At 44.1% G+C, this 72,089-nt stretch overlaps 1 protein-coding gene across 1 annotated transcript; it reads right to left on the bottom strand.

Moving 5' to 3' along the window:
* Positions 1-14,595: 14,595 nt before the first annotated feature.
* Positions 14,596-51,475, bottom strand: BARX2 (BARX homeobox 2). Its single transcript, XM_074927505.1, has 4 exons — positions 51,110-51,475; positions 19,725-20,022; positions 17,042-17,126; positions 14,596-15,835 (listed from the first exon to the last, which is right to left on the bottom strand). The coding sequence occupies exons 1-4, from the start codon at positions 51,294-51,296 to the stop codon at positions 15,584-15,586; spliced, it is 822 nt and encodes a 273-aa protein (XP_074783606.1). The 5' UTR covers positions 51,297-51,475; the 3' UTR covers positions 14,596-15,583.
* Between the last annotated feature and the right edge of the window lie 20,614 nt (positions 51,476-72,089).

The following is a 72,089-nucleotide window of genomic DNA, read 5'->3' on the forward strand; positions in this document are numbered from 1 at the left end:
TCCCACCCTCGCTGACTTCTCTGGAGCTGGTGTGCGTAACCCTGACCTTTCTTTCTAACTTTTTGGGGGTCAAAGCTATTCCTTGATCATGGGATGAGCCTCTGGCACGGAGGACAGAAGATGAAATACCTAATCCCCAGCCAGATGCTCAGAGAGTATAAATGGCTCCCTGCTGATTTATGTCAGCTGAAAATACGACTCGACTACAGCTCTAGGTTTCTGTATAGCATTGCACTGTGCTGCACTTGAACCCAGTAATTTTAGCTAAGCAAAAATTTCTGCAACAGGTGAAAAGAATGAAGCTGTTCTCTTCTCCTGCCTCAACAGAATACATATTACCATCTTCTTTAAAAGAAAACAAATAGAAAACAACAAAAAAAAACAGACAGAAATCTCCCACCGGCTATAAATTGAAGTCCTTGAATTTTTTTATACAGTATTATGCTTTTATTTTTCACACTCAGCCAGCAGAGAGGACGTGTTGTATGGACACCACTGCATACAGGGGAGAGCAGAGTGGCAGTGGCCAGGCTCATCACACAGAGCTGCCTCTGCAACGGAAGGAAGAGACTCGCACTTGGGTGCAACATTCATGTTTGCACAAAAAAACTTCAAAAAATGTATTCGGTATTGTAGCTGTGAACTCCAGGCCTTGGAAGCTGGGAATGCTGGAAAGTGGGTGCTGCAACAAGTGATAAATTGACTATTTTTTTGAGGGAAACACCTATAGAAGTAGACTTACACAATAACAGATGCCCTCTTCTCCCTATTTTCCATCGTTCCAGCCTACTCTACCTACAGACGTCTGTCCTTCCCCTTTTTCTTGCCATTCATCTGCTGCCCCAGAGATGGGGCATGGAGATGCCTGTTGACCGGGACGGGAGGCTCAAGCTGAGAGGAGAAAGGCCCATGCTGAGCTTCTGGCAAGGCAGAGCCTGCAGCTCCATGTCATCTATTCCTCATCCGCTGCAGGTTTGTGTACACTGACACCACGTCACGGGCCCCAGATGCTCCTCACTTGTAATTTTTGCATTCTTCTCCCTCTATTTATAAAGCAGGAGTGCCAGGCAAGGCACGCCGGGAAAACGCGCAATGCCAAGGCAGGATTAAGCCTAACTACGTGGCAGCAATTCCAGGCGCTGCCAAGCGTGCCCTCGTGCACGGGTGAGCGACCACGGTGCCCCCACAGTGTGCAGCTGGAGGCTTTTGGTACCGACCCCCAGACGCAGCGCAGAGCATCCACCAGCTCCCGGGGGTTTGTTCAGTCCTAAAGAGTCACCGTGATCCCAACAGCGCCGGGCTGGGAGGTCAAGCAACACGGGGAAGGGGGACCAGTGTGATCTCCCCTTTTCATCTCCCTTATAACTCAGGCGCAGAATTAGTTTTAACTAGAGGAAGTTTCTTAAGAAGAGAAATTTACTCTGGATATCAATATTTCCAGTAATGGAAAATCCACCGTAACCTGGGCACGCTGCTCCACGATCAATTCGCCTCGCTGTTAAAACGTCTCTCCCGCCGTCTCCATCATCCATTCTGTCCATTAGGGGGAAAATCCAGTAGATTTAAAACTGAGATGCATTTCATTTCAACTTCTATATCATTTTTTAATGCAGAAAAAGAGTATAACGATAATTAAGAAAAAAACCTTCCCCCAAAGATATTATTTTCCAGAAGCTGCAATTACAGCTCTTTTGCTTCTGACTCTAGCCCAAGAGCTAATGAACTCATTGACAATATAACTAGCATACAAGGAAAGGGACTTGGCACAGCAAGAAGCTGAGCCCTATGAATAGAAGGTTTCGTACAGCCTCAGCCACGTTAACGCTGTCTCCATTCAAAAACATTGTGCCTGAGCACGGGGGAATATTTCCACGTTTGCCAAATGGAATAACAGCGAGTTATTATTACTCCATTAAGCAACCACAGATAGTTCTCTGCTCTTTCCCCAAGTTAAAAAACAAAGACTGAACAGAACTATTCACAGCCTGTTTAGCAAGATCACCTATTTTTAATGCGACATCTGTTATTACGCCGAAGTACCCGCAGCTCCTGAAAAGAAAAAAAAAAAAAAGCTGGATAAAAATAGGACTTTATTAATTATAATCACCAGCAATTATGGAGACGATGGGCCTGGTTCTGCTCTTGCCTACAGACACCACAAGGGCACGATGCCAGGCGAGGGAGGGAGGGCAGGGCTGTGAGCCCAACGGCACGTGAGGGGCTGCCCGGGGCATGTCCACGCACCCACCCTTGAGGAGGATGGACACAGAAGCGGGGAGGAAGGGCGTTCTTGTGAGCTTAATGGGGCTGCAGGACTCACTGCCACACGGTGCTTCTGAAACCCAAGAGCCAAAGTGTAATTGATGTGGGTAATAATACCTGGGGTCATTATAGCCAGAAGTAAGCAGCATTTGGAAGGCATATACGATGTCATGTACCGGGGTTAAGCCAGCTGTTAGAGGTTAGGAACAGGGCCATTGTGGAAGAAAGATTACTCTGCATCTGTCTGCTACTGTTCCCTGTATTTCCCTCCGAGCCCTTGGCACCCAGCGCTGACACAGGCTGGACAAATTCGAGCCTATTGTTTGGACCCTGATTTTTCTAATTTCCTCCATATTCGCCACTTCCACTCTGTGTTGTGGGTTGTGTTCAGTTAAGTCCAAAGCAGTCAAACTCTAAGACACCTGTTCTTGCTGAAGGTACCAGGGGATCATTAATTTCCATGCTAATCAAGGTCTGATGGCTTCAGATGTTACCTAGATGGCAGGGATATAAACTAAGGAAACCAAGTTAACCTCTGTGTCAGAGGTATCTCCAGAGAGCAATTCACCTCTGTAGGAGGCAGGATAAACTATCTCTTTTCCTGCACTGGCCATAGATGGAAGAAGATGGACTAAACAGCAAACTGTTGGTCAAACAGTTGGCCATCAGTTGGTCAAACTGATGGTCAAAGTCAAGTGAGATGAAGCCCACCCAAAGGGAGAAGTGTTTCTAGCTGTTGTTGTGTAGCATTGCCTTTCTTAAAATAAGAATAAAAACTTCTACCTGAATTAAAAAAAAAAAAAAAAAAAAAAAGTAGTATGAAGTTTATTTCCTCACTTCTTAACTGTCAGTCCTGAAAGGGCTCATTTTTTGCATACCATAAAAGCTGCAAAAATGTGATAAAGTGATCCAACTACCAACTGAAACTGGAGGACAACATTGGAGAAGAAGCCAGCAAAAGAGTGTAAGTCACAGCAACTTCCACTGAGACATCACAACAGCATTGCTATTCAATCCAGGTGAAATTCACTGGTATTAGCTCATTCAGCTTCAGAAAATGAATGTGGCAGCCTGGATAGGGGAGTTACAGCACAGCAAACCAGTGATGGGACCTGAGATACCTGAAGCGGCCTGGACCCCAAACTAGCTGACGGTGGCTTCACTGGACATGGGTGTGAAGATCCAATTTCAGACAGTAAGAGCTCGTGGCTTCCTGAACCTCTCTAACGCTGATGAACAGCCCCACAGGAGCACTGATGTGATTTGCACACCAAGTTTGTTGACTGCCAGTTTTGGGTGCCTTCACAAACTCACCCCCAACAGCATGCTCCACCGCAACTGTGGGTTTTCATAACCCAGCTCCAGACCAAAGTCTTTCAAAGGAATGAAAATACATTCCTTATGAGCAGCTGACCTTGTGTCCATGCTCTTATGGCTATCGGACAGGATCCCTGGGTGTTGCACTATTACCTTTGTTACTTTGAGAATTGTGTTCCACCCTTTTGTGCCTTTAGTTTCCACACCTGTAAAATGGGCGCTTCAACCAGTTCAGAAGTTTTGCATCAACTGATGTTGCTAAAGCATTTCAAATCATGGCCATGAAGCTCTTGTTTTCTTGATTTCACCCTGTAAGGAGAGTAAAAATTAAAGTTGATTGCTACAGAAAAGAAGCCTTTGTGTCTCATCTTCCTCCATCAGATTAAGTTTCTAAGGTATGTTAAGAAACGAGACCCCATAGGGGTTAGTGGTGTCCATTTAAATCTCTCAAATACCTACACGCAAATATACCAAGTGCACAAGGATTAACTCTAAATCTGAGTGGATTAGTCAAGAAGCCTTGCACGGCAATGTGGAATGGCTAGAGAAAAATATATAAAATTGTCGTTTTTGTCAACTTTACAATACAACTTGATCCCCCATGTATAATGAGCTGTAAGCCTGGCAATATCCCAGGATCAGGTGAAGAGAAAACTTTCACTTGGGAAAAAAACAGTGGAATTCACAGGGTCAGAGCATCAGAGACATGAGAGATGGGAAACCTGAGGCCACCTAGCTCCCTCACTCAACACCCAGCAGTCCCGACCGGCTGCGTTCCTGGAGCTTGTCCAGTCCTACAAATCTATAGTCACACACAAATATATAAAAATATATATTTACACACTCCCAAGTAATTAAAGACAACTATGAAAGATTAGGATGTGAAGGACATGATTAAACATAGAAAATAATGTGAGCAAACAGGCAACCTTGATCCATCATCTGGGGGCTATATACATTATAACACTAAAAAGGGGGAGAATATTCCCTTTCAAGAAGAACATTGCAAATAAAGAAAGCACAGTTTCCTACAGGACTTCCCTTGCTTAGGAGATGTTTCAGCTGAAGGAGAGCAGAGATAACCACTTATGATAACCTTGCTGGTCTATGCACCCACCCAGAGAAGGTGCTACCACGCTACGTGGGTGGAAGAAGTGATCAAGGGAAAAGTCCAGCTCTGAGATCTGGCCCCAAAAAGTTTGTAACTCTGTGAATCCATTGGTAGAAGAAAGGACACGCCGCTCTGCCCTTCGGCCAGGTAAGGGGCAGAAATATTAAAAGATGGTCAGTTTTTTTCCAAGGTTATCAAGGGAAAAAGGTCAGAACTGCTCCCAGGCTCCTGTAACCATTTGATCCACAAAACTCTCACTTTTTTCCTAAAAATTTCCCTGCCTGGAACTGGTTGTCAGTGGCTGCATGACTGGTCACAGCTTATTCATAGCCTTAATTAGCAGGTGTGTGACTGCCTGTTTAGCCACATTTTTAGATCTCCAGGCTCTTGCAAGCTGTCAGAAAGAAAGGCATTATTTTAGGTAAAATACCACTGCAAAACAGAGTGACATTCAGCTTGACGTGCGAGGATAAATTAAGGATGAGGATACGTTAAAGAAAGCTCTGAGTGGCTTCGTCACATTCCTGTATTCAAGGAGAAATGCAGCTGAGTTTCAGTTGATCTTGGCTTCTTCACTGACCTGTAGCAGTAAATTTTCCCCCCTTTTAGTGTTTAAATAGTTTGTCAGTGAATGATCCCATTCATAAAGTGCTGGCGATGACAGTTCTGCAAAGCGAAATGGCACTTAACTGTGCACCTAATAAATCTGCAACGAAAATAAACAGAGAGGATGAGGAAAAAAAAAGATTAACAATGCCAAAGAGCTAAAAAAAAAAAGCCCATTTAAAAAAATCACTGGCAGGTATGAAAGGATACTGTCATTAAAACTGTTTGAAATAGTATTGTGCAGGATTGCTCCTATTTCCCGCCCCTGTTTGGCTGACCTTTGAATTCTCAGAAGAAAGCGGGCTTGGCTGATATCTGGGAACTCTATTTGGTCAGATAAATTTGCTGCGGACAGCACAGATCCATCTCTCCGTGTCTCTGTGCAGGTATCCACCTCCACTGGGACCTCCTGAATTAGGGAAAGTGCCTCTCCACTCGTGGAAAGTAAAATTTGCATTTAGGAAACGGTAACGCTGATTCCATATAGGAATAATGAATGGAAATACTCAAATTGCTGAAAGCAGGTGTCAGACTGGGGGTGGGAAATTAGGGCAGAAAATCTGAAACTACAACAATCCAGTAAGAAACAAATCTCAGAGAGTGCAAAGCTCTTGTGTCACAAACACGATGATCATCACAGAACCATAAACTCCAAGAGCAAAACTTTTAATAAAACAACCTAGCCAAAGGTGGCACCAAAGAAATGTCACATATATTTAAGAGCTGGAAGGAAAATTTGAAATAAGCAAACAGACTGAACACTGACTTTAATATTTTGGGGAAAAAAGCCACCCTGGATGTAGAGGAGGTACAGGGAAATGGGATAATGCAGGAAGAAGTTTGCTATGCCTAATCTCTCTCTCAGAAAAGAAAACTGATTTTCTAAACAAAAGGGAATGCAGCACACCAGCAATTTGTATGGACTGTATAATTCTGTGTAGGGAATTAATAACTCCACTGCCAATAGTGGGGTTTTGTATGAGAGGGTACAGAGGCGGCTCGAGATCAAAGAAGAACACGTTCAGAGGGAGACAAGTGGGCTCAAGGAAGTTTATTAACAGAGTTGTTCAGGATTCAGACTGAGACTAATTTTATATAAGTCTTTAATTAAAAACTTGGGCAGAAAAAGCAGAGTTGAGCCATCAAAGTTTGCTGATAACAAGAAGCTGAGTCAGATTGCCATTACCGAAAAGGATTGTACAACCTGCAGGAGATGGAAGACTTCAGCAGAGGAACGAGACGCGGGAGGAGCAAACCATGAGTGTGGTAATCAGTGAGTGATTAAACTAGATGTCTGGCTATCAAAATCAGGTGGGCCATATTAAAAAAAAATGCAGTTGTAACTCCAAAATGAGCCAGATACGGTATTGTGCTGGAGACGGCACTGCTGTGAGACCTCCTCTGTAGAAATGTGTATAGTTTTCATCACCTGTGTTCAAGAAAGATAAATCCAGCCTGGAACAGAAGCAACAAAAGGATACCAGAGTGATCAGGGGAAGGAGTTTATCTCATGAGACAAGCCTCCAAGAGCCTAGCAGGGTGAAGGCTACACGGAGATATGATCCCTCGCTATAAATACCCAGGGAGAGAAGCAGCAGAGAAGAACTGTTTGCTAGTGGACAATACTAGTAAAAAAAATAAATACAGTGAAGTGGGACATATGTAAGTGTAGACAGAAAATTTAATGAAGGTTTGTCACAGGAGTCAGCCTCAGAAACAGCTTTCCAAGAGAAGTAGAAATGTATAAAACTCCTTGATTTGTTTTTAAATGGAGATGGAAATATTTATGAAAGGGAGAATACGAACACACACGTGCAATTGCAACAACCTGGTCTTCATAACCCAAACAGACCCTGCTAATCCCCACTTTTATCTCCGGCCATCATATAGATCCCATCTTGAGAAAGCATCCCCCAGCACTAACAGCGGAGAATCGTGTTGCACAGGGAAAAGGGAACTATTTGTATTACATTCCACAAGCATCCATTTCCCAGTCTGTTGTTATTGTAACTACGCCGAGTTTAATCAAAGTAAGCTGTTAGGAAGAACAAGCAGGAAATGAAACTGATAAAAATAGGATCCTCCAAAGAGGACAGCACTGCTCTTAGAAGCACTTGGGGAATGTCACTGATTTGGCAACACTCCCCTGTTTACCTGCTCCAGGTTTATTGTCCAAAACTAGAGCTTAGTTTCTTTGCTGATAGCAGACCTTTAAAAAGAGCTATTGCAACAGGGTCGAAATGTAGAAAGCTTTCCTTTTCCAAAAGAAAAAAAGCAGCGCCGTGACTCTGCAATCCAGTTGCTGGATTTGCAGTAAGTCACTCCTGATTTAGGAGAACCACGGCTGCGGGAGACCGTGCGTGACACCCTCAGAAGAGCTCTGTCTTCAGAGGCAGGATTATCTGCTGCTTGAAAATCAGGATCCCTCTTGGGTGTCTCAAATTCAGACTTTGAAGACTTATCTTGGCCCTTGTTCCCGGGCCCTCGTCCCACACAAACTGCACACAGTGCTGAGTAAATCAGGCTAAAATCCCACTCTCTGCTACCTCGGGCTCTCCACAAATTATTGCTTGAACAGATGGGCTCCGTATTGCGTCCAAAAGGTCAACACATTTGGCCTAATCCAGACCGGGGCTGGGAGCCAGGGAGCAGAGCATTCCTTAGGAAGGGGTTCAGAGAGACGGCTCCGCAGCTCTGAAACAGCTTTGACAAAGGGGAGGATCAAATTCATGGACATTTGCTTATCCCCAGGTGGCAACATGGCACAAGGAGAGAGGCAGGTCCTCGGGCAGGGCAATACCGAACCCCAGATTTAGCAGGGAAATAAATGTCTGGCTGATGCTTCCCGAATGAGTTATCCCATCTTTCCTGGCAAGAGCTTAGAACAAACATCAAGGCACCCTCTGCTCTTCGACATCTTCATTTTACTGCTCATGATGGGTGACTTTTGACTGCACAAATGGATCCAATTATTACCTCAGGGGTAAATATTCACTCAGGCACACAGGGAATAAGGCAGGTTACTCCTAGTCTGGGCTTCTAACCCCATTATCAGACACCTCCTCAGCATCATTATCCTAAATAACACAAAATGAAACAGAGGGGAAAAAACCCCATTGTATTCCCAGTAATGAGAAGCATGGACAAGAGAGGAAATAATTTCTCTGAGTCATGCTCCCCACCCAAATAATAGAAGTATCTCCGTGTGGAGAAGCAGATGACGTTATGGATTAGCCGCATTTATTTTTCATCATGAAAACATTCCTATGTGCAAATCCCAGCACAGAAAGCCGTCTCTCCCTACTTAGGTGGCCTGGACTCCAGCTATTTGCTCTCCTGGAGGTTTGCAGAGAGCTGCTGCTGCTGCTGCTGCTGCACAACCCTCGTTTGCGAGGGATCGGCCCTCTCAGACTGCAGCCACGCTCCTCCGGTCATCCCACAGCAACCCCGGGATGGGCCCAGCCGCAGAATGAAGGGAGCGATTGTTCTGGATGCAGAAAGCAGTTCTGACGACACAATCACTCAGGTTGGAAAAGCCCCTCGGGATCATCGAGTCCAACCCTCAGCCCCACTCTACAAAGTTCTCCCCTACCCCACATCCCCCACAGCTCATCCCAACGGCCCTTAAACCCCCCCAGGGATGGGGACTCCCCCCCCCCAGGCAGCCTGTGGTTTGGGAGCAGAGCCGGGCGTCGGCACCATGGGTGGATGGCAGCTCCTCGCTCCGAGAATCCTCCAAGGTGCAATCCCCAGCTGCCGGAGCCACAGGGACACCCTGAGAGAGCAAAGCTGACTGGGAAGGGGCAGATGCAGGAAGGTTTGGAAAAGGAGCCGGAATTACGGGCAACCCGTGCTTCCAGTAAGAAAAGGGAAATTCCCATCTCTCTTGGCAGGTCCGTGGATGCCCAGAGCACCAAGGCTCGTACATGCATGTACATACTAAGGACAGAGATGGATGATGGAGGAAAAGTTACTCTCCTCACTGAGCCGGTGCCGTATCTCCCAGCACAACGCCTGTAAGAAGCCCCCAGCCTGTGGCCTTTTTGTGTATTTATCACTTTCAATCCACCATTTTCAGCTTGTTTGCTTCTTATTTAGCTCCTAGACAGCTAGGAGAGTTTGTATTCTCCAGAGGCACCAGGAAAGCTCCAGAGAGCAGCTGTGTGATCTGGCTATAAAAATAATCTTCCCTCCCTGAACGTTCACTTGCTGAAAAGTACTCGAGAGCCACAAAAACCTGCAGGTTTTGTATCCAGCAGTCTCAAGGAAGAAGCCCTGATGTTTTCCTGACAGCTTGCACCTCTTCCTTCCCCACTATTTTTGCAAAGAGTATTACTATAGCATCATAACAACAAGGTGACACTGCAGAGGTGACACATCGTAATTACGAGGTGACACTGGAGGTCTGTGAGAATCCGCACAGCATCAGAATTGAGTGCCAGCTCTGATATAACTAAGACAGATTTTGCTTTAGTTTAATTTTTAATTTTCCGTGTTTCGTTTCAATAAGAGCTGGGCTTTGGATGTGTTGTGGACGGTGAAATCTAAAATGTCCAGAAACTTGTAACATTTGCCACCTGGCAACAATGCTGGCTGCTGTTTGGGAAAGACATTAATGGACTTGGTATGGGAAGCGTAAAAGGCCTGAAATATTTTACTACTGTTTTATCTACAAGGGTTTGGTTCCTTTGGTTTTATGCAAATATGAGAAGCATTCGCCCAAGGGGTAACCATTGCTTCCTCTGCTTTTGTTAGCGTTCTGGCATGCTCAGCAGCCACCTTCCCCAGGAAATTTTGGCTTATGAAATTTCTTTTTGATAAATTTGTTTCTCACTAATATCAGAAGGGAAAAAACCCTTCTCCCAGTTGCACGCAGGAAGGTAGGCTGTCCAGGACCAGGGTGATTTCAGGAACCTCTCTTAGTGAGTAACTCTGTTACTCTCAATTGTTTGACAAAACAAGAGCTTCAGTGTTTCCAGCAGTTACCCGACATGTCAGAACAGCCTAGAGGGGTTAACTCTCTCCACTGGCAATGCCTGGCAGCACACCTCTCTCCCTTTTGGCACCCAGGGATGCCAGGAGCGGTAAGAGGCTTCCTTCCCAGCAGTTACTGCCATGCTAAGGTGTAATTATTCCATTGCGTTGGGACACTACGTTCAAGGAGATTAACAACATGGGAAGGGATTAGAACTGGGGGGGAAGCCTAGAAATCACAGGGTATGTGGTTATGAGGAAAAAATTAAAAATTAATTTCTGCTAGGGAAAAATATATTTAGATTTTAAGGTTCAAATCCCTGCACTGAAAATCACCCCCATGAACTTTAACTCCATCAAAGACTAAAAGCTAGTATCTAGTTATGGATTCCTAGAGCACAAGGTAAGCGACAAGTTGGGGGTTTTTTTTGGTTGTAATTTTAACCAGGTATCACTAATTTAAGACGTCTGAATTGCAACTACTATGTTTGCAATGTGCCACTCCTGTAAAAAAAAGGAAAGCTACCGTGCTCTAAAGATTTATGCCCCCAAAAACCACTTATTCTGCAGTTTACATCATGAAAACCTGATCAATCCTACCTGGCAGCACCAGGCCTCGGGAAGAAAGAGGAGAGAGGTTCTTACCCAACATTTAAGATTCCACAGGAGCTAGGCTTCACCAAACCTCTGCCTTTGTCAAGACACAGATTTGGGCCCAAATCCTCTATTGTAGCCTAAATCTAATCCAACTGGTTTTTACTCATCTGTTTTAACTTCTCTAACGTAAGAGGAAAAACCTCCCATTCACCATCCTTGCATGTATAACTAAACCCCAGAAAAATCTCTTTACAGAACCAGAGAGTTATCTGTCAAAATTTACCAAAAAAGTTGACTTTTCAACATGATTATTTTCCTCCCTAGTTTTTATTATTTTCAGGCAGTTGGATACATGTTTTCACCTTTGCTTTTTCTTTCACCTCCTCTTTCTCCCCTCTTTTTTCACTCATTCCTTTCTTACTGCCCTTTTCCATTTTGTTTCGAAGAAAGATGATGGAGAGAAGGGGGAACTGAAAACCCACCCAAACACCAAATTTCTTTATACTGGCCTGGAGTCAAGTGACTACTTTTTCTAAAAAAAAAAAAAAAACAAACAAAACCCAAACCTAAACCAGGATGAAAGCCCATTCATCCCTGCTGGGACCTGGGGGAACTTACCATCTTGCAGGATGAGCTCAGTGCTTTGCAAAATTATCTAAACAGTGGGTACAATAAAAGGTGGGTCCCAGCCAGGACTCCGGATATGAACACTTTCCATCCCTGTAGGGGAGTTTGGATTTCAACATCGGGGCTTGTTCCTTGCTGTCAGAACTGGAAGCCCAGCACCCCTGAACATCAGCAAGGTTCAAGCCCAAGGGCACACAACTCCTATCAAACTCCTCCAATAAGTGACATGCAGCCCTAGGACAGGAGATGTGGGTTTCTGGGAGGCAGAATGGTCAGTAGCCTTTTAAAGAAATAAAACTCTCTTCAGGACCGGTGCAAAGACCCTTGGGAATCTCTTTGCTGTTGTTGTGTTGACAAAGACGAAGCCTGTTTGTGCAGATTCCCTCGGTACTGACTGCAGCTACACCTTTGAACAAGAAGGCCTAAAATGAGACTAATTTTAATGTTTTTTTCTGAGTCTCAGGAGCACAAAGCAAATACAACTCACAGCCACATCACCACACCCCCCTTTAAAGGCTAAACACAAACAGCCAAGGCTTTCTCCAGCCCAGCCTTGAGGCCTGTCTCAGCTCAGCCCAAAGCAAAGGGGAAGAGTTGCTCAATTCTTTGCATTTCAGTGACAGGACCAAAAATAAGCCCAAGGGAGGAAAAAAAAAATCATCTTAAAACGAGAGGAAAAGAAGAACTTGCCTACCAACAACGGCTGGGATCAATATGCTGAATTCTGTTAGAATTTGTCGTTGTTTTTCTCTAACTGCAGATGTAACACAGAACAGACAAGTATGAAAATGTTTAGCAAAGAAATAATTCAATGGTTTTACCATTTCTACCCTGCCGTTTTCTTTCCATCCAATCACACACATTCTGAACGTGCTTTCCGTGAACATTCAAGAGATTACCAGGAAAGTCAGTGAAAGTAATTCAGCGTGAGCAAGTATCAGACAGCATTTCAAGAGCTAATTTTGCACTTAAATAATCACATTGAAGAAGAAGAGGCTAAGATTGCTACTCATCCAAAAGAGGAAGAAAAACATCTTCAGTGTCTTATGGACTCATTAAAAACTAGCCCAGACAGCTAGAGTATTGCATTTTTACCCAGATTGACTCATAAAGTGATTAGAATGGGATTAACAACAACAAAAAAAAATAAAAATCACTGGAACTGTTCCCACTGTAAAATGGGGTTGAGTCAGAAACAATTATTTTCATCTGGGAAGTGGGAACTGTCATTCTGTAAAACTTAACTTTACTCTGCTGGAAAATCACCAACTTTGCTTTGCTTGTAATTTAGAAAGGTATCTTGAAAATTTTTTTAAATTTTGTATTTTCATTTTTATCCATGTCATTGGATAGCAAAAAAACACCACACACCACTTCTTCTTTCAGGGCAAGAAAGTAATTTTGTTTCTTGTTTCTACTCTTCTCTTCCCCCTGCCATGTAAATCTATCAAAATTCCTCAAGTTAGACAAACCCACTGGGTGTCAAATGCAAAAACAAACCCCACAAAACCCACATGCATTATCCATTTTATGGACACATTTTGGTTGAAAGGCAGGCTATATACTGAGATTTCCAAATGCTATATTTAAAATACACCCCTGAAAGTTTTTTGAAAAGTTCACCAGAAGATATTTCCACTTTGAACTCAGAGAAGTTAAAATATCTCTGATGTCTTCCCTGACGGTCAGCTTTTTGTTTCTGGAATGATCTGCACACAAAACTTTGATTTAATGAACTATTCAGGCTTTCAAGTCAACCTAGTAGAGACTCTTGCAGACTTTTTTGCAATCTGATGGTGAAACTCATTAGACAAATTATTTCCAGTAAATTGCTCTCTTCACCCCGACCGAGTACTACCGCATTTAAGACTTGTGGAAACATTTTATTTTGAGATAACAGTGCTGATGCTACTATCCAAGAACAATAGAGGACGATTACAGATTTCATAGACCATCTAATCTAATTCCTGTATAAACAGGCCATAGGCCTTTTTAAAATTAAATGCCATTTCAAGTCTAATAGATACGGTTGAACTAAAGCACAGTTCTGGAAAGAAAAAGGAAAAAAAGATGAAGAATGTGCAACAACATACTGTATCATCCCTCCAGCCAAGCACTAACCTCCTGCCCCGCCACCCCTGCTTCTCGCTGTGCCTGTCAGGAGTATGTCAGGGCTCAGGGGAACGAACAATGGTTCTAACACAAATTTTGATGCATTTTAACGGCAGAGGAAAGACTTTGCAGCTCACAGCCTGTGTTTTCAACACAAGAGGCAAGAGGGAAATCTCTTATCCCATTTCCAATCTCTTTGTGCCATACAAAAAAGAGCTGAATGGCATCAAATGCCTGGGATTTTCAAAGTTTCTTGCAAACGAGCGTTGCCCAATTTTTGGTGTATTATTTTTTAGGTTTAGGTGCAGACCTGTAGGTGCCTCTTCAGAGTTGATTATTGTGATTTAAGTACTCAGCAACAGACAGCCAGTGGAGCGATGTCCCACCCTGGCTTTGCTGACATCAGCCAGAGTTCCGCCATCTATTACCTGATGCAGATGCACGTGCCGTTGCAGAGCTAATGTGGAGGTGGAATTAAAGTCTTCCCAACTTCTGAGCTAGAAATGGGGAAAAAAAAAAAATCCTTTCTCCTCACTCAAACTCCTTGGATAAGTCACTTGAGACCTACGTGTGTGAATCGTTACGACAATCCCAAATCGGGATACTAGGAAATCACCTTCATGGGATCCCAAAGACCCATTTATTAGCCGTCCAGACAGAACTGCTTGAGGGGTGGCGACAGAAAACAGCCAAAACACCAGTGCTTTCGTTCTGACACCTTCACTTGCACCCAGTGACAAGGTGGCATTAACAACACCCCCTCACCTACCTTCTCAAGGTGCTACAAGGAAGTTTGCACAGTGCTTGCTGCGCAGTAGCGTTACGGAAAGTCTGATGACTCCCATTTTCTCCAGGGTTTGTTAGAACAGAAAACCTAGCCCAGAAAAGTCTGTCTAGCATTCTGAAAGAGAAACAACAACAACTGTTTTATTTATATATTTAATTTTTAATTAAAAAATAAAGGTTATCTTAATACATCTCTTGCAGCCTTTGGGCAAAATGTACCCTTAACAAGACTTTATGAAACATGATGCACATCTATTCTTGGCACACATCTTAAACAAACGCGAACTTTCTGCAGCAACTTCTTAAATCCATCATTCTCCCAAAACCCTGAAAACATTTAAATGTTCTTTAAAAAACCCTACAAAAATCAGAAGTGGGCCCAAAGCAAAAATCCCAGATCCAAGCATCCCAAAGCTTTTGGAGCAGACTCAAATCCAAACCCTTATCTCATTCAAATTTATCCTGGATCACTGCAAATTCACAGACACGGCACCCAAACAACCAAGAGAGTTGAAATCTGAACGCTGACCCGGGTATGAATCTTGCTTCGGAAGCTTTGATCTTTACATGGGGCCAAAGCAAACCTATGGGTCTGAACTCCTTCTTAAAATTGTTTAAATTGGGCCCATCCCTAACAGAAATAAGTGCTGGTTACATGATGAAATGGTGCTATCAGAGCTCCCCATTTCTTAGCTGTCCCTGGTCTGAGACCAGGCCAAGTACTCCGTCCATGTGCACTACTTTAAAAGGCAAGGATCAAGTCAAGCGAACACACTGAACCCTCCAACACAGTCATATCACTACACATTTGCCCCCCGCGGCGTGAAAGGAGCCCTGGCCTTCTCCTCCACTTGCCAGGAGCTCTCAGGTTTCCAGACGCAGTTTTTCTCTGGAAACTCTCGGTCGCTCTCTCTGGGAAGGCCCACGCACACCGCCGAGGGACGGGTCGTCACCACTCACACGGGACGTCTTTGTTCCACCATGGCCCACAATGGCTGATTCCCAAAGGCACAAAGTGACCAATCTTTAGACTTATACACAAGGTCTACATATATATATATATTTATATATATATGTACACACACACAATTACATACATATTTAAATATATATATATACATATATATATTTGGTTTTGGTTTTTCTCTTTTCTCTTTTTTTGCTTTCCTTTTCCCCCCCTTTCTCTCCTTTTTAACTTAATGGTGTAGTCTCCTCTGAGGAGGGCTCTGGTATATGTTCTGGAGACTTCTCTGTCTCCAAAGAGACTTCCAGCTTCTCCTCTGTCAGTTTAATCTCCTCAGGGGCTTGAGATCCCCCCAGCTCCTGACTCTGTGCCTGGCTGTTCATTTTCTCTTCCGCTTCGATCTCCTCCGAGGTGGGAATGGAGTTTTTCTTTGGACGGCCTTTGGGCTTCGTTGGAGCTTCCTGTCCACCCTTCAGCACCTGGAGCAAAGAGATGAACTGTCAGGATCAGTCTGAACTCTGCTGCTGTGAGACATCCTCAGCTTTGACCTCAACATTAATCCATTACTTGGTCACCATTTCAGTCTCACAGAAATGTCCTGCATCCATGGAGTGAGTTCAGCCATCTTCTCACGTCAGTAAAACGGAACGCAAACTTTGCCAGCAAGGACACCCAGAACTCTGGAGGTCTCTAAGTCAGTTCCTACAGAAGGCCCAAACGCTACCTAGGCACACAGTCCTCAACACTACAGACAGGAGGTTTTACGCAGAATTCAGGTCTTTTCCTGAGTATTTGTTTTATTCACAGCCCAAGTAAGAACAGTCATAAACCCTAGCCAGGATTTCCTCTGACTGCCTTTCCTCCATCCTCTTTGCTTTCTGAAATAGCCTTTTTGTTTGTTTGTAACATCTGTATTAAAATGCATGAGATCTCTCTCCTCTGAGCAAAAGGTGGGAGTCAGCAAGACAGGTCTGTTCTTATGTTTAATTTCCTCTCCCTTCACACCATCACTGCAGCAACGAGACACTTCCAACCAAAGATCTGTACCCAAGCTAATCTCAGACTTGTTTTAAGTGGCAGTAACTTTTGCAGCTGTCACATACATTCAAAGATACAGTCTAGAACGGCATCTCCTCTCCCACATCAGAATACATAAACATCTCCACTGGAGAATGTCACAGCATCATGCTTCCCACCAAGATTTATTGGACAGTTGTTCTTTCTAAGAGCATTTTAACTGGAAAAGGGCCAGGAAGCCGAGAATAAGTGAAAGAGGTGAAAGGATGATATGAAAAGCAAGAATTAATGATATTAGCTATCAAAACTGCATTGGTTTCCATGGAGCAATACAATCTTTTTGGTCTATGCACATATCCAGTCCCCCAAGTATTAAGATCAGAGGAATGCCAAAAATGCAGAGGGAGATATTTCGGTTCTTCCCCCTGTTCTGTTCTCATTTCTCGCATCCCTTTGCTTTGTGTTCTTCCTACTGCCTATGGTCCCCTCGAGCCCACCACATCTGCTGCAGTATGAACATTTTTTAAAAAGAGCGTGTCTCTAAGAAAAGTGATCAAAAATAATACAAAATTTGGTATAAATAGACACAGGTCATTGACACTATGCTCAGCTTCCAAATCTGTTCTTTAGAAATCCGTTTTTAAGGACCATGGTAACGAACCACTTACCATTTTCTTCCACTTCATCCTACGGTTCTGGTACCACGTCTTCACCTGGAGCTGAGTCAGCCCCAACGATTGGGCTAAGTCAAGCCTGGGAGACAAAACAGACACTGAAATGAGTTGACAGGGGACAAGAAGAGCTCAGATGCCAGGTGCAGCCAATCCGGCACTGTAAGAGCATACAACAGTGGGACCGCCAGAAAGATGGCTTTTTGTCTCTCTAATCTGCGGGTTTGAGACAAGGTCAGACCAAAGTGGTAAATATCGTGAATTTAGGATGTGAAGATAGATGCTTTCATGGAAGAAGCAAGAATCTGTAGGTGTTTGCAGGCTATCTGTTCTCTTTTCTCCTCTGTGACTGCTGGATGAGCCAGCAAACCTAGAAGTTGCGGAAGTCTGCCTGTCCTCTCTGAAACACAAGCCCGCTGTGCTCCAACTGCTGACGCTCCACGGTTGTATATGAAGTGGAGAGCTACGGGTACACCGCATCCCTGAAAAACGGGTCTGTGGTGTCCAAAGCAAACACGTAAGAACCAAGACACCCAGCACCAGTCTGGCTTTGAAAGGGCTGCTCTTTGTACCATATTTCTTCTTCGCGACCTATATAATGGGGTTAATAATACTTTCTCATTTCTCACGGAGTGGTAGTACATCTAAATCTACTAATTTCTTCTGCATTCTGCTATTATAGGCAATTTAGGCTTATAAATGAATTTATTATTTGCGTGTTTAGCTTAAGGGTATATGTGGCAGACAGCCCGTAATCCCGATTCATCCTCCACAAATCTCCAACCTATGCAAGTTCATCTGAAACCATTCATTATTTCTATCTTAAAACCCAGGATGTGAAGCAAATGCAGCTCAGAGTAACTCTTTATCCTTCCCCACAGGTGATAGCACCGTGCATCTGGCAGTTTTGTAATGGAGTTGCACAACGGATGGAGTTGGAAATCCTCAAAAACGCTGGGCAAGTGCCCCACAGAGTCACGCAAGTCCTGCAGGCAGGACAGCTCAAACTCAGAGTCACATTCCAAGGTGTTCTGGATTGTGTGAACTTTTTTGGCAAATATTTCCCCGCCTTTGGATGGGGGAAACACATTTGTCAAGGTCGAGTTTTTCATAATAAAACTTTTGTTTCAGCTGGGCTCCTAGGGCAATCAGACTCACTCTTAGATTTACAAACACCTACATACTCCGCACCAGCTCTCTGTGCTCAAAGTCACAGATTCATGCTTCCCCCCCACTTTGGATTCACACTAGACCTACAGGCTTGGTTTGCCTGCTCCCTACTACACAACCCCACTGATTTAAAGATACCGTTACTGTTATCTGACAAGCAGAATCTAGCAGAGGCATTATCCTGTCACACTGCACTCCCTTACTACTAATAAACCCGGTGCTTCAGTTGCCCTCCCAGCCGTACAATCTTGCGTCCAGGGCAGAAGCTGCAGGAGTGAACCCAGACCACAAGCCACTGCTTTGCCATCACGTTTCCAGCCATAAGCTGACAGAGAGAAAACACTCCTTGACTAACTCTTCTTGCCTTAGTGCACATGTCTTATCACACTTTGATTCCCCGCAACCAGTTACCACCTCTTGCCACACACGTTAGCGTAACCAGCCTTGCCTAGAAACCCGAGGAAACAAACAGAGGGGAAGTGGTACACGGACAGGAATTGCTCATCAGCCTCAAACATGTACAAAGCCAAGGAACAGTCATACAATAAAATTAATTAACAGCCTCAAGTGCTTCATCAACAATGTTAACCATCTGGATGTGAGAAGCTGTGAGGAGTCAGTACAGGCACATTAGGAACTCTGAAACTGTACGAGACAGCCCGGCCATGCCCATGAAATTTGGTCCAGCTGCGAAGCTTGGCTGGTGACAGGCAGTACGAGCAGCGAATGCTGATCTTCAAAACCAATTTAAATACTGGGACGCTGCCATCTGTGGAGTTCAAGGTCTGGTGTACCTTTCAAACCCATTCTAGGTTTGCAAACTTCATAGGAATTCGACAGGTCTTTTTCCTGTAGTTTAAACTTGCAGAGTAGGATTCAAAGCCTTTAAAAAGGCAAAAGCCTCCCCATAGTTTGGTTTGGCCATTTGGTACCAAGCAGTCCCTAAGAACTCGCCTTTTCCTTCGCAAAGACAAAGCATTTGCTTGTGCCTTCACAAGGGCAAGGCAGCCTTCAACTCTGAGCAACCCTGGTCTGTTTTCCAAACTGAAGGACAGGCCACAACCTTCTCACTGAACTGCTATCGAGTTTGCTAGATGAAAACTAGTTCACCACCCAGCTGAAGCTACAGCCAACCTCTCAGCTGCCATGGAGACACAGCCATCCATCACCAGATCCCGGGAGGAGACAGGCTCCACCTTTTTTCAAGTGTGCAGAAAGGCAGAGAGCCTTCTGCTCCGTACCTTGCCTGTCTCCGAGCCTGGATGCCTGCTAGCACGCACATATATCAGCATGTGGCACTTCCACTGATATAATCTATTCATGTCACCTTTGATCCCAGGAAAAGTTAGCCTTGAAATTGAATCTGGTCATCTGCCCGTGTCCTTGGCCAACGGCAGAGGCATCTCTGTGGAGCCAGAAGGCAGCACGCTACAGCCAGGGAGCGACGGCAGCGCAGGGCTAGAGCAGCCCTTTGGCTCATTCCCTTTCCTTTTGTAAGAGACTGACCTACCTGTCAGGGGTAGAGAGATACTTCTGCTTCTGAAATTTCTTCTCCAAGCCCATCAGCTGGAGCTCTGTGAAGATGGTCCTACTCCGGCGTGGCTTTTTTAACCGAGGCGCGGGCTGCTCTGCCTCCGACTCGCTGCTGGCATGGGTCTCGCTGGCAGGCGTCTCCGAGCTCACAGTCCCCGAGGAGGCCTGGGCTGGCAGCACACGGGAGCTGGTGGCAGCTGGGACAAGGTGAGGGACCACGGAGGGCTGCCTGGTGATGACGGAGATCAGAGGATACGCCCTCAGAGAAGGAGGCCCTGGCAGGGAAGGAAGCAGAGGTGGATAAAGGCCAGTTCAGTGGCAATATGGCGAAGTGATGGGAGTACTGGAGAGAGCAGGGAGAGAAATACCTTTCCTGGCTCTGCCACTCAGTTGTTAAATGACCACAAGCAAGTCAGTTCCCCTCTCTGGACCTGTTCCTTCTCCCATATTGCATGTGTCCAGCTTTCTTTGGGCTGGGAGCCTTGATGGGCATTTCCCTAGCACGGGGAAAGGAGGGCCTGCATTTCCAATGCCCTTTTTTTTTTTTTTAGGAGCTATTATAACACACTGTTGAAGTCATCTAATTACCACAAGAGATTAAACTCAGCAAACAATGAAATCTGTCCCCATTCATGCAACTCTGCTTCTCTACGGACACTAGGGCTGGGCTTACTCAAGAGAGTTACCTAATCTCCCTTTACAGGCGACAGACAGTGGAGTTCAAATCACAATTCATCTCATCCTCTAGTAGGTAACAGAGTCAGATGAATCACACTTCCACCTCTGCTGTCTATACTGACCCTGCTGACTATATAGGCAGATGAGGATGAACAGGTCGGAAGCAGAGTTCCTCACCAACTCTTCACTCTACCAACCAGTTGATACCAGCCCAAAACACCAAACCAGCAGTTCTGCTCCAATCCTTTCAGGTCAGGACCAGTCTGGGATGACAAATCTAAATGTTCCCAGACACTAGAGGAAGTTCTGATTCACATCAGACCTTCTGAATTTACACCTATAGACAGACTTAAAACTCGGGCAGGGAAACAGGGCCACAGATGGGAAATGCTCACTTATTGCAAGATGGCACTTCTATACAACTTTGCAACCAACCTGCAGTCTGGGGTAAGTCACTTTCTTGCTCCGTACCTCAGTTTACCTCATTTGCAAACTGGAAACAATCTTCCTTACCGACTTCACTGGTGGTAAAACATGAATTAAAGTTTAATATACATAAAGTATTCCAAGATCTTTAGATAAATGGTGCTGTGGAAAGGAACACCTTACACCAGCAGGCCTGGTTGTGAAACTCTTGATATGAGTCACCACTAATGAAAATAATGATCTATAGACCTCAATGAGTCTATTTCAGTGAGTAACTCATCACAGTAGAAGAAAGGAGTTGCCAGCCTGGCCTGCTGATGACCTGTATTCCTTACCCTCCTCCCCAGAGTGAAGGGTTGTGATTGCATAAATCAGGTCCCAGGTAAGCTGCAGTGCACAGGGTATATCAAAGAAGGACGCAACTTGTTGATCACTGCTTCCATCCACAACCACTGCAAGTTGTGTAAAATCTAGCCACTTACAAAGCAAGCTTGGAAAACTATTGCCAAAACACTGCAAATCCCAACAGACTGGGATTTAAGCAAGACTGTGACTACACACTGGGGTTTAGGCAGACTGGGACTTAAACGTTGCTATCTCCTCCACAGCTCTGCAACACTAAAAATCAAAATATTTCCATTCAATTGAAATTATTCCACTTAAATCACCAAGGAAGTACTTGAGAGATGAGATCAGAATTGCCAAACCAACCTTTAGCTTGTGTAAGCTGTTATCTACCTTTTCTTTCTGTGGATTTTTTTCAGCTGAAGACCGTGCTGATCTACAGCATCACCTAGTAACCTTGGCAGAAATTCTGCCTTGATTTACCACCTCGGTGGTTGTTCAAAGATCATAAATTAGGATAGATCATGCCGTCCTTTGCTTTACACTACTAATTCTGCCCTCACTGATATTTATGCACCCACTGATACCAGCCAGCTGCACAGAAGGTAACAGAGATCCTGCCACCCCCTTGGTCTACATCATCCTCACCAGGACTCACTACAGTTAGTTTCTGCCCTCGTGGGACAGCGAAAGAAATGCCAACCCACCAATGGAACAGCTGACTTTCTCTGTTTCAGCCAAATTTACCAAAAAGAACCAGCCCCTCTCCCTTCTTGAAGAGCACTGACATTGCAGGAGTCCTGTGCAGGAACCCTGGAGCCACCTCTGCCATCAGAGATGTTCCTGGGTGAGTGATGAGGTGTGTTGATGGTCTCCATCAGGCAGCAGTCCTGGGACGTTGTCCCCCTGCACTACTGCTCTTTACTGCTCTCTTCACAGAGGCTCTAAGAGAAGAGACTTCATGGATCCCAGTTCCAACCTGCTCCAACTGAGGAGACTGAAAACTCATGCCCTAGTTTACATGCCATAAAGGAGTGGATCCACTCATTATACATTATATACCCTTATCCTCCTGTTCCAACCTTCCCATCACAGAGCTCCTGCTCCCCTGAAGGTTCATTCTCCGAGCCTTATCTCATACCCTGAAACCTCATTCCTGTCCTTGCACATGGGTGGCTTTTGGCACCAGATCCCTGGTTAATTGATACTTTTACCCTTGCACCCCTCTATATTTCCAGCAGGGCTCTCCATAAAGCACAAGATTATTACAGAGTAATAAATCACCAGAGCTCAGAAACCTCTGCTAGGCTCCAAGTGACTGAAAGCTCTAGACAAAAGCATTTTTACAAGGAACTCTCTTCAAGGGAGGTCAGCAAAAGGTATTTGATACCCGAGCAATCAGGGATCTTTGCTTTCCTGTATGGCACGGTAGCAGCATGTGGGACTGCTTGGAGTGGGGGAAGGCTAACTACAATGGTCCCAGAGCTTAAAATCTGCCTCCATCAAACAGAAAAAAGTCTTTCCTAGCTCTTTTTCTAATAATCAGGTAGGATCAGAAATAGAAGAGCTGCTTTCCTCCTTTCAAGATCAGCAGCAAGAACTTGGCTATTTTTGCAGGGTAAACCAGTGGTTGGTTACTGGAGAAGCAGTTGACATTGGAGTTGTTCAGGTCCACGTTTTCAAGTGCTGAGCACCTGAATCAGGGGATACATTTTCCAAAATGTTCAGCAGCCAGCAGCCGTGACCTGGCCAAATGCTCAGAAAAGCTCAGCACATGCTTATTTTTGGTGCCCACGTCAGGACACTGATTTACTTACGGCACTTCTGAAACCACTGTTCCACTTCTGTGCAAGTAGTGGTTTGCAACTGCTGAGTTGCTTCAAGCTCCAGGTGGTGAACAGATCTGTGAGGCTGTTGACACCAAGCGTCTTATATTTGTTTATCATTTGTGCTCATAAGAGAAGGCTTTGCTTATGGTTTGACACCAACAGTTGCGACAGTGCTTTTAGAAACCATCGTAAATAATGAAAGCATCTGCTGATGTTCAGCTCAGCCGTGTACAAGACTTCTCAGCTTTCTGCCCTCTGCCTGATGAGGACACAGGATGGTCAGGGCATAGGGTAAGGAGAGCACTTAGAGAAAGACGTGGGGTTCAAGGCTGCAGATATTTTCCGGGGGGGAAAGTTGCTGGCCAGAAAGGGGCAATGCTTTAGAAGTCAACTCTCCTTGCAGATAGAGCAAACCAGAAATAGCTGCCCTCTACACTGCACTGCCTAGCTTCTAGATCAACGAGAAAAAAGCCCAAGTTCAGTGTCCTGTTCTGGATCTAGTTATCCCAAAGTTCAAAGGCAGCTGAAGTTGAGCCAGTTCACTGTCTCTAGGTACACTATTAACATGACTCCCCTTAAACCATCCGTACAGTTCTTACGCTGATAAAACCTTGGCTTCCAAACACTACGAAATCTGAGGCTAGATCTAAATTTCACATCCCCCAGAGTTCAAAGGTATTTCTAGACTGACATGGTATTGTAAGAATGGAATAAGTTTTTAATCTTCAACAAATTAAATGCTGGCAAGCTGCTCTTGTCTGCTCAGCACTGTTGTGACATGCTCTGTCTCCCAAAATGGGAAGGAATGGAAATGAAGCACTCTTCCTTTCCGTACCTGCCTTTCAGAACAGTTTCAAGCTGAACACATACTTTCCTGCATTGTTGTCTGAGCGCCTTTTCCAATCCTGACCCTCTGGTCTTTTGCACTTGAAAAGCAGCCCACATAAGCCACAAAATTAGCAATTAGTTTGTTACCCTAGCAACAGAACTCAGTATTGATTTATTGTTTCTATTTAAAACAATCAAGAGGCAGCACAGTCCAACGGTGAAGCCACCAGTGGTTTAGGACTTGAGAGATCTCAATGCTCTTCATAGGGACAGTGGTCTCTTATTACGTGGTTTTATACAGAAAAGTCCCAGTTTTATCTATTAGAATAGTCTTAATCACCTCAAAGTCTAGGGTAGTCTCAGACTCACTTTGCTGCTGAATACTTCTCAAATACTTGGGAAGCATTAGTATAATCCATACTTCGTACCATGCACAACTGAGGGAGTGGTGCTTAAGCAAGAGAAGTTTTCCTGTAGTTATTTTCTAAGCATTTGAATAGTCCCAGTTTCAAGCAGCAAGAAAGCTCTTATTTCTGTCCATCTCCATAAAGCTAACATCTGGCCACTCGGTTGCTAAAACTAACCAAGAGCTAAAAATAAAAAGGACATTGGATCTGCAGAGTGTTTTCTAAGGATCTGAAAACATTTTGCTTTGCTATTTAAATCAGGTCATGTTGGCAGCAGCTGTACAGTGAATAACGTATCTGCCCCTTGCACAATGCACTGACCACACCACCTTGAAATGAGCTGGTTCACTCAAGCCACACAGGTGTAAAAGAAACCTGGACTCCCATTTCCTAATTCCATGTAAAATATTTGTCATAGAAATGTGTCATGACCTAATGTATCCAAAGATTTATTTTTTTCTCACTAGTTTTCAGCAGTAACACCAAGAAGGAGGACAGAGCATTCATCCCATTTTCTCCAGGAGGTTTCAGTCAGGAATGTCAGTTTTCACTAGCCAAAACAAGCCAATATTCCAGGTGTAAACTTGCAGCATGTCAGCCTTTTACTCCCTCCTTACCCCAGGTGTGAACACAAGGGGTAAAGCAGCAAAGACTCCACTCCATGAGCAGGAATTGGGAACACTCGCTTTTCAGATGACCGACCTGAAGTCATCTCTACTCATCTGAGGGGACATTTCTATGAAATTTCTTATGATCACTAGAGATGACACAGTAGGTACACCACCACTGCACCAGATCACCTTGCAAATGTTTTAATTAAAAAGAAATACTTCAAACAAATCTTTTCCCCCTCCCCCTCCTCCCTGGCTTACTTTCAAGCCCGGCAGACACAGACTAGAGGGAAGAGAAAAGGGAAAGCACTAATTAATTGCACTGTTTGACTGCCGGCAATGGCAGAACAGTTTTCCTCCTAGGCAAACTCAGCTAATTCTGTTTTGGAAAGAAAGAAAAAGGAAGGAAAGATTTATGGATCAGCTCCTCTTGGCAGGTCAGCCCTGTTCGAAGGCAGAATGAAATCTCACTCAGGACGGGCTGCAGTGAAAGGTAAATAAGAAAAGAAAATGAACTTACGACTCAGGAAGGTCTATAAATCTGCTGTCTCCTGAGTGTCAAAACAAAAGGGAACCAAGAAGGAGTTGAGTTCATTTAGGAAAGAGTTCATTTTGCTGAAGGAGCAGGCAGCCTACCGAAAGGAAGAAGCAAGCCCTGAGTAAAGCAGAGAAGGCAAAAGAAGCAAGCAAGCATCGAGAATAAGTTGAACCATAAAGTCTGTTTAGCAGGGAGGGTGTTACATCTACTTTTTTCCACCACAGATCCCCAAAAGCTGAGATTTCCCAGCCATGCCATTCCCACGGATCTTGGCTAAACTTTATCACCAGCCTCTGTGGGAGGGAGAAAAGCCAGAGCTGAGCGTAGACCTGATATAATCCAGAAACTCAACATGGCCCAGGAGTCAACTGGTTAAAGACAACCGCCAAAGACCCGCTGCATACACCAAGACACAGGATGTCCCCTCCGGTCAGTGTGGGCTCCTTGTAGTCACCCAGAGTCTAGCACAGCTCTTATCATGCTTATCTTCCTCAGCCAGCACGCACCACGTGGACCTGCAGCATCTCTCTTGCCCACCAGAAACCCAGCTGAGGGTAGTAAGGTAATTCTTGCTCTCAGGTTAGACCTTTCCCCATCTATTTTTGCCAACATTGGATTTAAGCCTTCTCTGCTCCATCTGTACCAGGCTCAGGCCCTGAGCAGCCCCCAGACATGGGGGCCTCTTCCTGCATGTCCTTGCCTCCCTTTTGCTACCCCCCAGCACCCTGAGCATCAGCAAGCGTGGGATCAGTGTCTCCCCAGGCACTGCTGCCTGACTTTCCCTCACCTGGCAGGGCTTGTCGCGGCTACATCCAGCCACACTGCCGGCTCTCTTGCTGAGTGGACCTGTCATGAAAGCATTCACGTGGTCGGTCAAGGCAAGGCAGCAGGCAAGAGGCGACAGGACAGGGTGCCCTTGCCAGCAGAGCTGTACCCTCGAGCTGCTAAGTTTACCACCAACTAAGCACCTCCCCAGCGAGATTCCTTCTCACCTCTTCCCAGTGCTGACGTATTTTTACAGGTGCTGCCATACCACGATACCTCACTTATTTGCAACTGCATTATATTATCCAAGAACACACAAAAAATGTAAGCCACTGTGTAAGTAAAAAACCTGCACTCCTCTAATGTTTTCCTTAAGCTCCGCTTTATGATGAACTATCAGAAGGCAGCTTGGATTAGGTTCTTCCTGAAATCAATGCTGTGTTCCACCAAGCACCCCAATAACGACATAAAGGCAAAAGGAAAGAGAAGAACAGCAATGGGCTGTGCATATACCAGGCAAATTCATTTCCCCTTAGGAACAAGCGCTTAGGAGAAGGATGAAAGGAAACAACCAGGTCCCCCAGCCTCCTTGCAAACAGCCCGAGACCCAGGCCTTTCCTAGATGCCCTGCCCACCCCAGTGCTGTCATTAACAAACACTTGAATCCCAGGTTAAAAAAATGACCTGGGTGATGTTTATGCTATTCAGCATGGTGCTGTGCACAGATCCCTCAGCTATCTCTAGAATGGGAAGCAGCACTGCCATGCCAGGGTATGATTGCACCTGAGCTAATTATGGCCCGAAGAGAGGTGGGCTAATTGGGTTGTGAACACTGTGTTGACAGCTTGACAGTTTCCAAGACACGAGTTGGTGTATTTGCATGGTGCAGCCCTTGCATCACGTTGACACAGATGGTCCTTCAGAGCTACCTACCCGTCCTGTGTCCTCTCATAACGGGCTGGAAGTCCAGGCACAGCCACAAAGTCTGCCTGAAGCTGTCCCCTGCACAAGCCAACTGAGCCTCAAGCCCAGAGGTGGTACCTCAGTATGGACTTAAATGTTTTTAAACAAACAAAGCAAACAAAGCTTGGCCAGAGAGGTGCTGATAGATAATTTGCCAGGAATCCCTCGTATCAACCAGTTCAGACGTTGATTCTCTCCTCACTTTTCCCAGTCTTACTCTAAGACAACCCTGCAGAGCCTTCCTCTCTTTGAACACTGAAATAGCTGGTAAACCCGCACGCGATCCTCAGACCCTTTAAAAGTGCCATATCTCAACACTATAATCTGATCTTTCTGTGGCTGTTGCATATTACATAGGAATTCTGGGACTGGGAACGTCTAAGAATGCTCTTTATTGCCATTCCTCTTCTCCAGCACCTCAACACCTAAGGGCTTGGTCATTTAACTAAGAGTTAGCATTGTTTTGGAAGAGGAGATCTGACTTTTTCTACTAGCTCTCTTTTTCTTTGTTATATGTGGAAACCAGTTGTAGCTAAGCTAGAGCCAAAGCCTCTGCACATGAGCAGAGGTGAAGGGCACTTCTGGGACATTTTGAAAGCTTCCAAAAATAGTCCCAAGACTCAGCCCGAATGCACAGAGTCAAAATTTCCATGGGAATCATGAGTGTCACAGAGGCTACAGGAAAGCAGAGCAGTCAACCCTGAAATCTAAGTGCAGAGCTGGATCACGAAGACACACTGCTAGAGCTCCAAAATAGCATGCAGCGAGGTTCCTTGGAGTAAAGTCTAAGTGCTCCTTCATCACAGCTTGCAGGTACAGTTCACACCATATTCTATTTCCACTTCAATTCAATTAACCCTATTAGCCTGACAAGGTCTTGTAAAAATTAAGTATAACTCAGCTACACATCAAAAACTCTGCCTGGTAGCAAATAGCTTCTCCCCCTCATGGAAGAATCCAGACCCAACTGATGTCCATGGCAAAATGCCCATCAGCTTCAGTGGAGCCAGGATTTCACCTGCACGTGTCCGCAGGAGGAAAATTCAAAAGAAATGAAAGTTAGTGCAGCTGATTTTAGCACAGCTGAAATGATCCTTTATTGGGGGGCATTCTGACTGAAGGCCAGTTCTTCAGGAGTCTGTACCTTCTGTGATGAGGGGAAGAAGTGGGGAAGAAAGTGGCATCCTATCAAATTGTAATTTTTGGCAACAACTTCTTAGGTGGGGGAAAATTAGGGCTCATCCAGAAGTCCTATTTTACCTCCCTAAGCACAACAGAGAACAGTCCCTTTTCTGTCCAATCAAATTGTTTTGAGGGAGTGGGTTTTCAGCTGTCATTGCAAACAAAACCACTGGTGTCTGCAAACATTAACTTTTATAATAACGAATACAAAATATTGCAGCTAGAAGATGCTCTTCCTCACAGCATCTCATCATGCAACTACCTGTCCAGCTACCCAGAGGTGAGCGGAGCTGGACACAAGCTTCAGCTGACATTCCCCAAGCTGCAGGGCACTTAGAGCTGTGGTTGTGTTCAGCCCAATTTCAAGGCCACGAGTGAAATTTCCTCAACGCTTGGAGCTGCGAGATCCAGGTTTTCTGTTTCAAGCCTGTCCCCACTAGCAATTTATCAACATAATGTTTCAGTAGAACTTCTATGTAATAACAGTAATTAATAAGTTTGAATGCATCTGAGGCATGCATGCCGGAGGCCTTTGCAAAAACTAACCAGAAAGGTAATTAATCCTTACTTAATAATGACATTTGATATTTATATTGTGATTTTTTACATGTTTAAAGCACCATACACACAGTAAGTAATTGGCCTTGAACAAATGTTGAGCCCGAGAGCCTCCCTGAATGAGAGCTTGTCTCACTCCCTGCTGCCACAGGCAGATGTGTAATACCCTGCCTTAGACAGGACTGGATGTGGAGTGATTATCTACCTCATAAACACAATCCAAAAATTCACCTACAGCATCAGCGTCTCCAGGGGTGCCAGATCCCTGAAGGATGGCACCAGGGTTCTCCTGGCAGGGCTGGCGATAACCATTATAACAAGCTGGTTTTGTGGGCCACACAGGTGGGGCAGGAGACGGAGACAGGAATGCATGTGGAACCTGGAGTCGAAAGACCTGGTTGTGCTGCTAACCTGGGGCTAGTCACCGTGCCGTGGTTTCCTGTTATCACAGGACAGCAATGCTTAACCGCTGAGTTTCTTCTCAATTGCTGGAAGTATATAAGCAAGCACCATCTGGGTGCTATAGGTTGTTCTCCTTGCACACAGCAGCCTTTCTTCCAGGCTGTCTGTCAAACAAGGGAGTGTGCCAGGACCTTGTCAGATCCTTAGTGAAGAAGAAAATTTATATATAAAAGAAGGTTTATTTATTTTTTTTAAAAAAGAAGCTTTTAAAGAATCTATTTGGCCAGCACTCAAGAAATCCTTTGCAGCAAATGTAATAGCACTCTGGCTTAATCAGTGGAGAATGAATCAGAGCAACACACATCACTTTTCTATTTTGAATTATTCTGCTTCACTTATTCAAACAGCAACCTGCCTTTTGGAAGGGAGCCCCCCTTGTCTCAAATCCACACTCTTCAGGCAAAGTGAGCACGGCTCAGGAGGTCCTGCTCTTTGTCTGAGGCTAGAGAAAAGTGATTCTGTCTGGGATTCCTCATCTTAAGCAGATGATCCCTTTAAATCCTACTCAGTGGGAAAGGAGGTTCTCTGAACCCAACCAGACCTGTCATAGTATCTTCTATTAGGATATATGGGCCCAAGGCCATCACGACTGGAAACAGCTCCAAATGAACAGTGGGTTTGGACATGAACCTCCATTCCAGGCCTTTACTCTTTGGACTCCGAGGGAGTTTTAAGACCAGGCCACATTAGTCCCAGAGAAATAAACATGAGCACATCTCCATAAACGACAGCGCTCAGACAGTGCGGGAAAGTTCCTGGGATACAAGCCACCATTTACCATATCTGTATCGAGGGACACTGACTCCATTAAGTCAACTTCAATTTGGAGCTCTTTCTTTTGAACTAAGTCATGTTAAATACTGCAGCCAAGCATTTCCTCCGTTACCGAGGATAAGACAACTCTAGAGCTCATCACTCGTTGGACCCGGACTTAGCAAGTAAAGTAGCCAAAAGATTACAGAATGAAATAGCTAGAAGGAATGGATTTACAGGCAGCCTCTAGTCTTGTCTATTGGGGGTGGAGGAGGAACACTGCACTGAGAAGACACAACTCTCATGATGTCTAAGCTTAAATTGCAACGTTTGTCTCTTCTGATGACAGCCAGATGACTAGACATCTTGAGACACTGGGGAGAAACGTAGGAGGCCAAATCCAATCCTCTGTCCAGATGGTATCACTGGTCAAGGAGCAAGATTTGGACTTAGATTGAGAAACAGATCATCAGAGCCGAGTGGGTAGGGTTTAAGGGAAGGATAAATCACATTCTGTTCTTTATGCTGCTCCCTAAGTATCTCTTCCTGGCCACCATCCAAGATATGAGTCTATACGGACTTTGGACTGACACATTATGACCATTCTTACATCCTTACACATTTAATAAATAAATCTGCCTTCTTTCAGGATTTCACAGCTTCTGTCCAAGTTCAAACACATAATGCCATGCGTGTATAAATCAATCGGTCCTTTACTTCCTGCTCTGTTAATTATTATCACAACATCCATAAGCAAACACTGGCCTTGGACAGCTGACTAGCTGTGCACACAAAAGCACTCTTCAGGTTTCTCAAGCCCACCCTTGTGTGTGCTCCAGCAGAAAGCTTGCCATAAATATCACTACTTCTTCCTGCTTCGAGCCTCTAAAACACTCTAGTGAGTGACACATGGGAAGAAAGAGAGTTTGATTGTTTCTAAACACCAGACTGTGTAAATTTTGCCTGATGGATCTTTTGGAATAGGCTTTTTTCTTCTTGGAAGAATAGTAGATCAGTGTTTAAAACACAGAGACACCCCCCTCTTCCTCCTCACCGAAATGAAAGGGGGATTTCACCAAGCACCAGCGTTAACCTGAAAGAGACCCGTCACATCTTGGCAAAGCCTTTGCCTCTTATAATTGTGGCTTATCATCTCAAGAGTTGCTTTATTAATAATCTTGCCCCCATCAGGACACGTTTAGCAGAGGGGTTGGTCTCTCTGAGCTGCATATATGATTCTTTGATCTTGCATCTGCCCTAACAGAGAGAAAACTCATCTCTGTTTCCTCTATGGACAAAAATAAACTCTGCAGACGATTTGGCTGAACAGCTGCACAAACAATGCAATTTAGAAGGATGCAAATGATACACGAGCAGGTTTTGTTCACAGCCTGTCTATCCTTTGTGTTTGACAATTAGATCAGCGATCGTAACCCAGCTTTTGTGGCCAGGGTGAGCAGGAGACACATATACAGGGAATAAAGCTAAGCATAATGCACATCACAGTATTATTCCAGGAAGCTGAAACCCTATTATCAGAATCTAGAGCACCTTGGAAAAAGGATTTCCTCCAAATCTAATCTTGGTTGAATAAGCTGACAAAGACTTTCATCGCTTCCACTGGCACAGGGCATAGCTATTTATTCCCTCCACATTAAACAACAGCACACCCATGTCACCCCATGAATTGAATCTTAACCCAAACAGAATGAATCTAGGACAGCTAAGCTTTCACTTTTTGGATGGGAAAAAAAAAAAAAACAAAGCCAAAACCAAAAAACCCACAGCTGAATTTCAAGTTCATAGAAACTTTTCACTGCAAACCATTCTGCAATACTGCTAAAAATCAGAGCTTGCAACTTCATTCCCAAAGCAGGTCCCTTGACTTCAGGACTGTCTACATTATATAAAATCAGTCATGAGCTGAAGATGTTGCAAGAACCCTCAGTCATACAACTTCTACCTGCAGCTGTGACTATCCAACACGGACATGGGGAGGAGGGATGCTCATATCGGTTACACCCCCAGTCTCCAGGCAAACCGATATTCCACTCACACGAACATCTGTACTCAATTAGCCTGTCCTGTGGCTCAGGAGTGTGTGAGGACAAGGAAAGCTGCATTCACTACTAGAGACATCATGGAAAGAGCATGTCAGACTGCAGCGTTACACACGTATTTTCACTGCAGAGTACAGCCGGTGGATGAAAACATAATCAGAGCAGACAAGGTAGCTATGGGCTTGGTCTGTAGCAGGGAAACAGAGGTAAGCAACGAGCAGAGGCCAACTGCTCAGTGGACAAGGACCTAGATGACTCCAAACAACAGCTCTGTCCACCCTACACCAGGGTGTACCAGCTGCACCAGATATTCAGCCTGTACAGACCTGCAGAGCCCTCCCAGATCAAAACCAGCCTGACTTATAGCAGCTGAGATCCAGCACATTAATTTCAGAGCAGGGGGTGGTTTGGTTTTTTTTTTTTCAGCTGAAGCACAAAACGAGTTTTGCTCCCATTGAAATTCAGCTAACCTCAAAAAGCAAGCTGAAAAATGTCTCAAGGATGGGCAGTCTCAAAACGGACACACCCAGAATAAGTAGTTCCATGAGAAAAATGTCAGCCTTAGAGTTGCAAAGCACTTTGGAGGCATGCAACCACTTACATGACCGAAAAGCGATGACAAGGTTTTCCCAGCTACCAGACTGCCTGTACCACAGCACTGGTAGAAGGATAAGCCAGAAATTCCAGTTGGTGAGCTCTGGCTGTCCTGATCTCCAAAGAATACGAGCCCTCACTCATGTCAGACATTAGTATGCCGGGTTTTTTTCTGTTCTGATAGGAAGTCAGCCAAGGAGACACTGTCTTCACATCTCCAGACAAATATAGATCAGATTTAGGGTGGAGATAGGCCCTAATTAATCATAAGGGATTGAATTAGATTTCTACGGTGCTTGAATTCTTCTAGCTTTAATCGTGAATTAACACCATTACAAACAGAAATGTTAGAAAAGACACCTGTTTCCGACAGCTCCAGTCCAGAACTAAAAACACACCCCGAGAAACGTGCTGATTTAGAGATCCAGATGGGACACCCTCCCTCACTCTAAGGTTTGGAGGGCTTTGAGTTAAAGCTTTGGTTATCACCCATCTCTGGTTTTCATCAGCACATCTATTTACCTCCGATTCTCCTACGGCACCTGTCACTGAGGAATGCAGCATCGCCGTGTTCCGCAGGTACGTCTCCGACTCGATAATCTCATCGAAATACCAATCATAAAAGTCAATAAGCAAAAAACAATGCACCCCTTTCTTCCCTCCGCACGTGTGTGGGTGTACAGTTCCCGCTACCATCAGAAACAGCTCCAGGCTGATGGGAATATAGTCTCATTCCCAACGACTTTATTTACTCTCACCTGCCCCATAAAGGGCCCAAAGAACAAAGTTCTGTTCACTTAGATGTAGAAAACAGGGGAAATAGGACATGAGGCGTGGTGTTTCCAACCCTGCCACTGCCTTAATGTACAATCTCAGCCAAGGCCCCGAATCTCACTGGACTTCTGTTTTCCCCACGTGCAAAATGAGGACGATAATACCTACCACACAGTGTTGTTGTATGGTCTGGAAAGTACTCAAAGGGAAGCCACGAGGGGAGGCAGAGGTGTTATTATCTCACATTAATAGACGGCATGAGCACTGCATTGAGACCTCTCTTTTGTGTCATATGATTACGAAATGCCTTAATGTGCCAGTAATATATATGTTAATACTGAAGCAATGCATGCATCCTGTTATTGTGCAACCGGCAATGTTTCCACAGGAACTCCTTCAATAACAGGCACATATGCAGCATGTGGTTTTTCAAACCAAAATAACCTTTTTCAGCTTTTTTTTTAAGTTCTTCTAAACCAAGAAGGGTATTCTGCCAAAGATCAGCTGTGGCTGCCAATTTTTATATGATGGTGATCTAAATAAATCTGCAGGGAATATTTTTTTATATTTCCCAAATATCACCATTACCACTCTTTTATGCGGCACTGCTGGGGTGAAATTCATCTTAGATTTGGCATTTCCACGCTCTCCCTGCAGACAGCATGACAGAGCCTTTACATTGCCAGTGTTTTTATTAAGCTTTGAAATGGAGGTCATATCCCACCTGGAACATTATTAGATAATCTGTTCGGACAACTTAGGCAATTATTGGCATATAAGATGAAAAGCAACCAACGCTACCAATCCATCAAGCTGAATTGGTTTGCTTTGCTCAGCAGTGGTGTAATCGTTTTGAGTTTTTTTTTTAAATTCTGAGAGCTAACAGAGCCTTTAACTTACGTCTGCTGAACCACATATGAAAAGGATTTCAATGCTAACATCTTAAAAATATCCTACTCATCTTTTTCTTTCTCTCAAAGTATCGATGCCATGCCTACAGCTGCCTCTGTTTCGATGCGGAAGATCTGCTGGGAAGCCAGATCCAAGGTCTTTTGGTTTATGCAGAGCTTTAGAAAGATCTGCTTGGACGCTGCAACAAATTTCACTGTCTTGAAATAGATCTTCTCCAGTTAATTCATGAGTGCTTTTTAAAGTTTTTTTTTCTCCTTCCTTTATTAAGTCATGCCATAGAAATGAAAACCTTGACATTAGATGGATGCAATGTTGAACGCCTACAGATACAGATACATAGTTGGTTTAATAAAATGATTAGTTTTCTGTGTCTAGCCTATGTATTCAGACCACCACAAACATTCAACCACCACCTCTTCTACACATAAAAAACAACATAGTGGGGGAAAAAAGTGCAACTGAAACTAAAGCAAAATCAGAAACTTATAATCTGATACAAGAATAGGCTCAAAATAACTAAAAATTTCAAACAATATTAATACTTTATTAAAAATTAATAAAACAAAGATATACTGAGTTTAAGGCATTTGAATACCTTGCCCCTTCCAAATTTATAAAGCTTCAGACTGACAACGCATTCCTACTCCCTTCCTACTTGGAAGGAACAAAATAAGAATCTCTACAGAAAAAGAAAATTCCCGTATTGATAAAAAACCCATCCATGCGAGTTGTCTTTGCACACATTACAAAGAGGCAAAAAGAAGGCATCATTTTAATTATTTTCCCCTCTTTGTGGGTCACCTTTCATTAAATTGTTGAGAATAAAACATACTCCCACCAAGACGTTAACATCTCATTTCCAGTACTGCTTGGGTGAGGAGACCAAATAAAAATAAATGGCTTCTACAATAAGACACATCATCCATCGTCAGCATGTAAAACACAGTCATTAATCACAGAAGCAACCTACTTATTACGGGTATTCAAGCACTGGCAATACAAATGCTTATAAAACAGGGACTCCTTTCATAATTCCCTGCCCTTGTCTCTCAATAGTTTAGAGGATTAACCCTTTTACAACAAGGGATGGGCAAACTGGTTTTGCCTAATTCCAAACCAACTTGACGTCATGGGTTCGAAAGTTCGACCTGAACTCAAACATTATCAGATGCAGTTTGTGCTGAGGGGAGACAGCAAGAAAGAGCTCAAGGGGAGAAAAAGGAAGGAAGACAGTGAGAGGCAAATCGAAAAACCCAGCAGGGCATGAGTAGAATGAAAAACTCCAGTAAAGGGTCAAAGTATGGATAAAAATTGCTAATGAGTGAGTTGAAATCCCTACAAAGTAATAAACACAGCTTTGTCCTAACACGTATCTTAACGTGATTTGTGGGGAACTCTCTTCCCTCCTACAGACTCCTCGGTGGTGGGAAAAGACATATAGATTTTTATTTGTGCTTAATTATGAAGAGCACAGCTAAGCATATGCAGTCCCCACCGACTATATTACTTCAGGCTTCTCTTGCAGGAAAGGATTTTACAACGCTTTGCACAAGGGTGTAATGAACCACTGCTTAACTAATGGGAAAGATGAGGCATGCAGCGAGCATATAACTGGCTCCACATCATCTAGCGAGTCAAAGACAAAGCCAAGTAGAGATGGCCAAAGCACCGAGCGTCCGCTGCGAAGTTCTCAGCTACTCCATGGGCTCTGCGAAATCACCAACTCCATTTGGTTATCCCTCTTCCCAACAGCAGCGTGTCCCAAGCTGCCAGCTAAATGAATACTCAGCAGAAAACATTCCTATATTTGCAGTCTGATGCAATTCCTTTTCTTTTTCTACACACCCTTATTGACTTCAAGGAGTAAATAAGAAGTGGGGACAGGGGAAATCAAGAGGTACTGAGAAAAGCAATATTTGGAGATGATCTGCAGCATGCAAAGGGGTAAATTAGAGTTTAAAACACATAAGCCTCACTATTTACTGATTGTTGTAAAAAGCGAGACATCTGAATGAAGAAAATTCTTGTGGAGAGAAACTAGATGAGGTATGTATTTGAATTTTCTCACAACGTGCAAACTGCCCCCAGTTTAACCAGAGGCGATAACTTTTCAAACGCTTAACTTTGTCATCAGCTGGACAAACATTTTCAATGTCACTATCAATTACTGGAGATAAATGATGCACGATTGGCTTTGGGGAAAACAAACATTTGAGAAGACAAATTAAAAGAATCAACCACATTTTAACCCACGCTAAAGCTATACGCCAGGTACTGGAAACAAACCCTTAAGTTTCTTCTGGATGGATTTTTCAGTTAATTAACAAAGTAGCAATAGGCAGCAGCAGCAGCTATTCCCTTATAACCTTCTTCATACATAAGAAATACTCAGTGAATACCTTGTAGGCACGACTAGTTTCCGGGTAAAGTGAGCTACGTCCTGGCAAATTATCTGCAAGAAGTTCAAATCATTGCAGAGGTACTCGGAAATTCAGCACCAGCTCTGTTTCCACAGAAATTTCAGGAGTTTTCCCAAGATATTTCTCCTAAAGGAAATGTTTTTCTTCAACCCACATTACTGTCAAGGCTCCGTGATGAATGACAACGTTTTCCGTATCCTTCACTGTCCAAAAGGATTTTCGATCCTGTAATTTACTACAGGAAAGTACCATTTTTATTGTGCAGGCATATACTCAGAGACAGGGAAATACAATCAGCAGGTAAAGACATTATCACTGGTTTTGCTTTTTGAAAGGTAACACCAAAGTTAAGATCACTGGTGAGTTAATATGAGTCAAACAAATCACGCCTAGGCTGTACTAAGCAGTCAGTATCTGTGAACAGATCATAGTAGCGTTCGTTTCTGAATAGCTGTCAACTGATTTTAACGCATTTTTACAAGTTGTAACATGACTAATCATGCCAATATTAAGAAGGGAGAAATAAGGCATGGATCACAGAAATGAGATTTTTCAAACATATTAAAGCCAACTATATCTATCAGGTCATCTGCATTGCTTTCATGGTAGCATCTTTGTTTATTGATGGGGAACAAAAGAGACAGTATTTTTTCCTACGTTGAGTATGTGCCATAGAAGTCCTAGATCAATGTTTATCATGGTTGTATCCCTTTTTCCTGATTCACATTGCTGGATGAGTATCCCTTTTACCCTTCTCTGAAGGACAGAAATTTCTATTTCATAGTTGCAAGCTCTTTAGAAAGTGTTAGTGAAGCTATTAATTGATCCTGCTATTAATAGACACACATGGAAAACAGAAAAGCGTACAAAAAAAGGAGAAACAACCATGAAAAATGGGACAGCACAAAAGAAGAGGAAATAATTTGCCAAACTGAGTGTGCCAGACTAAAAGCAAAGCCCATTTAGCCAGCTAAACAGCTCTGAAGACACTCCAACACTCCAGTGCTACCTGTGCACAAAGTCAAAATCCCTCTTTTCCATTTCCACCCATGTCCCATGTTCTGTCCTTTCACTGCTCTGCAAGTGTCCAGCATCTCAATCCACCACGAAGACCTTCCACAGAGCCAGAGTGATGTCGTGTCCTTAGTTACAACAAGGATCAGGCCCTATCTTTCATTTTAAACGCAGCTGCTTACGAAGACAGCAAACAAACCAGACCCATTTCAAACCCTGCAGAAGCCCTTTCAGCGCTTGGCATTGACTGGGAGATCATCTGTCTGTGGGGACGGATTTAGTTCACTCAGAGAGACAGGAATGACCCCGGTTAGCAGCTAGTCCCTGTTGTATACACAGCTCGCCATGTCCCCAGCTTCTGGCAGGTCCGGGGTGGCACTTCGGATGCGGTGCTGAAACCTCCTGAGACAGCCTACTCCGTCAGACAAATGAGCCAGGAAACCCTACACCTGCCAACTCTGAGCTGCTCCCAACAGCGGGAGATGCCCTCGCCCTGCTGGAAAAGGGGACGGCGAGGAGAAGTTTGGAGGACAGAATGAAAAGGATCAATCCTAGCTTTATAAAAATACACGTAAGTTGTCTTAAAGCAGACTTGTGAATCACAATTTAAAAGATCATCTCCCTGATTTTCTGAAAACACCACCATATGTTGTTAAACTTGAATGTATTTATAAATCCATCTTTTTATCATGAAGGTTATTTTTTTTTTTAAATAGTATTTTGGATGCTGTACTTTATTCAGCTGAGACGAAGATGAATATCCATAACCATTACAGTTTTGAGACAGCTCATGCAAAAGTTTCAGTAGTTTATGAGCGGATACTTACACAAGTAAGCTCCCTAAATCCAGACAATTAGATGAAACACCCCCAGGATTTCTACAGTCTCTTTTCAGTGATCTTTGCCGTCTCTTCTCATGCAATCGCTGGCCAGCTAGTCTCTGATGGACAGAAATACATCTACAGTATCGATTGCTGTGACATCTTTTCACAACAGACAGGTGCCGCAGGGGTTAGGCACCAGCCTAAGAGGTCTCTGTCTCTCAGCCGCAAGAAAAAGGATTTCATTAGAGCTGTACAAATAAAATACTATCAGACTGGGATTTCGTAAAATGCTTTTGTTTTAATGTAATTTAAGTGCTAAACTAACTTATAATAATGTGCTTTAAAATGTTTACAGTTAAGGCATAATTGAATTTGACTCATTTTGGCCCTGATCCAACTACGATTTAATTGACTTCAGTGGGAGTTGGATTGGGCTCTAAGTAATTTTAACTAAAATAATCCATCAATTGTTCCTCACCCACTTCATCAAACTCCTTCCCATCATTTATGATTGCTCTGTAATTTATTGCAACAAGGTGAAACCAACCCTTCCAACTTCTGGCATGGCTTCCTCTCCCTCATGGAGAATTCCACTACTATCCAGCAACCTAAAACAAATCTGCTTAAGGAAAGCAAAAGAGCACAACCAAGAGCAGACGGCAGAGATCCAAATTGCTGAGTGCTGTCCTCTGCTGTTACAGAAAACTTCAAATATCAGCTCCTCCACTATTTAGTCACCGCAGGAACAAAATGAACTGTTAGCAAAGCTGTCAAGAGGAGGTTTTGAACAAAACAGACAGAAGGGTGAAGCGAAATGTATTCACAAACTCACGCAAATGTTTTGTGGCCAAAAAAACCCCCCGTTTGCTTCAGACTTCTCACCATTATATCGTACCAATGATTACATTACTCATTTCTATTTCAGGGGGACTTTTCAGATTTTTTCCTCTTTGAGCCACATGAATAAAGCAAGCCAGAGCACTAGGCCTTCCTAACGACGTCTACTGTTATGCAATTATACATACGTGATACGTACGGCATGCAAGAACTTTCCATAAGAAAGTACCACCACTGCTAATTTTGCTTGGAAGACAACAGTTTAATCTGTCATAGAATATCCTATTTAAGTAACCACAAACACATCACATGTGTTTCTCTTGTAAAAGGAAAGGAGACACTTTTATTGAGGCTTCAACCCTTCCGTGCTTACAGAACAGCGGTTTGGTTTTTAACGTATAAATGTAGGCAGCCGTACACTAGAGTGGCAATAAGTACAATAAGTACAAATAATACTTGTACACTCAAAGCTACGGGGACCCGTTCTTGCTTCAACATTAGTTCTGAAGATGTCTGTTAAAATATAGTTCGGATGAAATCCAACCCCTGTAAGGTGAAATCCCAGTTGAAAAAAAAAAAAAAAGAGTTTGCATCAGCAGGAAAACTAGCCATTAACTATCCTTAACTATCCTGCAACTTGCAAGATAATCATTAGTAGAAATACCCAAAGCCAAATGGTGAGCCAAGTGTTTAAAGGTGACTTGATGACAACACTGAAAACTCTCTTTATTTTGAAGAAAATGAGTAGCAAGATTAGGGCAAATACAAAAGCTTCCAATTCAAATCCTTCTTTGCATGAGTAGTCCTGTTGAAGTTAGCCAACTAACTACAGGAATAAAAACCACTGACATGTTAAAGAATTTACAAGATAAGACCTGAATACGCACATCCAACACATTGTAAGGTCATTGTAAGGTTGTTGCTCCAAATCTCATAGAAAAAAAAAGAGCATATATATTTGCAAATTTTCTGTCATCACATTTTCACAGGGAATTTTATTTTTGTGAGATGGAAAACTGTTTTTTTCCTTCCTTAAAAAAAAAAAAAAGTGTGATTTTTTAAACAGAAAAATAAAAAACAAAGTAGAGATTTTGTCTGGGAGCTGTCAAGGGTAGCATTCTTTCAGGTTTTGTGTTTTAGATAGAGCTCAAATATTCTGGAAATAAATACTGTCAAAACCACAGTTTTATAAAAATCTTATACAGGGAAAAGACTATTTTCCCACTCATCACGTATGCCAGGATATTTGTCTAGAAAATGTCTTGCTGTTTTTACTGAGAGTAATGTCTTCTTACTGAACGATATATATTTACACTCTACAAAAGTGTCAGCTATGAAGAGGTATGCAGACCAGTCAAAAAAAAGGAAATTAATTAAGGTTGGGTTTTTTTAAATGAAGAGATGCTGAACCGCCTTTCCGTGTGTCACACGTCAGAGATTTACAGAGACAACGAGCTGATGCCGACCCCATGAACAATACCCCCCCCATGAATTCTCACCGGGTAGGCAGCAGCAGGATCAAACCTTCACCATCCTCATGGCACGTGTTCTACCAGCATCACCCAGATCCTGCTGGACTCGTCCCCCCTGGGGGCCACGATACGTGCAGAGGATACGTGAGAAGCAGCAAGTATGTAACTTCATACAACGCCAGGATGTGCTAACTGCAGTTGGAAGAGATCTGAGTACCAGCGCAGGGGTCCACCTTTGAGAAGACTGAGGATTTTTTTTTTTTTTTGAGAAAGGCTGTTCTTCACCCTCCGCTTTAGTTACTTAAATGGGTCTCAGCGCTGAGTACCCAAGCACCTGTCTGAAATATCAGCAACTGGTAACTTGGTGTTCTTCCGAGCTGTGTTCTGGCCAAGAGAAATGAAGGAGAAGATGCCAAGAATCAGTCAAAACATAAAGCTGCACGAGAAGAAAATGGAAAATATTAAGTATTTACTGTGTTAGCCAGGTCCTAGCACCAAATCTCTTTATATATTTTTAAAGATGTCATTAAGATGTAGCTTTGGGAATTTCACATCAGTTAATAAGGGCCAGAAGCCTTTCAGCTAGATTCTCCCAGAGTGCTATGAATGCAAGAAATAACAGATAACCTGGGTGTGTGGGGAGAAACCCATCTCCTATATTTCCCTGGATGGCAATATTAATACGACCTCACGATTCACTGCTGCTAAGCTACTCTGAAACTCTCGCGTTCGTCTCACCCATATCATCCATGATGGGAGCGGTCGCACACCCTGCGGCACAGAAACTCTTCCTAGCAAAGTGAGAAATGTGAGCGGCACCGAGGGACATTGGTCTGTGTAAGTCCGTGCGAGCGTGCGCTGTCGTGCCCATGAGCAGGAGGCACAGCTTGGTCTGTCTCACCCGCGCGACACAACGCCGTGCTCCGCTCCCCGAGGAGTAGAACAGTTTACACAGGACATCTACTGCTCCGCTCCCATTAGCTTGTGATCCTGTTCTGTTACAGACTTTGTCTTGAATTACACTTAAATACAGCTGAGATCATAAACCAGGTCCTAAATTTTCCGAGGAACTATTATTTCCTAGCAAATGAAGCTCGTGTTAATGTGTTCTGGCTTCTGCAGTCCAGCTGGAGTAATTTTTAAATAGAACTGACTGAAAATGTTCGGTTGTAACTTCCTTTCATCAAAAAAAGAACGAGAAAAAAAAAAAGAAAATTTTGCAATACAGAAAGCAACTTCATTGCTTTGCCAAATGTCTCATAAAAGGGAAGTGTTAGAAAGTTTAGTTTCAGTCTTTAGAAGATATGTTTTCAATATTTTATTCCAGATCAAGTATTTTCTCTGATCTGATGCCCCCCCCCCCCCTTTTAAACTTTTAACTTGCCAGGATAAATCTAAAACATTTTGCTTCACTCTGAACTGAAAAGGACAAGTGATTCTTATTTCTCTCTACCAACAACCCAAAACATCCCTTTTTCTGACTGCTCCTAGTATTTTCACTTTGATGTGATGAAATTTTGTACATGGTCTGCAAATGCAAAGCCTAAGCGCTTCCAGCTCCTCCAAGCAGGGCTGCACAGTCACCTCTAACTGGACACGGTATCAAGAGAATGAGCATAAGAAATAGATATCAGAATCAAGAAATTAGGATCATCTGAGCAACAGTGGGCAAGAGCAGAGCCTCCCTCTAACTCAGTAAATGCCAGCAGCGGATTAAGACGCAACTCTAGAGAGCGTATTGAGCAAGACGTCTACAGAGATCAGTTCCTGATGTGAAGATCAATTCCAGATGATCGGTTCTGCCATCTACCGTGAGCAGTTGCATGCAAATCTTCCTCACAGGCTTGCACGGAGGGCATGGAAGCAACGTGAAGTCAGAAAGGCGGAGATTTCTTTCAACCATCCAAACCTGCTTACAACACTCCTATCAGCAGTAAATCCTTTCTCAAGGTGGATCAATGCTCTGATCGACACACCGCCAAGATTATGATACAACGAGCTGTCCTTCACCATACTCTTTCACTGGAAAAAAATGTAATGCTAAACACAAGTAAACAGAAGACAACCCAAAAAGTCTCCTTAGCTACTGCTCTGTTCCCCCATGGCTGGCGAGCTGACTACGAGCTTCACGCAACTGGTTGGCTCAAAAGAGACTCACTTCTTTTTCCCCAATCTCCCCAGTGAAGATTTTTGCCCTTGCTCGTACCCAGCTGTTACTCAAAGCAGCAATGCTGGGGGACATTCATTCTACTAGACGAGTCTGTCTTTTCCTGCATTTTGCAGCAGCAAGTTGAATAAAAAGTCATGAAAATAATAATCACAACAACTTGAGAGCTGTGGCACTAGGTCTGTACTGTGCAGTGCCCATGAGCAGTGTCCAAACCGAGGTCAGCAGGCTCTTTGTAAATCTACAGCATTTCAGCCTAAAACGGGGTGTAGATGGATTTAAACTGTGCTTCAGTGCAAGCCGCGAGGCTTTAGAAAATAAGGTATAGGTGTCAGTTTTCCCAGTGGAATCCCACATTCATTAATACCTCCTATTACAGCATTCCTCTGAATGCTTATTCATGCTTAACCACAACCACAACGCTGATTACTTTCCACAGTAGGTTTTATTGCAATTGCTGGGGTGTAATTTTCTGGTTTGTTCTACGTAGTTTTGCCTTTCATTAATTTCTTTTATTCACTATTAACTGTACTGAGATAGAGACAGTAAGATTCAGTCTTGATTCCAAATTTTTAAACGTCCAGCTTCTTTAGAGCCAGCGTTCCCAGCCCCATCTAGGTGAGACCTGTTTTCAAATCCAGATTCTGATCTGGCTTTACTTCTGAAATACCACCTCTAATGTTGGATATACCCTGATGGAGAAAATTGACAGACACTTCTCCAAGTATATAGTTATCATAAGCCAGCCTATTATTATCCCTCATATGCCACTTGTTGGCATTTTTAAACTATGTTTTCTGCTAAAGACATCAAAATATGTAAAATCCAAGGCAGACATCCTGAAGAATGCCAAGCTCTTTAAAATTAAATTTTGTGCCCAGTCTTCAGCAGTTCCAGATGAATCCACTTTCAAAGTCTATAGCGTTTGTTCAGTTTAGCTGGGCTGATAAGCTGGTCTTCAGTGCGATTGCTACAGAAAGACTTTCTTGTAGGCTAAAATGGATGGGGAGTGATGTGCCTGAGAGTTTTGAGAAAACTCAGACTTTCCTGAGGTTGCAGCTGAATAAATCACACTACAGGAGCAGGGAGACAGTCCCGATAGCAAATTCTGACTTCTCTACGTTTTCTGAGGAGTGCTGGGAAATGTCTGCAGGAATGTGACTGCATCTTGTAGGATTTGTACGCAGTAATGTCATCTCTAATAATCTTACATTTATTATGAACACTAGATAACTTCCCTAATACCGGATCAGAGATACCTACAGAAGCACTCATTTTTCAGGATTAATAGATTTCCTTTGTCATTTTGCCTTTAGTTTTTGCGCTTAAACTATAGAATTATCTTTGTAAGCTAAACTCAATAAGGGTTTAGAAAAGATTTTTTTTTTCTCCATATGGTTGCACCAATAATCAGAAAAAAATCCCAAACAGAATCGCAGCAATGTAGATTTCCACACAGAGACACTTAGAGCTTTGCAATTTAGGTTGGCACCTATCACTCCCTTCTGCCATATAAACAAGCATATTCATTTTGGCCTGCTTCCCTCAACAAATCCATTTTTGGGACACTCCTGAGTCATCGAGTCCCAGCTCCTGCCATCGCAGGCAGACATTTAAGACATGCAGGTCTCCTGAGCACCCACTTTACACATCACAGGACCAAAACTCTTTCCAAGGCCTTGTAACAATGGCTGGGTGCCACAGCAAACCCTCACATCTGCTGTGTGCAGGGGGATGGCAATTCAACGCCCGCCGAATCTGCAGGGCTGACGGGAGGCTGGGCACACTCAGGTTCAAGTTCGCTTTGTATTAGTTTTATTTAATGGGATTAATCCAGCTGTTACGTTTCAGATAATGTGCTTTGAATGGATGGCATCTCATTTTTCCCCACACTGGGACATACACTCCACAGATTCCCTTTTCCTTTCCCACAGTGCCCTGCTTTCCCTCAGGAGCTCCGTAACAGTATCCGTTCAATTTAAAAGAAAAAGGTTCAGCAAGTATTTGAGCAAAAGAAATGGCTTCTACCCCAATTTTAAATAATGTCCCAGAGCAAATTCAAACCTTGCTTCTATCAAGGCCTTTTTGAAGAGAATCAGAAGGAATCTCGTTGTGAGGTCACACATAAAAACTGAGCTGTTTTAAGACGCAATAAATCTCCTTTCTCACCATGGTTTCCTCAAAAGGCTGACAAGACTGACTGAGGACCAGAAATATCAAAGCTCACACTTTATCGCACAAGGAACGATTCCCCGCAGGCCCCAGTGGTTACAGGTATCGCTTAGTTTAATCTAGAAAATACCAAATATACCAGGAAAATGACAGCTCAAAAAAACTTGGGGATAAGCAGTTCCAAATTTCTTCTTAAGATAAAATAACAGAAGACAGACAAAAGAACTGGAAAAGAAGAATTCAAGGCTTGAACAATTTTATACTAGATACCTGCCTACATTAAAACCCAAATTGCACAATACTAAACAAGATCTCATCCTCAACAAACAAACACCAACCACCAAACCGAAAATCCCAATAATAATTTCAAGGAATCAAATCACAATTATTAGCGTTGAAAGGCAACTTGCTCCACAGACTAGCAAGCAGAGTAGTAAACTTTCAAAAAGAAAAGTAAGGTTACGTCCACTTCCAGAAGTTGTGGGACTTTAAATGCACGTAGGACAGTACAATTCCCCTTAACACAACTCCCCTTACACGGGGGCAAATATTTTTATATCAAAGTAGCTAATTCTCTCAGAAGACAAGTAAGGCCACACCGATATAAGGCATCTTTGTGCCTGTAAAACTACGTTCATGCACGGCGTCGTTCCACTATAGAGACTGTAGCAGATAAAAGAGAAAGCAGCGCAGTCCTGCCTGAGCTTTGGACTAGTGAAAAGCCTTGGTGTAGAGCGGAAATAAACCACATTGATGCTCACTAGGATCTAAGTTATAAATCACTGAGATACATACAAATTTGAGTGTGGGTTGTTGGATTTTTTTTTTTTTTTATGAGCTCTGGAATAGGTCCAGGTAGAAATGAATGCACGGCATAGACAACAAACAATTTGTACTACCAACTTTACTAAAATAAACTGAAGACTCTAATAGCTTTCTCTTGAGATAGGCAATGCAGTTCTTTTTAATCCAGCCATCTCAAGTCTTTTGTATAGTTTAGAAAGGACATGCAAGACCAATACTCTTGATTATTGATACACAACGTCACGAATTCCACTATAGCCAGGGACAGCACAGAGCTGCCCCCACACCCCGGCCACGACCACCCTGGCTTTTATATTTCAGGAGATTTTATTTACTTTGATAAATATGAAGCATTTACAGTCTGACTACATAACATCGCACGCTGACAATGTCCTCGGATTCTTTGTCATGCCCGGAAATACAAATATGGCAAATGGATTTTGAATGGATCGCTAAATGGAGATTTTTAAAAATCCAGGAAACAAACCAGAATTGGTAGACTCTCTTGCAATTTTTAAATATAATTTAAATATTTTTAAATGTAAAATTGAAAAATTATATAAAGACAACTTGAAAAGTGACTCCTATAGGACTTTGTCAAAAAGCAACCTTCAGAAATCACCACAGCAAACCAAGCACGGTATACATTAACACTGTAATCATTCCTTAGACAAATTAATTAGATATGACCTAATATGAAAAGCCAATAAAACTATAAATATCATGAAAAAAAATAAATGTTTTCACTAAGACATCACAATCCAAAAAGTCATAAATCAAAGAGATATTAATCACTATCCAAAAATATTTCTGGTTTAGTATCCTTTTTTTTTAAATCATAATGGCTCCAAACCTGGGCTAACATTTTCTTACAGATTCAGTATGAGTGCAGCCTTGTTTATCTGGCTCAATAAATGCCACAATACATGCTCACAGATGAAATTTTAAGCTAATGACGGATCCTTTTTACAAGGAAATTCATTCTTCTTTCCCACGAAAAATTTTGGTTGGGGCTCGTTTGCAATGGGACTCTCCCCAGTGCGAGTGGGGAGCTTTGCATTAGACCTCCTGAACGCTCCTTACAACTAAAATGTCAGTTTTTGTCCTCACAATGCACAAGAAAAGTCCCAAACGCTCCTTCCACCCTCCACCCACCTCTACTTGACAAATTTGTTTTGTCCCAATTCAGCTGCACATGCTTAAATATTTAGCATTTGATCATAGCCAAAAGAAAAAAGATTTTCCATTTGGTTACCAATGTTTTTCAGATCACTTAACAAAGGATGTTGTTAAATACACATGCTGCACAATTACAACAGCTTATATCTTTCAGCTCCAAATAAATTATAAAGGCATATCAGACTTCTCTGACTTCACCCAAGATGAAAGAACTATTAACTCTCTAGCCCATGAAAACGCCTACAAAATTTGACTCCTGACTCGGGAAAAAGCCACGCTGCTGAAGAGAACTTCAGCTGAAGTAACTAATTACTCATTACTGTTTCAAACACTCCCAAGTCCCAGCTATGACTATACTGGCAAGGTAAATTTCTGTGGTTTAGGTTAAGATTCATTTTTTTTTCACCGCAAAGAGACTAAGTGCTCACTCCCTGATTAACTCAAGAGACAAAGGAAACACCGGCAGTAAGTGAAATGCCATAGTGCTGTATTTCTGCAGTCTTCAGTCCCTAAGTGGTTTTTGGGGTTGGTTTTTTTGGTTGGTTTTCGCATTGCTTTTTTTTTTTTTTTTTTTTAAACGGATTTGTATTGGGTATTTTTCAAATTCTTTCACATTTAGTTAACTTTTGTGGTACTGTCCATTTCTTAGAGAATGACAGAATTTCTTTTACAATTTAAAAAAAAACCCAAACCATTACTGAATACATCTAGGACTTTAATTGTACCCATAAACCTCAGAAGGCTTACAATTTGGAAGCGTGGACTTTTGTAGCAGTTTCTTTTATGGTTTTAGTCCCGCAAGCAAATCTCTCTCCGTACTTCACTTCTCAAGCACTGCAACTCCATAAAGCTTATTCCATTAGAAGCAGATATTCACAATCCACCCTGACACAGGGACAGGCCAGAGCTTGGACTGGAAACACAACCTTGAGGGCAAATTCATTAAAGATCCCAGGCACAAAGAGAAATAAGGCTTTAATTGAACAGTAACCGCAAGAGTCTTGCTAGCATCACTCAGAATCCACTGCTGAATCATTTGAGGATTATTAATGATTATTTAATGAATATATATGAGTCTTGCAAAGACAATGTTTGCTATACTTGACACAGAAAATCCATATTAAAAAACATTTCTCTGTTTGTCTGGGGTTTTTTTCCCATGGGGGTGGTGAGAGTCAAAACAACTGCTCGGAAGCACCCCACCCATCAAAAATATTAAGGATCCTTTAGCCTAAAGGTGACATTCAAACCATATTTTTTGATGCCAAGTTAGTTGTACATGCTACTAGATGTCAGTAAATATTCAGGTTAATATTCCTTTCGGGTGCTAAAGGGAGATTTCTTTCCTAACGCTTCTTCTTTCTGCACAGAGAGAAATCTCTCTTCCTGGCAGATCGAGGTCTGTGGAAGTCAGGCCACCGACTCCAGCACGAGCAGAATTGGGCCCTCCCTGCGTAACTGCAAGCTGCCACACACTGAAATCATTTGGGACGTTCATGCCTATTTTAGCCAAGCACTGAATTTCACTGTCTGTGCAGTAGTGGAGGATCAGCTCTGAAAAATTCCCTTGTCAGCAATATCTTGATTAACAACCAGATCTTCTTGTATAAAAATATGTCAGCGATTAGTTAGAGAAGGCCAGGAACGTCACGCACAAATCGAGCAGAAGAAACAAATGTTGACCGAGGATCACACTATTCATGTAACTTCTTTCCAAAAGCTGGTCATCATGGGCCTTAATTCTGATGCAGCCCCGCAATCACTTCTGGAACTTTAATTATTAGTATTTACAAAATAAATATTGAGGTTGGAGGAAGATTTATGCTTGGACCAAGGGTTTACTTTACTCATCAGACTCTTAGGTAACCTAACAGTAAGTTTTCTATTAGCACAGCTCCACTAAGACCTCAAAAATCCCTCCTTACTTATATTCAGCTAATTAAAAAAAAACAACAGCAAAAAACCCACAACAAACCAAAGGCAAAGCGCAGACCTTGAATTTTTAAACACAATTTAATAAAAATGTAAAATGAAATTTCCCAGGAAACAGAAAGAGGAAAAATATAATTTTATTACCTTGAAATATATATTATTTTACTGGGAATTAGCCCTTTACAAATATTTTTCAATAGTTAAGATTTTTTTAAGTTTCAGTTTCATCATCTGATTTTCTTAAGACATTAGGTGTCACCATTGGAAGTGCGGCCTTATGGGAAGAATAGAAATCAGGAAAACTGCCTACTTCACCAGAAAAAAGAAGGATTTTTTTTCTTTTCTTAAATCTGGAATGCATTATAAGAATGATATTTTTACTTTTAAGATGGAGTTTTAAAAGCTCGCATTACACCAATCTGTTTGCGAAATTTAATAACGCCCACGGTCAAGGCCCAATTGCGCTTTTTTTTTTTTTTTGCGTTAAAATCTGTCCAGGACAGAGATCCATTTGTATGCATTTATTTGCGGTGTCTATGTCTGCAAACTCATCAGAAGTATTTTTGCATCTTCTCTGTTAGAAACAGCCTAACTTCTTTCAAGGGGAGAAAGAATTTTGGGTAGTAAACATTGTGTCTCAACAGCAGTTTTTCTCCTTTTTCAGATTTTCTATTAATTTCTTTGTAGTCTCCCAGGTGGCAATGAAAAACCACCAACGGTTTCAAGGAGCACAGAACCAAGGCCGCTTTCTAAAGGACCTGTGCCCCCGTTAACTCATTATCATCCGCACTGGTTATTTATTTGTGAACACACCGAGGAAGATGGAGGCTGAATCCCACACTGAGATTAGCAAAGCGCCCCTGAAGATTTCACAAATGACGTTTTCCCCCTGCCCTGGAAAAGGCAGGGAAAGGGGAGCAAACGCAAATCCTTCCAGTGGGGATGGGGCGTGAAAACTCAGGCTCAGGGCAAGGGTTGGGGGAGTCTCCTTCACTCACTGGGGTCACTGGGGTTGGGGGAGTCTCCACTCACTGGGGTCACTGGGGTTGGGGGAGTCTCCTTCACTCACTGGGGCCACTGGGGTTGGGGGAGTCTCCTTCACTCACTGGGGCCACTGGGGTTGGGGGAGTCTCCTTCACTCACTGGGGCCACTGGGGTTGGGGGAGTCTTCACTCACTGGGGTCACTGGGGTTGGGGGAGTCTCCTTCACTCGCTGGGGTTGGGGGAGCCTCCTTCACTCGCTGGTGTCACTGGGGTTGTGGGAGTCTCCACTCACTGGGGTCACTGGGACTGGGGGAGCCTCCTTCACTCACTGGGGTCACTGGGACTGGGGGAGCCTCGTTCACTCACTGGGGTTGGGGGAGTCTCCACTCACTGCGGTCACTCAGATTAGGGGAGCCTCCTTCACTTGCTGGGGTTGGGGGAGTGTCCACTCACTGGGGTCACTGGGACTGGGGGAGCCTCCTTCGCCCACTGGTGTGACTGGGGTTGGGGGAGTCTCCACTCACCGGGGTCACTGGGACCGGGGACCCTCCTTCGCTCACTGGGGTTGGGGGAGTCTCGACTCACTGGAGTCACAGGGGTCGAGGGAGCCTCCGTCAGTCACTGGGATTGGGAGAGTCTCCATTTACCGGGGTCACAGGGGTCGGGGGACCCTCCTTCCCCCCGGAGGCGCGGGGTGCGCAGGGGTTTGCTCGCCCCCCCGAGCCCAGGGATGCTCGGCTCGCACACGGTGCCCGTGCACCCCGGCTCCCCCCAGCCCCCGGCCGGGGGCTCCTCGGCTCCCCGTTCCCCCGGGAGAGCCCCCCCACTCTCCCCTTCCCCCACCGCGGGCGGGGAGGGGGGCGCTGCCTTACCGGCGCAGGAGTGCAGCGGCTTGGGCCGGACCAGGAGGGACGGACAGACGGAGTAAAGGGAAAGTTTCTCGAAGTAATCGCAGGTTTCCTTGGAGAGGATCTCGTCGATCATGAAGGTCTTGTAGCGCCTCCTGCCTGCCTTGGCGCGGCCGGGCGCGGGTAACCGCGGTTGCGGCGGGCACTGCATGGCGGGGCTGCGGGGCTGCGCGGGGCTGCGCGGCCCGCGGCCGGCCGCGCATGGGCGCCCGCCGCCTCCGAGCGCTGCTCCTCCCGCTGCTGCTGCCGGCGGCGGAGGTGGCTCCGCGGTGCTGGCTCCGCCGCTCGCTCCGCTCCGCGCTCGGCAGCGCCGGGCTCCCCCGCTATATAAACCCTGCGATAAGCATCAATCCCGGCCTTTTTAGGACGCTCGGGCTGTCAATCAGGGCGCCGCGGCTCCCCGCCGAGCACCATTGTTACCCTGCGCCGGGTGGGGAGGATCCCGCCGCTCCTCTCCCCTCCCTTGCTCTCTATTTTAAGATCCCGGGGTGTGTGTCTTTTTTTTTTTTTTTTTTTTTTTTTTTTTTTTTTTTCCCTGCAAAAACTGGAGACGGTCCAAATTGGGGCTGGCTTCTTTCTTTTTTTTTTTTTTATTCCCCTCCTCCTTTCTTACCCCCCCCCCCCGCCCCTTCCTCCAGCCTGTAATTTAAAAAATTAAAAACGCACATCCCGCAAATGTGGGCTGCCGGCGGGAGAGCGCCTCTCCCCGAGCCCGTACAGCTTTCTCCGAGCGGCATCAAACCTATTCCCCAACCGCGAAGTGCTGGAGAGCGGCAGGGGAAAAAAAAAAAAAACAAAAAAAAACCAAAAAACCCAAACCAAAAAACCCCACAACTATTTATAGGCGCCTCGCTGAAGCCATCGCTGCCTGCTCCGGAGCGGCGTTCCGCGGTCCCCGCGCCGCTCGGGCAGCCTGGGATGGTTTCCTGACGCTTATCTTAGCTGGGTTTTGGCAAAGATGAGCTCGGAGCCCCTTCTGCCGAGGAGGGACCCCAGGCAGCCCCCCGGCAGTGCGGGGGGGGCCGAGGTTTCCCCGCTCTGCCCAAGGAGGTTTTTCCTCGCAGGGTTTGATTCCTCCGCTCTGCGGCCTCGCTGCGGCGGGGGCCCCCGATTTGCGGGGAGGGCTGAGCCCAAATGGGGATTTTTAGCCCGCTGGGAGATGACACCGCGTCCCGTTTGGAGTCGGGGGGGGTCAGCACAGGAATCACCGGGACACCTTCCTCAGGGGAAGGGGTACCAGGAGCAGCCCCCCCATCCTCCCCGATTAAACGGGGTTTTCCAGAAACCACAGCCAGCTCGCGGCTACTTGTGGCCACAAACTTTAAACGGGTAAAGAGAAGCTCGTCATGGAGATGTGCCACCCCCACCCTCCCAAAAAAATAATACTTTCAGGCTTCCTACAAAGATTGAAGTATAATCTGCAAAACGTTATCAGGCACCCTTCAGTTTTCATGCCTTGGTGACCCAAATGGCAGCAAGCTCTTATTTTACTATTAGAAAACTCAGTCTATTCTTGCAGAAGGCAACAACCACCTCAAACTCTCATAAACGGTTTTAGCAACTTTTGTTTTGTTGATCTATATTTGTAAAAGCCCTCGAAAATCTAGAAATTAACCTCTTTTGTAAAAGCACCGTTTCTTTTTCAATTCCAAGTATCATTTGGCTTTAACTTCAGAGATGTATTTGCCGATTTGGAGAGCCCTAAACCCAGAAAAAGACACTCGCGTTGTCCGCACACTGTCAAAACTGTAAGGCAGGCGCAAGGAAATATAATACTTTTGATATATCCTTTGAACTTTCTTCTTAAAAACTCGTTACATGGTTTTAAAAAACACGGCACAGCAAATTATATTAAACCAAAGATAAAACAAAGCGTTTTGCTCATTAAACCATCAGAAGGGCATTCTCATTTAAAGTAAATTGGTTGGAAATGGTTTAATTTCTTTTCATTTTGTGAAACTAAAGCGATCTTACAAACAGGAATTTAACTAGGATGGTAACAAACGACGAAGGAGTTCAAGGACTTTTTCCCCCTGATGATATAACTCTTTTTCAATTCCTTAAACTGTTGCTTTAATTCCTAAACGAACTACAGATATTTAAGGAGATTTCCTGACTTCATTATGAATGTAGCTTTATGAATACTCACTTATTAATTCAGAAATGAAACATTTTAGGAGCACACTTTCTTTGCCTCTTTTTCAGACTTTTAAGGAAACAAAATAATTACCAGTAACATTAACTTAAGCAATTAGAGCTCACTTATAATTATTCCAAAGAATATTTCTGAAGCAATGTCCTGAGCAAGCTACTGATTTAAATCCTGAAGCAGCAGCAAACAGCAGCAAATGGCATTTTGCTCCACTGTGTTTCCTTGGTGGCTGGGCAGTAGCTGCAGCCCCCCTGACCCCCACTCCAAATTCATTTTGCATTTACTGGCTTTGCAAAACCTGACAAGATGCAGCAGGGGAATGTTTCCTAAATTGAGAGCGCAATACAAGCACTGGAAATCAAAGAGTCTTCCGTGAGCCCGACTAGATCCAGCCCAGAAATCAAGAGGGGAAGAAAACCGTCAGCTTGTCGAACTCGCACACAACTGACCGCATGAGACAAGAGTCTCCGCTTGTCTTTAAACATTTTTTTCAGATCTGAAGGGCTGGATGTCCAGAGATGTGGGGCTGGCACCTCTCCCCGTGCTCTAGAAACACTGATGCCCTAACCAGAGTCGAGGGAGATGAACTGGCAGGTGGGATTAGCACACCCTGACATGCATCTAGAAACTTTGTTTCTTTTATTAATGATTTTTTTTTTTAAATAGTAGCTATGGAAATACGGTGGGTTATGTTGTATGAAACACACACTGGCTGTCAATCAAAAAGGGGGTGCTTTGGTCAGGAATAATCAGGGGTTTTGTTTCCAAAATTAATGAAGTGGCTGGAATAGCAAACATCTGCCAAGGGGACTCAAACCCCGAGCAGCTGTTGGAGCCCCCAGGACTCTCCCCGTGTAGGACAGCCTTGCTGATAAGTCTTTCTCCCTAAGGTTTCTTGAGCAGTTGAGAAATGGGGCTGTATGGGAGGGTGGAAATCAAAAGGCATGTTAGGAAAGGTTCGGAGGGCAGAAGACTTGATGTGGTTTGTGCGCGTGAGCCCAGCACCTGCACTCCACAAGTGGCAGCGTGGCAGCGAGTCACCAGGATTTCTGCACGTGCCCTTTTCCAAGAGGGAAGGGGGAATTAATGTAAGGATCTTGCAATTCACCGACTGAAGCAATTTTTTGTGTGTGTGAAACCAGTATCAGAATTGAGGAGGGAAAACAGCACCGCTCAGAGCTTGTCAGTCAGCCAAGGGTTGTTAACGATGAAGAGCGCGGAGTTCAGCTCTCCGCCAGAGAACTGAAAGCAGATTCTCCAGGAGGGCAATCGTGTTCAAGAAAAGATAATGGCAAGAGACTTTCTGAACTAGGGTTTCTGAAGACAACTTGTTTTAATTTGGAGACAGTTTGTGCTGCCAGGCACTTTTCATGCAGTACGGGAACCCCACTGGTGCGGTGCACCTCAGGAAAATGATTAAGCACCTTAGGTTAGTCCCAGCACAAACATTATCATAAGACAGTGATTAAGGCCGTAGGAATTAAGCAGCTGCTGTATTACTAAATTTGTTACTTAGGTAGTACCCAAGTACCTGGCTCTGCTCAGGGAAGAGTTGGCTGGTTGTGATTGCTTGCTTCTGTATTTGTACATTGCCTTGCACACTGGGATCAGTTGCCTTAAGGAGAGGAATTCTGTCTGGCGGGGTTTCAGCCCACTAGTTTTCACATTAAAACAAGAATTTAAAATGAAAAAAACCTATTTTTTCCTGCCCATTCTGTCAAAAAAAAAAAAGTGTCAAAGCCTTAAAGTGCATTGGTTCTTGTTCTGAATTCCCTTTTCCTTATCAAAAGAGCAAAGATAACTTTTGCAAGCATTAACATTACCATGTTAAATCACTAGAAATGCCCCTTTTCCAGTGAAATCCAACCACCTTTGAAAACAGATACAAACAGATATAACCAATCCTGTTGAACACCAACACTCTGATGTTAAGCATAGGCCTTTTCCAGCATGATATTGGGCTTGATACCTGATCCAGAATAGAAAAATCAAATGTGTGGCTAGAAACAGGGAGGCACAATTTGGGCCCGTGTTTCACTCAAAGGAATCCAGAGGCTTTGTCCTCTCAGCATGAAAGGTCTCAGTGCATCAAAGTTCCTTTGAGTAAAACATGTCAGCAGCCATCTCACATTAAGTGAAGCGAGTTTCTAGTATCTGCCTGATGCCAGAGAAAATGGCATTGCCCAGGAAGCTTTTTTTTTAAAAAAACAGGAAGAGTGTGAAATCTCCTCACACATGCATACATAAGCTAAACCCAATGAGCCCCTTAGTCCTCTCTGTTTCCTTGACAGAAATGCTTCTTGAGAGCAGACACAGCTCTGAGCAGAGTCTCTCCCCCATCTCCTGGAAGGCCTCTGTAAAAGCAGGATCCTAGCATAGGATGGAAGAGAAACTGAAGTGTTTGTTGACTCTGAACTTCACCTTGGCCCTCTGCAGATGGCAAGATGATACAGCTGGGCACTGAAGCGTGCGATGTCATAGAAATGGCAGAGCAGGGAGGTAACTGCACATGCTCACACACTCCATTGGCTGCAGGGAGGCTGTTGCTTCCAGCTTATCTTTACAAGCAAATTTCACTCCTGGCCTAGGTGACTGTGGAATAGGACTGTTCCAAGTCCAGTGGTTTCATTGGAGGTTTTTTTCCAGCTCCCAAAGCTACAGAGCTTGTCTCAGATCCTCACAAATACGTTACTTCTCCCATCACCTTCCAACCTGTCTGCAGACTCTTTGAGTGTCAACAGACCTCACTCAGAGCCCGACTGATTCTCCTCCTATTCCCTCTACCCAACTGACACTGCAGCTGCGGTCTGAACCAGTCCTGGCTTTGCTAGCAGGTTTTGTCCCTTAGTGGACAGACCTGGGCTTATGGCAGCAATAGTACAAAGTAGCCCTTGATGTGGTCAGAATAAACCAAGGCTTGAGTTACTTCCTTCAATAAAACAATACCAAATGCTGAACTATCAGCTTGGACACCTTTGTTTCATTTCTTGCTCTTCCACAAGCCCTAAGCCTAATCTCCCTTGCTTAGAGCCAACTTTATTTCTAGATGATTCAATGGTATTTATTATGTGAATGAAGCCATTGGCTAGTCCCCAAATTAGTTAAGATGCTCTGCTTTAAAGTATTAGTACAGCTAATAATAATATTTATCAGTGCTGATAGCAGACAAGCTAGAAAGCTCATCACACAGATTGTAAAGACCCTTAGAGAGAAGATCTAGATAAGGTTTTAGATCTACATGCAGAGAAACTGAGGCAGAGGCTCCCTCTGTTAACCCTCAGGACAGAAGCCAGACCTCACTCAACATCACGCACTCACCAGGTGAAGAGCATAATCTAAATCTCAGTATTTTCCTCCTGTGAACTCATTTCCCCCCCCCCCCCCCCCCCAACGGCACTGGCGGCTGTGAGACAGTGTCTTGATATTTTTCCAGTTACCTCTTTGCAGGGGTGCACACCATCTGTGCAGCTTCTCCTTTCCTAAGCTCTGGTGCTACCAAAACTGAACCAGATCCTGCCGTTGGCAGTGGTGTTGGAGTGGTTTCCATGAGCTCACGGGGGGCGTTGCCTTGTCACTACACGGGGCACCAAATACCAAACCGGATAGAATAAATCATTATGAATCCTGAGACAGACTCACTGGCAGAAGGGAAGGCATTTAGAGAGATATTTATGGGGCGGCTCTGATTTTCTGGGTGTTGTACAGATACCACGTACACCTGAGTTTATTCCAAGAAACATAGGCCATCTTTCAGCACGTGGGGATTTGTTTTTTCATGCTGTAGCTAAGAGGCTAGAATCTGGACTTGTAAACTAGGGCTAAGGAGTTTGGGAGCGGCAACCAGGAATGCAACGGAGCATTCTGTGTCATCCTGAGCAGTAAAACAACAACGATGGGACTTGCTGTGGAGCAGAGGTAGTGATTGTACCAGTCATGGACAAGCCCACTGCTGAGGAAGAAAAAAACTCCTGGAGAGTGTCACAGAAAGCAATTGCTCCTGCTGCTGTCCTAAGCACAACACCTGAGGGTCCAGTTTGGGCAAGATGGATGTGCCTGGTTGCCTACTATTCATCCCAGATATTAACAGGACAATTAATAGTGTTTTCCCCGTGTATCCATTTCTCCATACTGCATAAGCATCTCTTCTTCATCGTTGCTGTCCTCTCCAGGATGCCAGCGAAAACCTATGGCCCAGGTAACAAAAAACTCATTTAACCCACTTTCCTAGAGGGACTGGAGCCAGCGGTAAGGGGAAGCATCTGATCTCATGAGAATGAGAGTGTTTGAGATTGGAACATCTTTAAAAACCTCCCCCACTTTTTGGCACAGAGGGCTTCCCAAATCTAACGCTGCTTTGCTCTTTAATCCATACTCCAGTCTGATTTGGATGAGGATCCACATGCGAACGCTCACTGCTCCATCCAGCTTTGCCTAAGGCAAATTATTTTTTGCACAAGGCTTGCTAAGTCTCTGCCAAGCTGGATGGTAGCATGTTAAAAAAGGAAAAATCAAAATATTTCCGACTCCTATAAAAGGGGCAAGGATGTTTTGATGTTCTGTGACTGATGCTTTATTCATTATTCACGAGGATTATATCTGTTTGTTTTCTTTTTTCCTACAAGACAATTTACCTGAAAGCAGAGAAGAAAAAAGATCCCAAACCAATAGGCCAGAAGAATGTCTCCAGTCTCCATAGAGACACCAGAAAAACACCATGATCATGTGAGTTGTACACAAGAAGCCTATTCATACTGGAATGGGTGGTGTTCCAGGACGTTAAGTAATTTTGACAATCTGCCACTATCTCAGCCTGCAAGAAGCCCAGAGGGAGTTATTGATGCCATCAAGTCCTGATCTTTAAAAATGGTTTCTAGACAGCCTTCATCATTCCGGGCTCTGCAGGACCCCAAATCCAAACCTGCAGATGGATCTTAGCACAGCCATTCAGAAGAAACCAAGCCCACCATCCCCAGAGAAAGCCCAGATGCTGCGTGTCCTACACGAACTGCTCAGGCTTCCCCTCCCAAGCAGGCTGCAGAGAGTCAGGAATCGCCTGCAAGAAGCCCAGCTATCACAGAGGACTACAGGAGCCCAGGTCTCGCCCTCTGCTTGCCCAGGCACCCTGCTGCTGCAGTTCCCTGGTGTAGATAGACTTGTGCTTCATTAATACAAAGACTAACAAGGAGAGACAGGGGCTCTGGGAGTCCATAAATAACAGAGCATACTAGGAGTTACTGCAGCACTGCTGGGTCCTCAGGTTTCCCAGGTGAGGCTAGGACTTTCATTGCCTAACGTTAAGAGAAGGGCAAGGAGATTTCAAGCAGCAGAGCCTGATCGTGCCTATAAATAGATTCATTCCTTCTAAACAAGGGAAGAACAAAACCTCAGCTACAGTGAGAAACCCCTTTCAGAGGTCCTGGCCAAATTTACTCTTCTGAGGTAGCCTTCTCGCAGGCAAAGGGCTTGCTGTGTGCATGGAAGCCAGCCAAGGCAGGGTTTGGTGCGTGAACCACAGAGGAGAGTCTCCCTCCTATTAGAAGTGCCTGATTTGGCTACTTACGATGCTCAGCGTCCTTCCTCAACCTGCCACAAAGTCTGCATAGAGTTCCTACCTGTGGAACAGCTCAGGAATCAGTTTCATGGCCAGAGCTGAAGAACAATGCCATTCCCAGAAGGATTTGTGGCCTGAGTTGCAGATTTGGGTATTTCAAAATCAGCAGGGAACCAGCACACAGCTCCAAGGGTTCGGGAGCACTGTCTGTGGGGCCTCTGTGCAGGCAGCTGCCTGCCTGCAGCACGCTCAGATTCATCAGTCCCAGCTCAGTCAAAACTCCTTGCGACACCGAATCCCTCAGAGTAACCTCGGACTAAAAGATTTGGCCCTTAAGAATGAGCTGTCTGCACCACTGCCCTTCTGGAAGCAAATCTGTCACACTCCAGATTGCTTAACGCCAGCCCAGGCCCCCACAGGACTCTGCCATCAGGCGGGTTGTGCCACCGCTCACCTCCACAGTAACTGCCTCTGCCTCGCATCCTTCTGTTTGCTGCAACGTGTTTTCGATAGAGCTCTTCGGATAATCCCAGCTCCGCGCAGGGACAAGCCCTGCCCGCAGCCTCGGGTTCAGACAAAACAGCTAGTGCCCATGAGGAACGGGGAGAAATCAACTATAATTCAATTGCTGTTCAGTATAATTAGGACATTAAAATACACACAGCTGTTAAGACCCTGGTGCCAATGGTTAAGCCACCGAGCTTTTACTGTGTTATCAGTGTAAGTGGGGGAGCAGGACATCAAACAACCAGTACATGTGTCCAATCCCTTTGCATTTAAGGAGCATCTCCAAGTTCCTTGACTCAGATGTCCCATTTTTCTGCCCCTAATCTCAGCTTCATGCTTGACCCTGAGCTGTTTGTCTTCTCACTGTTACCACTTTCCTGGCCTGCTCTTCAAAAATGCTCTCAACAGTCCTTTTCCAATGCATTCTGAGAGGCCTTAATCCCTGCTGCCAGGGCCCTCACCACCTCTGGGAGCCTCAAGCCTGGTACTAGCCACAAACTGATCATAGCGCAGTGTCTTTCATTCAGGGCTTAACTCAGACTGCACAGTTCTTCACCATGTCTGTGTGCAAGCAAGAACTGTTCTCATTTGCCTTCCACCTGTTTCAAAGACTTCCTAGGGTAGGTAAAGTTCCACTCTCCAGCCTGATGTAGACATCAACAGCAGCAATTGAAGAGCATCTTTTAACACAGAAACAAAAGCTCTAGACTTGACCTGAAAGCTTGCTTCTACTCCTCTCTACCACTTTTCCAACCAATTTGCCGCTAACATTTCTTCCTACTTCAGAATCATTCCTGCTTAATACACTAATATTTTACATTTAAAATTCTTCATAGCTTAGCTCTGTGTTATTCTCTCATTTCCTATTATTAGCTTAGCTCCATGTTATACTCTCATTTCCTATTATTTTCTCATTATCTCACCAGACTTGAGGCAGTGCCTTCCTTCCTGTTCAGCATCTCATCTTTTGCTCTGAGAGTCTCCCTGCTATAAGGAAGAGAAGGAAAAGAGAAATCTGGCTTAAAAAAAAGAAAGGAAGCTCACCTTCTCCCTTTTATGAGAAAGAAAGAAAGAATGGCAAGCCCCTGCATTTCCACTTGCAAGCATTAATTAGGGGTCACTGTTTTAAGTGCCTTCTGCACTATAAAAAGGGGACGGGGCAGCCTTAGACCTGTAATAGTTATGCTTGCTGGTTTACTGTGGTAATAACTCAATATTAATCACAGAAATTGAAAACAAAACATTCCAGCTATTAAAATATACAAGTTCAATATAAAATAAGTCTATATAGACTATGATTGCACATTATTGGCCTCAAAGGACACCATGAAGGAAAAAAGTCTTATGGTAAGGCCATCTTACTGTAAGCCATGCTTTATTATATAGACCTCTTTCTCTCTTTCTTTTTTCCTCGGTTCTGAACTTCAAACAAATATATCTTTTAGGACTGAAAGAAGACTATTCCAAGACTTTGTTTCTCAAATGTTACATGAAATTTTATTTTCATCTGCCATGAGTCCCTCTTGTATGTAAGAAAGCTTCATAGGAGCTACAACAGGTCAGGGAAGCATTCTGAGGCTCCTTTGTCTTAATTCTTCTCTGTATCCTATTCTGTGCTTTTTATATGAAAGAAAATTATTTACCACAGTTGTGGCTCTAAAGTCTAGAAGAATACTAAATGCCTAGGGAAATAGAAGCATTAAAGTAGGTATGTACATTGGCACATGGAAGAGTCAAGGCCTATAGAAAGTCTTCTAAGCGAGCAGCAAATTATTCATTTCCAGAGATTAAACCAAGATTCAAAATTTCTCATAGTAAAAGAAGCTTCTTTTCAACTTATTACTACCACTTCATAGCCTGTTAGTGATTATCAGTGATGAAACAGCTTACTTCAGCCTGTTCTTTTACAGTGAGATGTCTGCTCCTAGAAAGACAGAAATAGGCTTTCTTCCCTTATATAATAGAGCAGGATATCAAATAACATATAAAGGAAACATACAGCATCTCTGCTATAATTCTTTCAGAAAAAAATTCTGGGCAGACATGGATGGGCAGCTGTGGTGAGAAGGATGGGGCTGACAGTGAATGGGAACAGCACTGACCGTAAACAAGCAGGTGTTTCTGTTTCGGTGTAACGCCTGAACACGGACATTTGATGTGCAGCTTACTCCAAACTCAAGGGCATGCGTTAGACACCAACAAGCAGGACTAACCTTGCTGGACCTGGGTAGAGGAAAGCAAGTTATCAACTTCCTGTACATCAGCCAGCTTACAGCAGCTCCGGGTCCACTCGAGCACAGTCTCAGCTTTGCCCATAATCAAACCCGCTTGCGGATGCCTTAACAGAAGGCAAGATGGGGGAGCTGAGGGTGCTGGGGCACTGGAAGCATGGAAAGAGGGGGGAGAGCTAAGAAGCAAATAGAGCTCTTAGCAGGAAGGAGAGGAAGTTTGAATGACACTGCATGGAGGGGGCTGGCTAGGGAGGATGGGCCGGGGGCCAGGTGGTGAACTCCAGTAGCTGGTCTGTGTCCTTCCTTTTTTTTGGTGCTGCTTCTTTGACCTGCACTGGCCAGAGTCGTCTATGGCGTGCTACCTTCCCTCCAGCCTTCCCCTTAACTCTTGCCGTTAGCTGCTCTGTTTCTGCAGACACGAGTGGAAAAACTCACAGGGTCTTCCAGCAGATGAGGATTGTGAACAGGATCCAGTTTAACTGATCAGTCCTGTTCCATTGCCTGCAGTGGGACTACACTGATACTGGATAAAGATCTGTCTTGTGATCCAGATGAGGTAAAGCTTGAGAATAATTACCAGCTAATTAGGTGTCCATGGTCCAGCTGTTCTCTTGGTTGAATCAGGATAAGTAACTTCTTAACAATAAAAACCTTCTCTGAGCTTAGAGCAGCATCCTTGTGAAAAGCTGCTCTTTAAACTTCCAGTGTGATTTTTTTTTTCTATATATAGTAAAGACATGACAATGACAACCTTAATCAGGCAAAGGACGGTGACTTAAGATGTACTGGTAAACCACAAGTGATTGTTGGGAAAGGCAAAGAGCAGGTTAAAGGGTTTTCTGTTCCTAATTGCTTTAAGCAGAACTGGTATGGCTGCATTGCTACAAGATGCTCCTGTGTACAGGAGTACAAACAACTCTGCCATGTTCCAAAGGGCTCTCTTGACACCAGGCACTACTTCAAGCAGAGAGCAGTTTTGTTCATCTAGTGCCCAGTTGTCACTTTGTACACATAAAAGAGTAGATATGCAGCCTGGATTGTGGGCTGGGATAAATCAGGATGGTTCTGTTTGCTTCCCTGCCCGGCTTAGCCAATTTATATTAGGAGATACAGGTCTCTTGGGCAAAGGTACACAGCGTCAGCTGCTGCTTTCTGTCTCCTCTGCAGGGGATTATTGAGCTCTTGGTGACTAGCACCCAAGCACCCTGCAGAGTGGGTAGAGTGTTCCTGGGCTGGTGATATTTGCGAACGTTACCCCATTGCGCTTTACAAACAAATAAATTCTCTTGGCTTAAAAATGAGCACTTAAAACTCTTCTAAATACATGCAAATAGAAGAGGATGACAATGTTATCAAAAGACAGACTGATTAGAAGTCCTGGACTCTTTCTGACCTTTTCGCACTACACTGCAGACTTGAAGAGCAGCTTTGCAGGTCAGAGTAACAGCAATCTGTCTTCCATGACAGACTTCAGGGGGATCTCCAGGGCCTTGCTTCCCACTGGATTAGTGGTAGGTAGAGGTAGGTCACCACAGCTTCTCTAATTTTTCAATAAATTTATAAATATCCATCAGCTGAGAATCCCTGTTTTGCATATCCTGCTGCTAAAGCTTGCTAGTATTGTTGTGTTGGGTGCTGACAGTCTCTCTGAGGCATTAATGAACCAGTCATTAAAATGCTAAGTTTGAGAAGACTGTTTGTCAAACACAGGGTGGTGTGTGTGGTTAGAATAGATAGCACCATAGAAACCCAGATGCTGGCTAAAGAGGCAAGAAAACAAATGTCCCTTTGGTCTGCTTCAGCCTCAGATGCCATCCAACCCATGTTCAAACATCCAGACAGGGTTGCTGTGTTCTCAGAACCAATTGACTCTCCCTTTTGCAAGTGTTGGGTCACAGACATGCGGGTTATTCATGTTAAAAGACGGGCAACACAACTCTTCCATAAAAGTCCAACAGACAGACACATTAACCCCTGTAATCCCTGACTGTGGTGTATATGACGCCACCTAGATTTATTAATTAAACCCTGTTATCCGGTGGCCACTGTCAATTAAGTGTTTCCTTGTAACGTGTATAATGAGGGCTCATTCATTAGCAAATGTTTCCATTACATTTAAGGCTCTGAATCTCTCTGAAGACTTCTCTTCCCCAAAAAGAGGTACAGAATTTGTTGTGGTTTGAGAATCTGGGTGAAGGGAGGGGATGGAGAAGTAGAAAACAGGAGAGACAGATAATGGATCCTTTGCTAAACTGAACAATTAATAAATGACCATTGCTGTGCCCTGGGAAGGCATGGCGCTGCCTGCAAACAGCTCTGTCTCAGGAGATGGATGCAATTCCTGACTCTGCCACTTGCCAGCCCTGTGACCCCAGAAAAGTTCCAACACACCCCCTGCCTTTTTTGTTGCTGTTCCCTGCTTAGAGAGCTCTCTGGAGACCTGCACCTGTATCTGAAAAGAAGCAACCTCACACGTGGGGCCTGCACCTCAGTAGCCCCGCCGAAAAGTCTCTTCAAGTGGCCAACGGTGTTGATGTCTGAAGTGTTTCTGACCCAGGAATTCATAGCAAGATTTGTAGTGTTGATACTCTTCTTAAAGTAGCAGCTTCCTGAGTTATGTTACTCGAAATATAATCACATCTCTGTCAGATGAACTCTGACTGCTGAGAAACTAAACCACCAAAAGACTGAACAAAAAAAGCACGAGATGCTTCTTTCCAGCAGCATCTGTAATAATAAAAACTTCATGATTTTAAATGAGTACTTGAAGTCCCATCAGACCTGATGTGGTTTTTAGATCATCAGGTTTTGGTAAAACTGATCTAATAGAATAATTAATCCACTCTGAGTGTTACCAAGAGTTCTTTCCAGCAGCTGCCTCAAGAGAAAGTGCTAACTGAATCCAAAGCTTTTAGTAAGTACATGCCTGCCAGTTGTGCTAGAGCAGCTCTTGGGAGATGGAGCCACAGTCCCCCCTTCTGGCAAAATTTGCAGTTGCAGGTCCTTTTTCAAAACAGGATTTAAATTAGAAAAAAACCATAATATTCAATTTAATGAATGGGTTAGGGCTCCTTATGCTAAGTATGTCAGACAAATCACAAAGTCTGCAGATCAGGGAAAAAATAATCAAACTCTATCTGGAGATAACTACAAATAGCTGAAGAATTTAAACTCAGCCAGTAACTTGTTGCCTAACTTAACCCTAGTAATGATACTACTAGTACTGCAGTGGTGTTATCTCTTCGTACAAAATTTACTCCACTGACAAGAGAAAGGGAAGCCTCTTGTAGAGATTCTTTAGTTGCCAGAGGCCGGTGGCACAGCCTGGAAATAGAAGAGAGTAGAAATTTGGTTATCAGGTGGAAAAGTTACTGGGTGGTGGCCCAGTGTTGTTCCCTGCGTGTTGGAGCACGGCAGTAGGCTGCTGCCAGCACTGGGGAATGGGGTCGGCAGCAAACCCTGACAGAATCCCACAGAAAAGATTCAAGTCAGATGTTCCCCCTCTCCCAGGTCCTCTGCAGCCAGACTGAGTGAATGAGCTGTTACCGTTGAGCACATGGAAAAGACGACCTTATCGAATCAAAATCACTGGGAAAAAAAGACAATACCATCTGGCTACTTCTGAGAAAGCTACAGACCATGCTGGCACTATCTGAGGCAGACTGTACACTCATCCTTCCCCACGCATTCCTGGGACATTTCTAATCATAACTGTGAATGGCATCCCGCAGCGCCTTTCTGGGATCAGGTTCCCCTCTTATAAATGCCCAATCCTGTGTCTGGAGGTAGCAGAGCTCCAACTGACGTCTGCTGAAACACAGCCTGGCTCACTGCTTTCAGAGCTGGTATTTCATGGAGGGCCCATTAATAAAGTTTTTAAGAGAATGTAATTTAGACTTTCGAAGTATTGTTGTATCTATTCAAAGTTGCATTTTTTTAAGGAAGCCAGCAAAAGACAGGGAAGGATAAAATGTATTCCTTGCCCTTTCTTCTAACTCGTTCCACAGTAACATATGCATATAATCAATTATGGAGAGCAAAAAATAGGATTGTTTTTAAGAAGTCCACTTTACTTTTTTCCCTTTTTAGTGTCGGCATGTTCACACAATGCAAAATGGATTGAAGTGATAACGAGTAGCTCAGCACATGGCCCTGTCTGCTCAGTTTATTATCATGCATTCCTATCTGACTATCTAATCTAAGATGCTTTTAAAGGACCCATCATCAAAATATCTAAGTGCTGCCACAGGATCTAATTACTAATCTTCAGGAAGAAACACTGGCTTTGCTGCAAAGTTGGAATAAACCCCTCTTAAAGCTTTGTGAAACAGAGGGGCAGAAGGCTGCAAAGCATACGTGTATAAAACATAAAACTGTCTTTCTTGTGCATAAGTGAGCACTCGATGCATGACGCAATATAAAACTATTGTTCTATCAGAAACAATGGTGTTATTTTACACTGCACGAGACCATGAGTCATTAAAATTGTGTTGTACCACATCCAAGAAACAGTTTATATTGGCCTGTGTTATTCATCACTTTCTTTATTGGTTGGCTTTTCTTTGAGCATGTTACCACAGAATTTGAGTGCCCTACAAGTACTAGTGGATTCACTCTCACAGCATCCACAGATCACGCAACACTATCATTTTCTTTCCATGTGGGGAATTGGAAGCAAAGATGAAGGATGAGATTTGTCTAGGGAAATAAGAGTGATTTTCAGGGCAGCACTCCAAATGCAACCAGATGTCTTGTGTCCCAGTCCCTCCCTGCAGGATCTCTACTCATCTAAATAGAGTGTTTTCCCTTGTCTCCTCACAAGCCAAGGACAGGTTCACCACCTGGACCAAATAAAATCATAACCAACATCTGCATCCTTCTGCTTGAAGAACTTATTAAAACTTTTAAGGTGCAAGAGACTCACAGTAACAGTGTTAGATACAGACTTTGTTGCTTGCCATAAAAATGGGGGTAAAGGAGAGTAGGGAATGAGCCTGGGATGAGTCTTCTACGTTTGCTATAGAAACAATTTTGCCTAATTCTAGATCTCTCCTTTCTCCTGTTTCAAAGTCACAACCAGCCTTACACTTGGTTCCTGCCTATCAGGAGTATCCTCCATATCCATATTCCTGGATAGTTCATCATCACAGACAGAAAAAGGCTCATGAATCACATCCACATGTCCCAGAAAGAGAACCTAGAGGTCTTCACCACAAGCCACACAGAGTTCCTCTGCTCTGTTTGAGCTCCATCAGTCAAAGTATGATTTTCCTAAAACCACTGTAAAACTAGGGTGGGCACAGTCTGATTTACGAGTGGTGCAGACTGGGTGAGTTTGCAGCAGTACATCTGCAGCTAAAAACTAAATCATTATAGCCACACATTCATAGAGTTAAAGCACGTACCATAAAGTTATCCAGATGGCTGGACGCAGATGTCCTTGAACTGCTCTGGTTAGTAATTCTGGGGTGAAACAGCATCTTCTGAAAAGCATCCACAAAGCCTTCATCTGATAGCATCCTGAAACAGAGAATTCACCCATCTGCTGAGACGTGTCACCATAACATAAAAGTTTTACATCTAACTTGAATGCGTTCAGCTTTAGCATCTAAGTGCTGATTTAATAAGACTGTTTGGCATTTGATTTTTAATGTTACTAACTCCTCGTGTTACTAACTTCTACTAATTATTTTGCTTTTTAGTGCATTTATAAAAGTGCTTTTTAAATAAATGTTGCCATTTTGCAAACTCTTACACAGAGCAGGATTAATCATCTGTAAAAAAGTGAAGTCATCACTGGAAAACCATTTTAAAACGTCCAGCTGCCCCCCCTAGCCTGGCTGGCCTGGAGTCAGCAGAGGCGCTTCTGCGCTGCCAGGGTAGCAGAAGGGAGCAGGGGTGAGCCAAGCTGCAGCGGTACCCGCAGGGCTGCAAGGCGCCGGTTCCCCGCTCCCTGCAGCCCTGCCTTTCCAACAGAACACCAGCAGATGGCAATCCTCCAGAGCAGAGCCTCAGCGCCGCCACACAGGCATAACCCCTTCCTGCGGCAACGAGAGGCAAGAGCACGGTCTCAAGCCAAGGAAACCTGAGAAAGTAAGACCAAAACGTCCCCGAGCTTTGCTGAAGAATTCAGGCTGAAATTCCGTACCATAACGGGCAAAATCATCAGTGCATGCCCTCTTCTCCCTCTCATCTGTCTCTCTTTCCCACTCTCCTGTTACTACTAATAAAGCTATTTTTATTTTGCAAAGACATAGTTACTTTTAATAGGATGGCACCCAGCTGGGAGGAGCACCCCTTGTGCTGGATGCTGAATCACCCTGAAATAAAAACTGTCCCTTTCCCCAAGATTTTACAAGCTCATGTTACCCTGTTTCTGTGGGAGCACCTCCACAGGCAACACCAATGTTGTTAGTCTCCACACACCCTGGTGAAACTGCCTGCCTGTTTCATACCAGATGGTTTGGAGAAGGGCCTTGAATGAGCGTGAATAACACTTCTGTTACTCTTCTTCCTTCCTGAATTCTCCCACGTTTGTATTATTACCTTTGTTACCTTAAAACCACTAAAATATAAACCCATCTCAGCCTAGAAGTGTTCATGCTGGGAAGGACAAAAGGCGGCCTTTAATGACACTGGGACTAAAACCTATCATTTAAAGTGCATAAACTGTAATTAAAAAAAAAAAAATCAACCATGCAAAGCTTAGCGACTCAATCTCTTAAAACCCAGCCCTAGGAGGTAGATGGAGGGGTGGTGTTATCCTAAAGATGGGGAAACTGTGAGAAATGTCAGTACCCAAAAATCAGTACCAGAAGGACCTTCTGGCTCCTGAGTTTGGGGTTCCCAGAGCTGAACGCCTCTCTCTGCCTTTTGAGTCCTTCCCCACACAGAGAGCTCGTCCAGGCCGCCAAGCTCACGGTCTGCAGTTAGAGTCATCCTCCCGCTCTCTGGAGCCTTACTGCTGTAAACCCACTGTCCCACCTCTGCTCTTTTGCCACCTGCCTCATGCAAGGGTCTGACCTCAGCTCTGGCGTTATCAAATATTCAGCAGGAGTGAGCGAGAGCGGGGATGGAGCTGGGTGCTGAGTGCCAAACAGACAAGGGACAGCAGGGGGAGGTATCAGGCCAGACATGAAAATAACCAAGAAAAATTCCCTGCCCTGTGCTGGTAGACAAGATAATCACTGAAGTCCCTTTGGGTCTGCATGTCTCCCACTCCCACCTTCCACTGTAGGAGATAGTTTAGTGCGTCCTGAAAACAATTGTGTATAAGGAAGGAAATGGTTTTACTGCCAATAAGCAGAGACTATCCTTTGTGTCCTGGTCAACTGCACAGCTGTGCACATCTGTGAGCTCTTGAAAGGACAGAGTTACTGCAGGAACACGTAAAAGGCTTTGCCCTTTGAGTGTACTTCTCAATGCTGCTGATCTCATCCTCACCACTCAAGTCTAAAGGAGAAAGGCAGGGACGCCACAAGCATCCCTGGAAAAGGACGTAGCTCTCACTCTCCCAATGCACGGATGCTCTCAACAACCAGAGGTTCTGAAGAGCACATCTGGAATCACTTACAGCAGCATCTGGAAGCTGTCATGGGCTGCAATGAGACACAGTTGTTTAATTATTCTGGGTCCATATCCTTTGCCACTGTGAAGCTGTCAGTGGCCATTCAACCTCCTCGGCACAGATCCCAGCACACCCTCCCTGCATGCTACTCGTCACATATAACACTTGTGATGGTACAGGAAGCATCAACTTTATCTTCAGCCCTGCCCTGATGGCGTCCAGCACAAGGAAACAACTATGGGAAGTTCACTGTCACAGCAAGAGGAATGAAATAAAAAGGAAAAAGTCTTAAAGACTCAAACAGCCTAGAACAATAGCCCTATAATATTAATAGTTTATCTCACCACCAGATGCAAACGAGGATTTCATTCCACAGCATCAATCTGTTCTTTCATGAGAAGTCCGCCAAGAAATCTATTTGAAGCAGCTGTATGGTTAATATTATCTTATGGGATATCCCAGAAGAGGAAAGCAGTGTGCAAGTACTCAGGACAGACTTCTACTTTACCATTATAGTCTCAGTCCCTTATGCCTTCTTACCGATATAAATAGATGGGCTTTTCATGGCAGATGCTCCTTTTTATTTCCTTGTCTCTTTACCAGCATCTTTGCTTGCTCCTGGAAGTGAAGGAGTTAAGCAGACTGTACTGTGTATTTTACTCATTGCACAAGGGGAGAGAAGCAGAGGATTCTTGCTCATTATCCCAGTGCTGAACTTCAAGGCTGAACTTCCTCTGGAATCATTTGCATCTTCCCTTTCCGCCTCCAGCAATGCCTCCGAGGTCAGTGTCTTGACCCAGGATGGATGGGATTAGAGCAGGAGGGAGGCTGATGCCTGTGCTCAGTCAACCGTTGCAGAGTGGGATGGTGCTCCCTACGCTAACAGGAAGCAGAGAAACGTGAGAAAAAAATGGAATAAAAATAATAGAAACCAAACGAGAATGTTGAAAAGTTCTGGGGAAAAGAGGAAACGAGAAAGTACATGGGATACAATAGGACAGAGCGCACTCACGCAACAGTGGCTCCAGGGGTGTGAATGAGATGTATAGAAAATGCGAAGGGATGACAGAGAAATCACTAAACCAGGACCAAATTCCAAAGGATACATCTAAGAGTTCAGCTCATGCTGCAATAAACAGCCAGATGGCTGCTTATCCCAGAGAGACATTGCTGGGAAAGGAAATGGAGAGGGAAAGAGGGGGAGAGCAAGGTCACTTAGACATGACTCTTCCATTCCCAGTGAAAGAGGAAAAGGAAATGTGGATTAAGAGAGGTCTTCATGGCCCCAGCACGGGCTAAGCCAGCACAGGCACAGGAGGCAGAAGAAGAATGTCTTTGAACCCCCCGTGCTCATATATTTTTCTTGCCCTCTTCCCTTTGCATTCTCTCTCACCATTTCAGCCGCCTCTTTCCTTACTCGCACACCATCCCTCTTCTCTCCACTTCTGACAGTCTCTCTGCACTTTTTCAGAGGCCCAGAGCAAGGACTGGTTTATAGCACCCTAAGCCATGTGTCACATTCTCACATCCTCTCTTCTTTTGGTGCTCCAGAGCAGAGTCCCTCATAGGTCATGCTCAAACAAAGCGGAAGCAGCGAGACAAGCCTTTACTCTTACAAAAAGTGCTCTCTGACATCCCCAGATGCCCACAGGTTCTCCTGGATTCATCTTCCCAGTGAAAAGGGGAGAAACCAAATACTCTACTAATAAAGCCATACAGGCTGGACTTCTCACACCAGGACAGTTATGGGAAATACATTAAATTTAGGATTGCATCAATTAGCTCAAAATCAGGACATCTTCCTGTAGTTCTTGACACTCTCAGCACTCATTATGTGATCCTGAATAAGTCATCTACCCTTTTTGTCTGAGTTTCCTCAGTTCTGAAACAAGGAAGAATGCTGAACTTGCTTTGTATAGGGCCCTCAAGATTTTGTGTTGAAAACATGAAACCAGTTTAAAGAAACATTTTTGGATGAAACAGCTGCTATTAGTGTCTTATCTGACTAAGATTTTAAAAGCTTTGGTCCTTCAGTGAATTTCAAAGCAGGAGGGTTTTGTTGTTGTTGGGTTTTTTATTGGGCTCTTTTTCTGGCTTGAGCTGTCGGTTTTAGGCACTGAATATGGATTCTTTTTCCCTATTCAGCTAGGATGCATCAAAGACAAGCTCACACTGATGGCAAAAGAGATGAGAGAAGTACTCTTTCCACAAGTTAGCGGTTCAGAGACAGCCCTGACCCCACGGGGTGAAGGGCAGCAGCAGGAAAAGCAAAATCAGAACTACCTGGTGCCTTAGCCACCTGGCAAAACAAAAGCAAATCCAGAAAAAAAATCACCACAATATTGTTCTGTTTTGCTTTGATAAGCTCCTTTTTATTGAATAGTATTCTATTACCTGTACAGAGGCTTCAAGTCTTCAATTAAAATTACTATGGGAAACGAGGGAGCTGTGTTGTATAAAGCAAGTGGCTGTCTAAAAGTCACACAAAGTTTGGACATTAAATCAATATTAACTGAGACCTTTTAACTTTCTCTGGAGTTGGCAGGATTCTCAGGTGGAGTAAATCAACAGAAACCGAGTGTCCCATGTACAGCTCCAGACTCTCAGTGCTACTGGGAAGCTACTTCATGGGTGTGCAGCGTTAGACCTCCTCTCTGTTCCCGGCCACACCGCTGACCTGCGTGGACTGCCAGACTACCCAGAGCTCAGGGAAAGGGGACTTGAGAAGCTAACGGAAAGTAAAACAGCAGGAGCAGTATGGTATTATCCCTGGGAATGCCAATGGGATTCCTGGAGAAAACAGTACCAGAAGCTATTACTCAGGACATATTCCCAGTCTGGCTGTAAAGGGCTGACAAAGTTTGTTCTGCCCAGGAATACAAAACCAGAAGACATATTAAATACGAGCAGAGGGAGATGGCTGTCTAGCAGAGGGA

The sequence above is a fragment of the Athene noctua genome, chromosome 26 (genome assembly GCF_965140245.1).
Source record: "Athene noctua chromosome 26, bAthNoc1.hap1.1, whole genome shotgun sequence".
In the NCBI taxonomy this organism is placed as follows: domain Eukaryota; kingdom Metazoa; phylum Chordata; class Aves; order Strigiformes; family Strigidae; genus Athene; species Athene noctua.

Excerpts from the sequence above, each read along its gene's own strand:
- BARX2 (XM_074927505.1), bottom strand. The coding sequence starts at position 51,296 with ATGCAGTGCCCGCCGCAACCGCGGTTACCCGCGCCCGGCCGCGCCAAG. Across the intron at positions 20,023-51,109 it reads GCCGCTGCACTCCTGCGCCG|GGCCTCCTTCTCTGAGGGCG; the intron begins GTAAGGCAGCGC and ends CTTCCCTGCCAG. Across the intron at positions 15,836-17,041 it reads GGATGAAGTGGAAGAAAATG|GTGCTGAAGGGTGGACAGGA; the intron begins GTAAGTGGTTCG and ends TCTTTGCTCCAG.